Source organism: Elaeis guineensis, chromosome 12 (assembly GCF_000442705.2).
Source record: "Elaeis guineensis isolate ETL-2024a chromosome 12, EG11, whole genome shotgun sequence".
In the NCBI taxonomy this organism is placed as follows: Eukaryota; Viridiplantae; Streptophyta; class Magnoliopsida; order Arecales; family Arecaceae; genus Elaeis; species Elaeis guineensis.
Window position 1 is genome coordinate 22682188 of NC_026004.2, and position 60948 is coordinate 22743135.

The window sequence follows — 60948 nt, forward strand, 5'->3', positions numbered from 1 at the left end:
TGAGTCAACTCATGGGGTCGACTCAAAAATATAAACCTGATTTTCTTATAAAATATACTTCCAAAAATATTGAAATCACCTCCAATAGATTGCACATCTTTTATTCTTGCTCTTGAGGCTTTCGAATCAGGTCTTGATAAAATTATGTTTTTGCCCCTGAAATACAATAAATCTTTTTTCAAGCCAAAATTATTAGTAATCTCCTCAAATACTTTGTAATCATCAAAATCAATTCAAGGAGCAACAATTTTATCTAGGTATATTTTACTCCAAATAGCGAATCTGAATCCACTGTAGCCGATATACATAGTAAAGATCCGAATGGCTAGGGACCAAAGAAATGTGCAGTCAAACTACAGTAGCCTCACTACGAATAGCCGAGGCACTGCACTCCAAGTAGTTTCTCATGTTGGTCATACTTAGTACAAATTATTCTTTAACAACCATTTGTACTCTCACCTCAATCTCTCCACACTACAGACTCAAGACTCATCTGTTTGAAAGGGAGGTGATCCGTGCACTGATCTAATTAGATCGATCACTGTCCTCCATGATGATCTTTCGATCAGGAGCATTCAAAAATTAACCACTAATGATGTATGTCTCAAATTCTTAATACTTTAAAAATATACAAAACCATCTTTATTAATTTTTTGGATAAATCATAGACACATACAACATGATTGATAATAAAAATTATCCTCAAGTATAGAAATATGTCCTAAAAAAATGGTATGCGTCAGTCAAGATTGACTTCTAGGATATAAATCCAATAATTAGAGCCTTCAATGCCGGAGGAGCATTAAGTCTAGAGATCAAGCCATAATTTGAAAGTTATGGATTTTTGGATCAGATTGATTATAAATTTCTTTTTATCTCTAAATTTTTAGTACATATTCATGTATTTAAAAATTAAATTTTATACATAAAAATTATTAAAAATTATTTAAAAATTAAAAATTTTGAAAATATATATTTATACATGAAAATTAATTCAAAATTATAAATCAAGCATGGTGTTATATTAGCATGATTATAAAATTTGAAATGAAATAATTTCTTTATTTTAATGTTATATGATCTTTAGAAACAAGATGATATAATGTTTATTTTTGCATGAATTTTGCATAAAAAATGTCCTTTTGCTTTTGGAAATGAGATGCAAAAAATTTGATTTGATACTATTTTAAAAATAAATATGATTATTTAGTTATGATGAAATTATGTGAAAAATTTAATTTTTAGTTAGACTATGATCTAGGTCTAGCCAACTAAATTGATCATTGACCATACGTTGAAAACTAATTCTACTAGACCTAGCCAGTCGGGACTAATCGCTGGCAGAGTTAGTCCTTCTGGGCTTGACCAGTTGGGGCTGATCGCTAGCACATATTGATGCATCACGTATTTATTTTTAAGACTAATCTTTTTACCCCACTATGGGACTAATATGGCCATGTGAATCAGAGCTGATTCTCTTCTGAGCCTATCTAATGGGACTGATCACTAAAACATATTGATGGATCGTGTGTTTTATATTTAGAGGTTAGTTGCTTCTGGGCCTTGTCAACGGATTAATCGTGGCCATAGTCATCAAAGACTGAGAAAGAATTTTGAGTTTTATTATTATGCATAGCATGTTTTAAAAATTAAAATTATGTTGGTTTATATATCTATTATTATTAATTGCTATGTTTGAAAAAGAATTCAATCATACTTGATCTCTCAAAGATATTAGTAACTTGCTGAGCCTGTAAAGTCTATTCCATCTTTTTTTTTCAAATATAGAAGAATATATAGAGGCTAGAATGGAGCTGTGAGGAGCATAGAATTTTAAAGGACATTTACTCAGTTTGTTTTTGAATAAAAAAATGATTTTGATTTTGTTCTACCAAAAAAATAATTTTGATTTATGTTATTTAATATTATGAGTTATTAGTGAACTTTTTTATTTGAATCAATAAAATTAGAAGTTTATTTTTACTACAACTGTCTGAATATGGTTTATTATGAAATTTTAAAAATGAAGATAGACCTTGCATACCCAAGAGGTTAAACTTCTAGGGGCGTGCAGCCATCTATCACGATCAGCTCAGACTTGGGACTGAGGCGTGACAGGATGTGTGGGTATATGTGTGTTACAACTCTAGTTTAACAACTAGATGTGTTATGACCTGGCTCAATTGAGCCCTAAACCCAGCCCACAAAAGCCCATAAAAAAATTTTGAGGAAGACTCCCGTAGGGAGTCTTCTTCCTCCCGACCGGCTCCTAAATCGAGTCGGAAAGCTCACCGGGGAGGAGTCAAACTCCTCCCCTCCGACTCTATTTAAGGAGGAGACCCCTTCCCCCTTCCCCCTTCCTCCACCTGAGAATCTCGAGGCAAAATGATGGAGATCGCCGAAAAATTCTTGCGGAAGCCTGTCACCGTGCTCGCCTTGATTTCATCGGAGACATCACTGAAGCTTGAGATAAGCCTCGATTTCTCTCCCTCTCTTCTCCCCTTTCTTTCTCATGCCTGTGTGCACGATCACCGACGATCGGAGTCATCAGATTTTGTTGCAGAAAAAATCTCTATTTTTTTTTCTTCCAGTTTTTTGGTGCTGGTGGTCACCGCCGACCACTGGATTTACTTCTTCCGAAATACCCCATCGTCACCCTTCTGCCGTTGGCCACTGTCATGTTGATCGCACCACTGATCGGCCGACCAAAGGAGGGGACCACACGGTCCCCTGTTTCGCCCCAAGGAGGCCACGAGAAGAAGGAAAGAAAAGAAAAAGAAAAAGAAAAGAAAAAGAAAAAAAAAGAAAAGAAAAAGAAAAAGAAAAGAAAAAAAATAATAAAAACAATAAATAGACTCTCTCTTCCTCTTTTCTTCTCTCTCTAATCTCTCTTTAGAATTCTCTCTCTATTTTCTTTCTCTAAAATTCTCTCTCTAGGTTATTTCTCTCTCCTAAGATTTTTAGAATTTTGAGAAGAATGATGATGAATTGAAATTGATCCTAATAATAAATTTTGATCTATGATCATCAGACAGTATACTAGCATCCACCTTGATCAGACCTAAATTTTTAAGATTCTATTTTTTATGATTTTATTGAATTATCTATATGATAATTTTAGCATGATTTGATCTGATTTGTTGAATCATATCATCTGAAAAGTCCAAGATAAATTTTCTCTCTTTAAAATTTTCTCTCTCTAAAATTTTTTCTCTCTAAAATTATTTCTCTCTCTTCATTGATTTCTCTCTAAAAAGATTTATCAATAAAAAAAAAATTAATATTTTTGATCTAATGAAGAATCCAGATCCATGATTGTCGGACAATGTACTGGCACTCACCTTGATCAGACCTGATATTTCTCAATTTGATTATCCATGATCCTGATTTAACCATGACTTGGATTAGATCATTTTGATCACACCAATTGAGATGTTGGACTGTGGCACCTAATTAATTTAGATTGTATCTCATAAATTCTTTCTCCTCTGATTTTTTTATCCACTTGATTCATGAACCCAATGAAGGAACCTTGGTCTTATCACTTTGAAAATTTGATTTGATCTGATAGTCAAATTTTAGATCGTTTATGTCCTAATTAGATTTTGATTAGATAAAATTAGATGATCGGACCCAATCTAAACTATTAAAATATGGTATTCGTATTCTTTCTGATTATTGAATTTGATCTCGCATAGGTATCGTTGACACCTGATAATCAGATATTATGATATAATTTATGAACTAAAAAATTTTGGAAGAAAATATATAGAAATATGTGGATTTATTGGAATGCGTTCGAGATAAGTAATGCTTTATTTTTTTTAGATTTATCGATAAATTATAATATATTTTTCTGACATAATTTATGAAATGATGCATGAATTGGATGAATGATATTTTGTTATGAAAATATCTTATTTGAAATGTTATGATGAAGTATGATTGAACATATTGATTTTATGATATATTATATTGATTAATTTTAATACTACATGATTATATATTTTTTTATCAAAATTAGAATATGAAATATGATTTATGAAGAATTCTGATATAAGAACAATATGAATTGACAACCTGACTATGTAAAGGACCCCGCTAATGGAGGCATATACATTGGCAATTGATTTATCCTGAGAGTTTATGTCACCAGCGAGACCAGCGACATGTCGCCGGAGAGACCAGCAGTTCTGAAAGACTTTGCCGTCAGATGATTCGCAGCTCACCATAAGAAAATACGTGGTATTATGATCCTGTCACAGAAAAAATATGGTCATAGCTCATGGTTGATGAAAAGAACTTAAGAATGAAAGAAATTTAAATTTTTGAAAAAAAAATAAATTTAGCATGAACTATATTGCATAATCAAAATTGATCGATTTCAAATTGATGAACTCTATATACTTATTTTTTATAAATAATTATTTACTTAAATTCCTGATAAAATCTATTGAAAGTGATCATTGCTTACTAGGCTATCTAGCTCATTACTTTTTATTTTACTATTTTTACAGATATTGAGGAATTAAGATGATACAAGATATGAATAGAAGAGTAATGGGAAGCAGAATCTCTATACTTTTATTTTAGATTGAAAGTCTTATTGAATTTGATGTAAAGCTTATGGAACTTTGTTGACCTTATTGAGATATTAAAGTTAGAATTTGGATTGTTATATTTTTTATTTAAATTATTGACTAATTGTTCCGCTGTGAAGCATTGATATCGTGATAAGATGTCTTGCATACTTATGGGAAGAGTTTTCTATGAGTATGCAACGGTTGTCATGACCCTCGATTCATAATCTCAGATCGAGGGTGTGACAATTAGAGTGGTATCAGAGCATTAGTGGATGAAGTAAAATGTGTACGGAATGAGTGTCAGTGGATAGACACTAGGGACATTATGGTGTAGATCTTTGATAATTGTAATGGGAGAAATCTTTATAATTTTTTATTAAACATTAAGATTATGTATGAAAGGATCACAAGAGATTATGACATATAGAGTTTGAAATATGATGGATGATCTATGGATCATGATATGATTAGTTAGATTTTGATCGAAAGTAATTATAAAAGGATTGACATAAAATTTTATTGTGCATTAGTTATTAATTTGATCAATGATTATTCAAGTGAATCGTAAGTTCAAATTCGATGTGAGAATAATACTATGATATTACTTTTAGTTGAGAAGTTGACTATTATTGATAAAATAAAAATTTGATGATAAAATATTATTCTAGGATGGACTAAGAAAGTCTTTTATGATACTTGATTAGAATATTTATCGAAATTGAACTTGATGTGTGAATCATATATAAAGTGGCATATTCGGATGAATGCATATTTGGAGATATTACAAAAAAGCCTATTTCTTATTAATGAAATAGATTATGAGATTGTAGGATATTTATTATACTAGAATCTTTAATCATCATCTTTGGATCTAAATAAGAGATCTTATTTGTGTCTCTTGGAGACTATATGATGTGTATAAAATTTTAATTTAAAGATTTCATATCTAAGTTGATCAAGAGATTTTCTGATATTATTGTTGAGGTTGTTAATGAAAAACTGCTATCTTTAGATTAAGATAAAAGATCTGATTTATATTTATTTGAGATTATGGGACCCATGTGAATTTGTAATTTAAAATTTTGAATTTAAGAATTGATATAGAGTTCTTTTACTTTTGTTAACGAGGTCTCTGATTGAATCTATTAAGTAGAGAATTAATTTTTTGAGGCTTGTATGATTGTTATGAAAGGATACTTGATAGATATTAAGGATTTTGATGATAGAAACTTAAGAAAAGATAATGATTTGAAATTCGTATATATTCTGATTATGTCCTAACCTGATGAAGTATCGAAGGATTTTTTTTATTAATTTCACTTATAGGATTTTGATTGAATTAATACGAGAATTAAGATTTGATTCATATTGAATTATAGTAGACCTATATGATGGTTCTGAACGTGATATTGGACTCAAAGATTAATCAAGATTATTATATACCAGCAAAAATAGGATTGAGAATCAGAAGTTAATCTTTGGCTTTAATTGAAATTTAAAATTTTAGATCTTTTCATTGATAAGATAACAAAATAATTTGATCAAAATTTTTTGTAAACCTAAAAAATTTTGATTGTTAGAACAGAGTGCGTAGCGAAAGCATGGTGATCTGGATTATTTTGAGTAAGTCAGGAATGTTGATTCTTTGAGTTAAAAAATCATGATAGATGATATGATTTGATACAAAAAATTTATTGATATTAGACAGAATAATATTTTAAAATTTTAAATTATTTTAGATATCCTAATATGATTTTCAAAAGTAGTGTTTCCACCTACTATGCTATAAAAGTATTTAGCATCTTAATTCTAGGATGAGTGGACTCTTGATTTTTTATTTTAGATTTATAATATTTAGAGATAATTTTTTTATCTTAGAATTAAATAATTCTCTATTTATTAGAAAGAATTTAAGATTGTTTATCGAATAATGATTTTGATCTTAGATTTTTATACTCAAAAGTTTATCTATGGAGAATGTAGTAAAATTTATTTATGATCTTATGATAAATTGATTAAATTATAAGTAATTAAAGATTTTTGGTGAGAAATTTGATATCTTTATCTAAAATTAAGAGATTAATTTCGATGATCAGAAATAGTGGTATTGATTCTAATCAATATTAGTGATATTGATCTTTTCTTTATGAAATGATTTAATGATGAATTTGTATAAAAAAAATTAAAATATCAAAAGTTTGAGGATGAGATTAAAAAGATAAATTTTCAACCTTTGAAAGCATGAATAAGAGAAAATATTTTTAAATTTTGACTGATTTGGATATCATCATGTGATTCATAAAAGTATATTTTTTTATCTTATGATGGGTTGATTAATTAAGAGTGATTAGTATTTTAAAAAAAAATAAAATTCTTATTTAGAAATTAAGACATTAATTTTTTTTTATTTACAAGAGATAGATTTGATTTTGATCTAGTCATGAGGTATTGAACATTATTTTATAGAGAATGAGAGCATGATTTTGAAATCTTAAAACTCAAAAATCTTTGAGATGTTGATTTTGACAATAAGAAAATGAATGGTTCTGTTTCAGATCAATATTTGATGTATTGATCTTTTTCTTATAAAATGATTTAAGAATGAATTGGTATCAATAATTAGAATATTAAAATATTTAGAGGTGAGATTTTTACTATAAATCCCAAGTAAGAAATTATGAAGACTTAAGCAAGAAAAATTTCAAGGACAAAATTTTTTTTAGAGGAAAAGAATGTTATGACCTGGCCTAATTGAGCCCGAAATCCAGCATACAAAAACTCATAAAAAAAAATTTTGAGGAAGACTCCCGTAGGGAGTCTTCTTCCTCCCGACCGGCTCCTAAACAAAGTCGGAAAGCTCGTCGAGGAGTCAAACTCCTCTCCTCCGACTCTATTTAAGGGGGAGACCCCTTCTCCCTTCCTCCACCTGAGAATCCAGAGGCAAAATGGCGGAGATCGCCGGAAAATCCTTGCGGAAGCCTGTCACCGTGCTCACCTTGATTTCTCGTCGGTGATATCGTCGGAGCTCAAGGTAAGCCTCGATTTCTCTCCCTCTCTTCTCCCCTTTCCTTTTCGTGTCCGTGTGCACGATCACCGACGATCGGAGTCGTCAGATTTTGTTACGGAAGAAATTTTTATTTGTTTTGTTATTCTTCTCGATTTTTTGACGTCGATGGTGACCGTCGACCGTCGGATTCACTTCTTTCGAACCGTCCCATCGTCGTCCTTCCACCATCGGCCACTGTCGTGCCGGTCGCACCACTAATCGGCCGACCAAAGGAGGGGACCACACGGTCCCTATTTTGCCCCAAGGAGGCCACGAGAAGAAGAAGAAAAGAAAAGAAAAAGAAAAAGATAAAAAAGATAAAGATAAAAAAAAGAAGAAGAAAAATAGAAAAATAATAAATAGACTCTCTCTCCTCTCTCTCCCTCTTTTCTTCTCTCTCTAATCTCTCTCTAGATTATTTTTCTCTCCTAAGATTTCTAGAATTTTGAGAAGAATGATGATGAATTAAAATTGATCCTAATAATAAATTTTGATCTGTGATCATCGGACAGTATACTGGCACCCACCTTGATCAGACTTAATATTTTTAAGATTTTATTTTTTATAATTTTATTGAATTATCCACGTAATAATTTTAGCATGATTTGATCTGATCGATCAAATTTATTGAATCATTTATCTGAAGAGTCCAAGATGAATTTTCTCTCTCTAAAATTTTTTCTCTCTAAAATTTTTTCTCTCTAAAATTATTCCTTTCTCTTGATCGATGTTTCTCTCTAAAAAGATTTATCAATGAGAAATTTTTTTTAATATTTTTGATCTGATGAAGAATCTTGATCTATGATGTCGGACAATATACTGGCACTCATCTTGATCAGACCTGATATTTCTCAATTTGATTATTCATGATCCTAATTTAACAATGACTTGGATTAGATCATTTTGATCACATCAGTTGAGATGTTAGACTGTGGCACCTGATTAATTTGAATTATATCTCATGAATTCTCTCTCTTTTGATTTTCTCTCTCCACTTGATTCATGAACCCAATGAAGGAACCTCGATCTTATCACTTTGAAAATCCGATTTGATCTGATAGTCAAACTTTGGATCGTTTATATCCTAATTAGATTTTGATTAGATGAAATTAGATGATCGGATCCAATCTAAACCATTGAAATATGGTATTCGTATTCTTTCTGATTATTGAATTTGATCTCGTATAGGTATCATTGACACCTGATAATCGGATATTGTAATATGATTTATGAACTAAAGAATTTTGAAAGAAAATATATAGAAATATGTCGATTTATTAGAATATTTTCGAAATAAGTAATGTTTCATTTTTTTTAGATTTATCGATAAATTATAATATATTTTTCTGACATAATTTGTGAAACGATGCGTGAATTGGATGAATGATATTTTGTTATGAAAAAAACTTATTTGAAATGTTATGATGAAGCATGATTAAACATATTGATTTTATGATGCATTATATTGATTGATTTCAATATTATATGATTATATGTTTTCTTATCGAAATTAGAATATGAAATATGATTTATGAAGAATTCTGATATAAGAACAATATGAATTGATAACCTAACTATATAAAGGACCCCATCAATGGGGGCATATACGTTGGCAATTGATTTGTCCTGAGGGTTTATGTCATCAACAAGACCAGCGATATGTCGTCAGAGAGACCAGTGACAAACTACCAGAGAGACCAGCGGTTTCGAAGGACTTTGCTGTCAGATGATCGCAGCTCACCGCAAGAAGATACGCGGTATTATGATCTTGCCACAGGAAAAAATATGGTCATAGCTCATGGTTGTGAAAAGAACTTAAGAATAAAAGAAATTGAAATTTCGAAAGAAATTTAAATTTTAAAAAAAAAAATAAATTTGGCATGAACTATATTGCATAATCGAAAATGATTTCAAATTGATGAACTCTATATTCTTATTTTTTATAAATAATTATTTACTTAAATACCTGATGAAATCTATTGAAAGTAATCATTGCTTAATGGGTTGTCTAGCTCATTACCTCCTATTTTACTATTTTTACAAATGTTGAGGAATTAAGATGATACAAGATATGAATGAAAGAGTAATGAGAAGCAGAATCTTCATACTTTTATTTTAGGTTGAAAGTCTTATTGAATTTGATGTAAGGTCTATGGAACTTTGTTGATCTTATTGAAATATTAAAGTTAGAATTTGGATTGTTATATTTTTTATTTAAATTATTGACTAATTGTTCCGCTGTGAAGCATTGATATCGTGATAAGATGTTTTGCATGCTTATGGGAAGAATTTTCTATGAGTATGCGGCAGTTTTCATGACCCTCGATTCACAATCTCAGATCGGGAGCATGACAATATGCACCCACATTAGCATTATAAATGGCTGCAGCTTCGAGCCATTGTATGTTCTCTAGTCAAGTTAGATCTACTTTGGTACCTGAAACTTGCTATTACGCATTAGTGTGTACTGTTGCCATCATCAACATCTATACTTTGCTCCTTCCAAGATGAGGATACTATTTCTGCCGAGTCTAAAATCAATAAAGGGGCATCCAGATTCAAGATCCACATCATTGCTCACTATCCGTACCACTAAAATTATTTAGGAATAAAGAATCATGTATTTCCATAGTCTCTGATCTATACATCAAGTTGGTATATGGTTAAAATAATAACAGATCATATTTTACCCTGATCTAAGTATTAAAGTAATTCCCCATCTATACATCTATACATTCATACATACATTATACATATATATATATATATAAACATAGAAATCATGGTCAATAGCATGGATACTAAATTTAAATAGCTTTACTATGTTTTTTTAGTGCACCAGTATAATGGAATCATCCATTTTGATCTCTATATGATGCATAGGCTAAAGACCATCAAAATATATAATATTTTAGTTTTTTAGATATTTAAGTAATATAGGTCATGACCAATGATGTAGATCTTTGATCTAAATCTCCTATAATTGATTAATGCTCTCCCATCCAGAAGAGCAGAGTCCCCCTGGCATATTTTTAGCAATGCCAGGGCTAAAGTGAAATTATAGAGTACCTAGAGATGTTTTCCGAAGAACATTAAGACAGCTATCATGCTACTGGGCAATTATTGTAATTATTACGATTATTTCACGAAATGTACTTAACAAACACCATGAAGTTTGAGTATGTTACCTACTTTAAGCCCCTTTTTCCTTGAAATTGAAGTCTTTTCTTTTTCTAAAAACAAATACTAATTAATATTGTGCTGTCAAGGTAGAATATGTCCTCATGAAGATTTAAAAATATGTTAATTTATTTAACTATTCAACTATAAAAGGGCTATTTATAATGATTTCTTTTATATTATATTTATGATAATTTTTATTATCTATGGTAAGTAAAGATTCATACGGACCAAAACCGGTCAATAAAACATCATGAGATTATGAAGATGATGCCAGGGCTATAACACTCATAGATAGTGTTTGGATCTCCAAATTTTATTTCTAAAATACGAATACGAATTCTCAGAGAATAGCTATTCACTCTTGTTATTTCAAATTTCTGTTTGGTTGGAAATCTGCTATTCTAACTCTTATTCCAGTGCAATTAATGCGGTGCTATTCCATGTACCTAGATGGTGCTCATTAAAGACCTGGAATAAGCAATTCTATAGTCCACCATTGAATTGCTAAATCAGAGTTGCCTAAAATTAGGGAAGGTTGATCGAAATTGGTAAATCAGGATGGCCCACCATCATTTTTTCATCTATTTGGGGGAATAAGATAGAATAAGCTCTTATTTTATCCAGAATTTGGATATCTAAACACTACCATAAAGCGCTGATAACTTTTATAGTTCTTCTATAACAATGTATTGCTTCTTGCTAGATTTAGACATTACAAGATTTAGTTTGTATTTTGTTAAAGTCTAACATAAATATTGCTTATGACTCTTTACTTCAACGTATAGTTGATGAGTTTTTCCAACATTTTTTGTGAAAAACCAATATCAATTTATTTAAATTGATTTTGGATGTGGTTCCTTGTTTGTGGATAAATTATTTATTTGTTTATTTATACTTTGTCATAATTGGGCCTACTATACCATGATCATGGTAATTCTCTTTTATCATCCTTGATCCTGCAAGAAGATAATAAAGTTGGTATTCATATTGGTAGTGACACCTTAGAGCACAATTTCCATTTAAATTTATCAAAATTTCCAAGTTATCATGTCAGTCCTGAAAGGGGACTAATCCTGCAGAAAATTTGATAAATTTTGAATGTATTTCATTGTTAAAACTTTGATAGAATTTCACAAGAATCGCATTGCAATTGTAGTAGTAGTATCATCCAAAGGTGGATTAATACGAAGTGTAATTGAGCAAACAGGGTGAATAGCCTATACATCATAAGAGTTTCTATTCCTGAAGAAAAGAATACTCTTGAAATTGTGGTGCATATAATCAGCTAGCTCTGAGAAAAGCATTTTGCATGTCTTATTTTATTTTTAATGATTCCAGCTAAAGAGACCATATAAAGTTTGTGGACACAAAGATATTTTGGGAACACAGCTGTATAATAGAATGATTAAAACATAAAGTTTCTCATCATTTTGAATATATAGGGATGATTCTTGCCGGAGAAGATGAAGTTGTATCATCTTCATTGGACGACATGATCTTGTATAAAGATTTTACATATGTAATAAAGAGACTTGATCAAAATAAATATAATTTGACTATCGTAAAGAATTGATTTCATATTTATTTCCATATAAAGGTTTTCGTTATGGCTATAAGGCACTTAAAAAGGTTAGTGATACTAACACAATGAACAAAGAAGCAAATCAACTTCAAAGATCCAGCATTAATGGTGTTGATTGGATCAAGGAAGAATCAACTTGGATATTTAGCATTTTGATTGAGTCGAGTTTTCTAAAATTATTTTCAGAAGAGCGGCCACTTGACAATGAATTTATTTTAAAATTCTATAAGAAAATTATTTTTAACAATTTAAAAAATATTTTTTTTCAATAAGCTGTTGCAAGATCCCGTTAAAGAATATTAGGGCCGGGCTTGGGCATAAAAAATATCAAATTTTAAATAAGTTTTGCCTGAAGCATGAACTAAAAGTACACATAGTTTAGACCCAAAATCTGACCCATGATCGTCTAAATTGCCTAGCATGCAACTATAAACACAGTTGGAGTCCTATGATGGTTGGGACTCAATAAGATAGTCTATATAAATGAATTGGGTTCCGGTCCCCTCTTTTCACAGGTATGGTTGGGGAGAAGAAAAGAGCCTAGTCTTCTTCGTTGAAGGATTCGATATTAACAAATATACTTTAAGCTTTTGTTTTATCATCCTATACGTTATCTTGATATGATTCCAACTAACATGAGATGCATGCTTCTATATGCAACATTTTTTTTTTTATAAGTGAAAACTTTGATGTCTTCTGTTTTGGGAAAGATTGAAGTACGATCTATTAAAAAATTAAAGCATGATCTATTGTTTTGTTTTCATTTTAAGCTTAATTTATGTGAAGCCGTTTTCCCTTTTTTTAAAAAATAAAAAGAAAAAAAAGGTTGAATGTGAGCTACTTTATGAATGGCGGTGGCTCGATGTCTACCAACCCTACATGGCAGTAGGAAATATATATAGCAAGCAGGCGAACGAGGGATATAATTATTACCATGGTTTCTATATAGCAACAGCCGAACGAGGAATATAATTATTACCACGGTTGCTATGTAGCACCAGCCGAATGAGGAATATAATTATTACAACTGGGATAAAAGAAGGGAGCAGGGAAAAGAGCAGGTGGGACATTTTGGTAATGATAACGGGGGAAGGGGATCAGCTACCCAAGGAAATGATTAAGCTAATCCATAGTGATTGGGATAAGATGTGTCCGGAATATCAGAGAAGGGAAGCAATGATTCAGTCTTCCTGTGCATGAAAGGTAGGTGCTAACTGATACAGTTGGGTGCTTTGATAGGAAAAAGAATCAAAATTTTATATGCCAACATTGACTAAAAATTCTATGAAAAGAACATTGATTTAGCTAAACCATGTGGTCATAATATGTGATGTGACATCCAAGTGATTGATTCATGTACAATTTTTTAGGAAAGATTCAATAGATAATGCTAGTTAAAGCGATCACTAATTAAAGGTTTTCAAGTAATAGAATAAGATTTATGGTAGGATATATGACTAGGAATTATTCTAATTATTATCACATGAGATTTGGTATATATATTTTGTTCATAAGACATGTGAGAAGGTATGACAGGAGATCAGATAATCCACTAACTTGGGTCATAGCATATAACTGAATAATATCTCAAGTATATTTAACCTATTCGCTTTGTTGACTGAGGAACGCTGGACCACAGATCCTAAATCACTACCCTCTCAACTTTATCCTCCCAACTTGCTCACCAAAGAGAGCTAGCAAAAATGTATCTGCTGAAAAGATATTCGACCCACCCTATTCCATCAAGATGGTGGTGTTGGATCTAGGTATAATTCCTAAACCCTGAGCTACTTTAGACCAAAGATTGGGATACGTCATCGCTATTGCACTCCTAGCTCAAACCCTATGATGAAACATCCTTGCATCCTTCGATCCATTTTTCGTGCATCATAAGCAATATTATGAATACGTGTTTGCATGGTTGAGCTTTAAGTGCTAGAAAGAAAGACTCCTTGCCCACCTTTAGCACAAAGGCCTGACTGCAAATAATTCTTCTTCATCTCTCAATCCATTTGTCTGTAAATCCTAAGTAGTCTTGAGGAGCATATGTAACACTCATCATCATTTGTCTCAAATCAAGGTATTATATAACTGAGCATTGATGACTGATAAAAGCCTCCTCATTTACAACTTCAAAGGTGCTAAACATAAAAAAACACAGAAAATCTTGGAGGAGTTGGTACAATTAATTCAAGCCCATGAAGGTTCTAAATAAAGGAGGATTCCCATTGCTTGGGCTAAATCTTAGTGGGTTAGCTTTGTTGCATTATGAAAACTCATTGTAGATCATTCAAATCAAAGGAAATCATATTCTGTGCAAGGATATCTACAGGCTGTAAGTAGCAATTAATAATTGGTTTCCATTAACATATGCTCCTGGGAATTATTCTCGATAACAAAGGCTACAGAGAATCTCTTAAGGACAATTCCGTCATGATTGTAAATAATGTGTCAATATATGATTGGAGGTTCAAGTGTTGCAACAGGATAAGATAGAGTTTGAATCCTCAGGAACCTTAATTCCAAAAAAAAAAAAAAATCATCTAATTAGGATATGATGCAAAACAAGATTTCCGTAATACTAACGTCATTAAATGACATACTCTCTCTAGAATATTTATATTTACCTATTGTCATGATGGAAATAATAAGTGTCATTGTCTGATCAAACCTTTGAATAAAATTGTGGGGTTATAATGGCTTTTATTGATCATTGTAAGCAAAAATGCTGGACAACGATAGAAGACAAAATATAAATTAATTCCTAGTGCGATAACCCAAATCTGGGCTTGGTCCATTGATTGGCCGAAAGCCCTGATTCAAGCCCAAAATCGTAAAATAAAAAAATATACGATGAAGAAAACTGCCATCCTCTTAATTCACCAGGAGAGGTTGGTGGCAAGAGGGATTAGAAGAGCTAGGCTTTGGCTCTATGTAAGCCATCATAGTCTCTTTTCAACCTCCATCAATAATGCTTCATTGTAGATTAGGTACTCATCGACAACCGAACGTCTTCTACTGTGCCGGTTGAGCAACCTCAAAATCTCATCAGATAAAAGTAAAGATCTTGTAACCTTCTAATTGATATTGATATCTGTTGGTGCTAAAAATCGTCCGACATCGGGACACTGGAGCTGATGGGAATGTGGGCCTCCTGGGCACACGACCTGCAAAAAAATTCCTAACTACAAGTGGCTTCAGCGAGGATCTTTCGACGCTCAACTCAAAATCTTATTTAACGGAAAGAAGAGCGTGAGAGGTAGAGTGATTGCGTACCTCTTGGAGGTCCTCTTTTAATTTTCTTTATAGTAGAGAGTTGGAGCTTTAGTTGGCAAATTGGTTGGTATGATCCCACACGATCAGGATGTGATTCGTTGGATGCGAGATTGTCACTCGATATTTTCGATATGTCGCGATTGTGGTTGTCATATCGATCTAGCGACAGCTATTGTCTGACCGTATTGTGTTTTGAATGATATTGTCAATTTGAGCACTGCAGAGGTGAAGAATAGTCGGCGACCACTATGGGCCAGTTGCCTTGAGCCATCATTGAGGTATGCTTCGTAATGCACGGTCTTGGATCGTCGAAGAGGACAACGGCTGATCTCAAATCGGTGGAAAAAATAATGGCCGACCGTGAGTCGCCGATAACCTCAGTTGGTAAGCTTATCGGATGCAGTCATTTTGGACTCTGGGTCTTTTCACTAATTCAGCCAGTTCGAAATTTCTCCCAACAATGTCCATCTTTTCAAGCACCAAGATCATGGATTCTAGTCGACAAATCACTAGATTAAGTTGAGAAAATGGGGATAATCTGTTCCTTATTTTTCATCCTTTTTGTTTTATTTTGTAGCATCGATTGCCACCAACGATGCTAGCTAAGGGACTTCTTTGTTGTGCCATCATAGCCCCAACCACTGTAGGTTATACCCATTGTCAGTGGGAGACCCTCTATTTTGAGAAAGAAGGGGAAGTCTCCCATTTCGCCGAGAAAACACAAAGAAAAAGAGAAGGAAAGAATGAAAAACAAAAGAAGAAAAGAAAAGAAAAAAAAATGAGAGAGAGAGATTCTCCTCTTCCCTTTCTCTTCCCTACTTTCTCTCATTATTTTCTCTTTTCACTTTCTCTTTCTATTTTCTCTTTCTATATATAGTTTCTATCTTTATTTAAGTTTTCTATACTTTCTTTTAATGACCTTGACTTAATCCCAATAAAAAAGAATCTTAATCCAGGATTGCAAGACAGCATGCCGATCCTATCAAGATGTCGGATTTTTATTAATCATGAATCTGTCAAATTAAATATTATCATATTTGATTATTCATTAATTTTATTAAATCACGTATATACTAATTCAATCATAATTTACTGGAATTATCTTGATCGAACTGATCAAGATGTCGAGCACTATCGATTGGCCAGCTCTATGAGGATTATTAGGACTTAATATTTTTACTCTAAAAACAATCATCTTAAAAATTTGATCAAAATATAATTTTTAAATATTAAGCTCTGAGAAGGATTTTTGAAATTAATTAAATCTAATAGCTAGTTTCATTTACAAAATAAGTAATGTTTCATTTTTTCAACATTTGTCAATAAATTATAAGATATTTTATACATTAAATCATTTATGATTTATGAATTTAATGCATAATATTTTTATTATTAAATATATAATTTTTTAAAATATTAAATGATTTATGATTGAACATATTGAATTTGATATGAACTGTTCTTGATTGATTTCGATGTTGCATGATTTTTATGAGTTATTTAATTTTAAAGTATGGATATATCTATGAAAAAATATTTTAATTTAAGAAAGATTTTAACTCATGGCCTAAATATGTATTAAATCTTATTAATAAAGATTAAATGCTAGTACTTTGATACCTTACTAATGGGATGGTAAACACTAATGCTTCAATATTCTACCAATAAGATGATAAATGCCGATATTTGCATATCCTATCAGTAGGGGTTATATACTGATAATTTGATATCCTACTAGTGGAACAATTAAATACTGATAATTTAATATCCTATCAATAAAAATTATGTGTTGGTACTTTGATACATTGCCATTGTTATATAGTGGCATTTTCATTGAGTTCATGATTGTCGAAATAAATGTGATATTTTGAAAGAATTTGATTTATAAATAAAATTTAAATTTTAAAAAAAATTGGATCCGTTTACTTATTTTTGGATTGTACTCCATATTCTGAATGACTTTTAAATTAATATATTTTATATATTTATTTTCAATATATTATTATTGTTAGATTTATTTAACTAAAATATTTATTATTTATTGGACTGTCTAATTTATTATTTTATATTTTATTATTTTTAAGATTCAGAAAATTAGCTTGACTTAAAAATTTATCGTAGAAGAATGATTAAAAATAAAATTTGATTTATTTATTTTAGATTAAAAATTTTAATAAAATTTTTTGAATATTAATAAATTTTATGAAACTTTAAAATTTAGATTTTAATTATTTCATCATGGATCAATTTATTGATTTCTGTTTCTGTGGTTTGCTTTGTGATATCACCAAGGGATGTCTTATATGGCAAAAGTTCTCTATGAGGGATTACCACGGTCCTTGCCTCGCAATCTCGATTAAAGGTTTGGCACCTAATTTTCGTCCAAATATAAAGATAGAAGGTATAGCAAAAATTTCAAATATTTTCTAAGCCCCATGTTCCGTAGAATTAACTATCCTGGACTTGTGTATATTTCATTAAAACAAATCTTAACCACCAATGATAAATTGACGACAGAAGACGAATATGCCGTATCATGAACCAGCAGTACGGTTGAAAGGCTACAAATATGGCAGAAGGCATATGAAGTTATTTGATATGCGACAGAAGTAGTAAATTACAAGAGTATTGGCATAAAAAATAAAAAATAATAAAATATTTATATAAAATATAAATCATATAAGATCGTAATTTCTGAGATATATATACAAGAATTTAAAATAAAGAAAAATACTCCAAGATACTTATAAATTGTAAATAAAAATTAATTTAACTCATAACCACAAGTCCACGGTCCAACGCATAACAAAATTGTAAATTGTGCTAATCTCCTCTTGCCACCTGGCAACATGAATATTTTAATAACAGCTGCATGGTATAATGGTATTATAAATAATATTACAAAGAATCAATTTAAAGAATTTCACTTCATAATTTAAAAAGCCTGTAAGTGTTTATAATTATTAATAAAATCAATCAACTCAAAGGATTACTCTAGCCACCTTTGAGAATGGAAACAAACTGGGATATTTAAAGGGAACGAGGGACGCTGTAACCACTCCCAACTCCCACCTCCACCGTCCACTTGGGTCATGAGTGCTGTCGTATGAGATCCCAACTGCTCCCGTGTCTGACGCTGCCACGTGGAAAGCTCCCGGCCTCCCCTCCTCTTTTTCTCGTCCATCAGCCATCACACCACGTGGGACCCACTAGACTTCACGTCGGACCCACAAGCAACGACGGTCCAGATCGTTCAATGTATCCGGTCTGCACGTAAGACAAATCACCCATCACGAACCTACTCCCCCAACCCTAGATCACTCCCACCCAACAAAAATCCAACGGCCTAACTCTCGTCCGTACGGAGTGGGTCCCACCATCGGAATAATGGGTGGATACGTATCGCTTTCCAGTGGATACATGGCATATTTGGCAGGGGCCTCGTGACGGCATCAAAAGCATACTGGATTCGTCAGAATTATTCGCGTATTATATTATATATTTGGGTGTTATTATTGAACTGCTTATTTAGTTAACGCGTTAATTTTATGGTGCATCCATCGCAACAACTAACCACCCTGTCTCGGTGGGACCACCACTAACTCCGTACGGTCTGACCAGTGGTCCTATTCTCGAGTTTAGCGTATCGTGTGCCGGTGGGGACCACCGACCAGAGATACTTTCCGTACGCACAGAATCTTTGCCAAGATGCCTTTTTTTTCTTTTTTTTGGTGTTTTTTTTTTTTTTTTTTTTCCTCTGAGCTTTTGAAGGATGGCTCCTGGACTGGACGCTGCGTGAGCTGACTCTCTGACTTAGCTCCCATTTTTATCTGAGAGTTACAGTGGGGAGAGAGATGCTTCCACTGGCTGATGGTTTTAAGTTGGGAAGGCTTGAGAACAAGGCTTCTTGGCAGCTAGTTTGATGGCAAAATCTCTTGATCATGATAGTAGAGATATGGATCCCACTCTTGTCCTTGTTTTTTCCCCACGAATAAAATGGTTTAGGAATAATGGATAAAGCCAATCCTATTGCCTAAGCCAAAATTGTCTATCAGATTTGTCTAATTCAAAATGTTGTTTCACTACTTTGAATTATGCAGATCATTTGTTTGAAATCATTGCTTTTTGTGAAAGTATCCAAAGTGGTGGAGCAGGAGTTTAAGTTGTGATGGAGAAAGATGTTGGAAATTCAAATCAAGTAATAAAGGGAGGGGGAATCTTTTTTGAGTAGGCCGTTATTCAAACTTTAAAGTCCTCTTTTCACCAATAAAAGGAACAGTTTAAAAGGTTCTCCCGCCCCTAGTAGATTTATTATTGGTTGATGCATTGAATTGTTTCTCTTCCCATATAACTTGATTATCTATTTCACAAAAAGTTAGCAACCTCTTGTTTAAATGCAGGAAAATGAACATTTTGAAATTGGATAAAACTTATACAAGCAGTGAGAATTATCAAGCTAAACACCCTATCATAACGTCCATTAATCGGAGATGACTGACCAAAATAGTTTTCCCATTTGGATTCAAGTGGCACATCTCTCTATATCGTATGTATTCAGCCATTCACATATTTCTATGGTTTTGACTGAATTAAAGGTTTGGAAGATCTCATTTGCCTTCAAGGGGGTAGGTTTAATTTGGATAAAATGGAAGATTAGTTGTAGAAAACTTTTACAGTGTAGGCATGTTGAGAGTTCTCGCTAGATGGGACTTTGAACACTACTCTTGGTAGTCATTAGTCAAAATTTTTTGACTCGCAGCTGTTATTCAGCCAACTCAGTAGGTGATTGATATCATGATGAATTGACATGAGAATGTCTCTTGACAAAAAGGCAAAAAGTCAAAAAACTTTGGGAGAAACCAAGAAAGTCAAGATCTTGGCCAATATTTGATTTCTAAAATGCTGAAATTAACATTTGGCAGTATATATAGTAAAAAGCTAGATTAACTATCATCTAAAAATTTCATGTAAAATTATAAAATAATGATTAAAAATAATGAAAAATATAATCTATTAATCCTAGTACCTGATAGTCTAAAGATTTGTAAGACTAAATAGAAACAATCAAAAATCTACCCAGTCATCATGTTCCAACCCAATATCTCAGAATATATGAATCTATATCAGCCTGAGATAGGAGCTGAGGTAATTGCGGCCGGATTGCCTAATAATAGTACAGGCCAATTTATAAGCTGGAATGGAAAACCTTCAATTCAGTTTGACTGGAGATATTTAAACCTTCAATTCAGTTTGACTGGAGATGGCCGATTTTAAGCGGATAAGATAGCAACTCGATCGATCTGAGGTACAACTTGTATTCCCTGTCAAATTATATCATGTAACCTTGCTGTAGAAAATTCTTACCACATGGGTTGTTAACAGTGGGCCTGGAAGAAAAAAGAAAAAAGAAAGAAAAGAAAACCGATACTCGTATGTTCGCTAACCTAGTTTTAAATGTCATAGCAGGGATTAATCTACCAATATTCCTTATTATTCGGTAGGGAAGATCTCTCTCTCTCTCTCTCTCTCTCTCTCTCTCTCTCTGAAGACAATGAAATGAGTAGTTTATAAGTAGTGAATTCATAGATGAGTGTGTTCCAGGCATCCAGTAGACAGGTGTTTTAGCATTAGGAAAGCAAGAGATACTTGTAATTTATAGTTACGTACTGTAGTAGTATTCTACGTGACATAATTTGCGGCAACTTATGCACCATGTTGGGGTATTAACTATTTTCTAGCATGCACCTAGCCTGTCAAAATGGTATCTTGCTATCAAATATCCTAGGGGAAAAACAAATTACTTTACAGCTAACCAATATGTATATCAGTCATTATAAGTTTGAATATTGGAATCTCACAAGAGAATAGAGGTAAATGGATACAAGGACCCCTAGCTATATGCCTATGGTCCATCCCAAACAACTCCCTTAACCACCCTATACTCTGATATTTCATACGGGATGCTTTCTGTACCCGAGAGACTTCAACTAACATGCAGTAGATGCAGCATAACTACTCTACCACCCAACATTGGTGTCCGGAGGTAGTGGAACTGTCAACCCGAGAAGGGAGAACTTTGACCGGATACCATCATCTACCACCTCATCAATAACCAAAGAGCATCCCTACGAGACTGCATGACCCACCTTCCCACAGAAAACAATGACATGATGGATGCCGGAGGGGTCCCCTTTTAGACCCTATCTATCATCTTCACATCTACCTCCCCACTTTGAAAAGTTCTCACTCCATGAATAAAATGCTGATGAATGCTTACCATAGTGAAACTGCGTGAATAAATGCACAGATTTTGCTCAAACTTATGAGCACGCAACGTATATCATGATTGTAGTTTAATTTTGATTCCTGCAAGCATGAATCTCATTATATCAAAAATTCCTCTTTGGAATGAAGCCATCTCCAGCATCGTCAGCAGCATCGCCGCAAGGTCCCACAGGTCCGGAAGCAATGATGGCAAGTATGCTGAGTGATGTCGGAGCACCATTTCAAAGCCTCACGAACGGTAAGTTAGAGGAGACCAATCCAAACCTCAGCTCTGGGGCACAGGCTTTACTAAAGTTTAGAAGACAAGCCAACCACAAATAGTGGGGGGCCGCCCATAACGGACCCTGAGCTTTTCTTCAGACTGCTGCAGCGCACCGACCTCGACGTCCTCTGCTGCTTTCTTTGGTGGGCTTTCGGTCATCCCCAAGAGCGCAGCAAAGGAGAAGGTGGTAGCCAAGCTGACCTGTTGAACAAAGATTTCTATGATCAAATGGCTTTTTCTTCTTGTTGTTCTCTGTGGTTGACCCATGAGGCTACCCACCTGGTTTGCCATTTACCCTACCAGTAAACAGACTGAAATGGCCCATCCGATAGATCACCAAGAGAAATAATACCAACATCTCATGCTCCTTCAGCTTGGGAGCTTCACATCCACACCAAACCTTGAGTCATTTCTCCAACTTCCTTTTTCAAGTTGTCCACCTTCAAAACAGCTAACAGCACCATCTGCTTTGGAGGGCTTTCAGAGCCCCTGCACCAATTCACCAATGCAATTTAGTCAACTTTGCAACATTGTTATGAACACTTGGAATTGAATCATGCTTTAGACGATCAAAAATGCACAATTGCAGCAATAATTTATAGAGGTTTATATGACATGATAACACTCCCAAGAAACTCGATGGGTCAGCTGTGACTCAGAAAAATATGCTGCCGTTGATCGAGTCTGAAGTAAATTTGAAAAAGAGCTGTTGCATTCCGCCATTTACAGATCTTCAGATAAAGATGGACATGGGCAGCTGAACTGCTGGTAGTGGAGTACTGCTCAAATTTACTAGCAGCAGGGGCCCTTTTTTTAGCAAGAAATATTATAACATCTCAGTCAGTGAGTGCTCCAAATCCATGTTCAAATGCCCATCACCATTTATCAAGTCCGCTAGCTTCCTGTGTACTTGTTGAGCAAAGACTAAATTCAGACCACAGTTCACTCTCAGTGAATAGAATGACGGCCAATCTGGGGAGACAGAATTGGGTGATAAAAGCTTCCACCAATACTCATGTGCCTAATTTTCCTTCCAGCATGGAGAAGATCCATCATTCCATTTTATGGTGAAGTTTGATTACTTGGTTCTTGTCATGGACAAGGATGCCATGTGATTGACAGCAGTGATAATGCGATAAAGGGGAAAAGCGTTGGTCTAATCCCATAAAGGATGTCTATCAGAAGTTTAACAAAACTTCTTCTTTTTTTTTTTTTTTCTGGGGACCAGAATTTAACTTCTTTGAAATCAGTAAGTCAGGACATGAAGATGTGAAACATGCCAAGGAGGAAGTCCTAACATAAAATTTGATAAGACAAGTGCTACAGCTTACATGTGAAACTCTATATCAAGGTGCAGGCGAGGAGGCGAGTAACCAGTTTTTGTGAAGTGCTTTTTAACATAGATGACCTACACATTATCCCCATTGAAGCTTTCCTGAGAACAGCTGCTATATGGCTGAGATAGATTTGAAGCTTAGTCTTGACATATAGACCAATCTGAAAATATAGGTTGAACAATTAAAGGGGCTTCATGAATTCCAATTTACCTACCCGAATTCAAAGGAGATGCTGCTGCCTCCATGGAATCAGAACTAAATCTATGTGAAACTCCCATTATCACAATAGTTAGCCCATAATTCTATGATAACTTGAAGCACATAATTGTATCTTCTCTCTCTTGTAATCACAGTAGTTTGCTCCTGATGTTTTGCAATTTCATAAAGAAAATTAAAAATTATGATACCTGGAGTGCAATTCTTAAGACCATTTTTTTTTCTCTCACACAAACACTGAGTAGAGCCATTTTGCACAATGAATTAGAATATTGAACATTGTAAAGCCAATTAGGAATCAACATTCAGTATCAAATACAAACATTCAGGCATGTTGATCAAAACCGAAAAAGAAGACAGGATCAAAAAATTATCTTCTACATACAAACATTTTTACATGTTGCACTAAACAAAAGATATAGTGTAAGCATGGACTTGCAGTCAATTGTTCAACCAGCACTAGACAGTTTCGAAGCAGGGGAAGAAGAAAGAGTAGCAAAGAACAGAAAAAAAAAAAAAATAGTCTTGAGCTCATTTTTTGAACTTTATATAGATATTATTAGCAAAGAACCAAAATGTTACATAATTCTTCCTGTTTCTATTTCCTCAACAACTCTATCTTATGAACAAGAAGACTTTCCTTTTTTTCTGAAGCTCAATAAAATGTCATACCCCATAGGGAGGTTCAGCTTCTCCAACAAATACATTATAGGTTTCTCTGATGCCCCCACTTCCCACCCCACCAAAATCTCGAGCGAGTAAGTTAGAAGAATAACAAGGGCATAGAGAAGAATTCAAACAAAAAAATCCCAGCATTTCCTACAAATCCTATTCTACATAAGGTAAGAAAAGAATAAAATCCATAACAGAAATTTTACACTGATGGGACATCGACAAAGGCCTCATTGAGCACATCCTCCTCACCACCGGCAAGGAAATCTGCATCCTTCTCCTCCTCACTGGAGAAGTCCCTCCTCTCGAACTTCGAATGGGCTTGGACAAAAAGCATCTTTTGAGCCCGGTCCATGCCAGTACTCGATCGCCCATGTGTATACATCCTCTGGAGCAGTGCCAGGCTGCCCTTGAATCCACACGAGGTGGCATGCAGAAAGATAAGCCTCACAGCCACCTTCCCAAGGGACTTGAAGTCACTCAAGCAAGTCTCCCATACCAGTCTACTGCTCTGCGGGTTAGCTAGCCTCATCTTCCCCGTGGATGGATCGAGCTGCTTCTCCTGTACAGCCTGTGCATACAGAGGGTCCAATCCCTCTGACCTCCACTTCATCAGCTCCATAAGAGCAATGTGGGCTTCCTCTCGCAGCACCAGCCTTGTGATCAGCCTGTCCACATCCTTCTCCTGATCAGGCGTCAAGAACTTGAAAGGCGGGAGGTACTTCCCACTCGTGTCCTTCACCAAATATAGAGGATCCAATACGAATGCCGCCGCCCATGCCGGGTGGTAGTTCTTCTTGAACCTCCTCTCAATCACCTCCTCTACAGGCCCAACCTCTATACTGTATTTCGAGCACCACTCCTTCACCTTCGTTTTTAGCTCATCCCACAGCGGCAGGCATTGCCCAACCAATGGCCGCTCGGCCTCCATTTCCTGAGCCATATCCTTGACTAACTTAACAACCGAGCAAACAGCCTCCAACTCAGTCCAGAAGCTCGTATCCTGAATCATCTCTGCCAATTCCCGAGCAATTGGCACCTCAAGACACGACTTATATTCCTCGTCGAGGACCGCCAATTGGAGAGGATGAACGAAGCCCATTACATCCTCCAGCAATGCAAATATGGCGGCAAAGTTACGTACAGCATCGCCATTATGGGAAGTGCTTCTTATAAGGCGAGCTTGATCGAGCTCCTGAAGCTGGTGCTTGTGGAAGATGCTTCTGGACTGGGAGTGAGTGTTGAAGAAGTTAGCGAGCTTCGAGCAGTTGGCTGTGACGCGCTGGAAGAGGGGGAGCTCGCGGGCGAAGTCCTTGATGAGGCTGTGGAAGCCCTGGAACTGGCAGTAGAGGTTCACCATCCAATGGTGCTCGCTCTCGAGGCTTCGCAGAGCAGTGGACTTGAAGCGGTCGGCGACGATGCCGACGCAGCGATGCATGAGGCCGCCGGAGAGGCTGGCGACGGCGTCCCAGAGGACCTCCTCGGCATAGCCAGGGGGCGCCCCGCCGGTGACGAGCTCGGCGCGGTGGAAGACAGTGGTGCCATTGGGGAGGTTGACGGCGAGGCTGACGAGGGCGTGGTCGGAGGAGGTGGTGGGGCTCGACGGCGACTTCCAGCCGCCGGAGGAGATCTGGAAGAAGAGGGCGTCACGAAGGCGGGCGTCGGCTTCGGCGCGGGCGTCGCGGTGGCGGGCGTGGAGACGGGGGAGGGCAAGGCGGCGGGGGGAGAAGGTGGGGAGGCCGATTTGGTGGAGGAAAGATCGGAACTTTGGGTGGGCGAGGGCGGAGGGGGAGACGGTGGGGAGGGACTCGAGGAGCCAGTCGGCGAGGAGGGAGAGGGCGGCGTCGGCCTGGGGCTTGGGGAGGGGCGGCCCCGGGGAGGCCTTCGGGCTCTTGAGCCGCTTCACGCTGTCCTCCAGCATCGCCAGGGCACCCAGGTCCTCCCTCCCGCCGGAGAGGACGAGAGGGGCGGTCGGGGCCGGCAGCGCCGGCGGTGGCGGCGCCGCCGGGTCGGCGAGGGCGAGGGGAGAGACGTGGTAGGAGGACGAGGGGCCGGCGGCGCGCTTGCGAGGGGTGGGGGGAGGGTGGAGATGGGAGTGGGAACGGCGGCGGAGGCGGCGGCAGCGGAGGAGGAGGGAAGGGAGGAGAAGTTGGGGCAGGTGCCGCGCTTAAGGTGTTCGGAGGCGGTACGGGAGGGGTTCGAGGCGGAGAAAAGTGTGGCGCAGAGGGAGCAGCGGAGCTTGACGGCCTTGGGGACGCCGGGGGAGTCGGGGGAGTGGACGAGGATGGGCTCCAGGTGAGCCCAGTACCACGCCCCCTTCCCTTTCACCGCCTTGGCCCTCACCATCAACAACCCCTCGTACCGCTTCCTCGCGGCCCTTGCGGCCGCGTCCTCCTCCTCCGCCGCTGCCGGCGTCTCCACCTCCGCCGTCGGCACGTTGGCCGCGGCCATCTGAAACAAGACAAAAGCACAGAAAAAAGGTCGCCTTTTTCCCTCCGTCCTCTACAAAGCTAAAACTTAATTAGTATACTGGTAGGTAATATTCGTCGTCTTCTTCCACCGGAGGTGGCGGCGGCGGCGACGGCCGTGGCGAGCTGGCATTTAAGTGGAGCTCGCCGGCGGAGGTGGCCGGGATACCGGCGATGCTGCTGGGTTGCAGACAGGCTGACTCGCGGCTTTTGGGGTGATGGGTTTTGGGTTTTGGGGGAGGGAAAGTGGGGACTGAGGGAGGAGTAATTGGAGCCTTTTGGGGTGCTGGTGTTGCTGTGGCCAGTTAGAAGCCCTCAGAGGGATGGAGAAAAGGGCACCTAGGAAATCAAGGCCAAGGCCAAGGCCATGTGCCCAATCCTTGGTTTCTCTGGTCTTTGGGGTGTGGGTTGACTGCTCCTGGAAAGGGGTTGGCCTGATTTATACTCATGTTCTGGAGTAAAGATACACTCTATTTTCAGTGTAATTTTGTATGGATATGTATACCAGGAGGGAATCCAGCTACTTTTCTCCTCATCAATTTAGTGGGAGTAGTGGCAGTTGTAGAGTAGTGGTAGGTGAGAGACCACCCTAGAAAGGAAATTTCATGCCTCAATTTCCAATATGCATTACTGAGCTTTCCATATAATCAAGAACCTATATGCAAAATTTTATGATTAGGGGTGAACAGTTCATCATATATGCTTAGATTCTTTGTGCTATTTAAGTTCCATCATGAAAAGAGTGTATAGTAATACTTGTCACAGCGAGAATGGAGTGAGTAATAATGTTGAAGTAAAGATTGCTGAATTGGAAAAAGAAAGGGACAGGAGGTAACATGTCGAGGGGAAAAAAAAAGGTGTCGCAATAGGAACAAATCATTGACCACCAAAGACCATAAGAAACCAACCACTTGTGAACTACTGAGAAGTCCATTTGCAGTTGTTTTTCCTAATTTCTCTCCTACTTTCATAAAGAAAGGCTATTAGATGCAACTATCTCCAAATCTAAAATGAACTATGATTGATTTCAACTCCATCCCGTGAGTTCAACTCCAATTTTACATTATTTTCTGATTTATCCCTCTCAAATCATCGAAGCGTTAAGTTTGGACTCTTTCTAGGGTGCAAATTTAAATCATTTTTGTTACTGCTTTTCAAAAGCCAATATATTCTTGTCTTTTCTTTTTCCCTTCTTTCCTATCAATTTACCGTGGAATACACACATTACTCATGTAAGACATTAGTCTCAATAGAGAAAAATGATCCCAAGTACTTGTCATGCACATATCATAAGTTCATCAGACGGCTCATTGCTAACTTAGAAACTCTACCACTGTATTTGATGAGAAATTCATGAATTACACTAATCTCTTCTTAATAATGGTTTGTTTGAGGATAATGAGAATATATATACGAATTTCTTCATCTCATATCCCTTCACGTCTGGAGGAATTGAGTTGAATCCTTTTTTTCTCAAAAGGGCCATCCAAGAAGTACGGTACAAGCATAAAATGACCACTCATTGCATGGCCATGTCACCTTATGCTTTCAGGATTAATTATTGGACTGAATTTGGCTAGTTCTTCTGACTTTTTGGTAGCTAGTAGGTTGTTGAAATGTTCGACTCATGCAGGCTAAATCCCTAGATATTGTCATGATATTGCTAATTAGCTAGCAAACATTGCCCAAAATAGTGATTTTGCTAGAATTTGAGATATCTAGTCTGACTTATGGTTCACTTTTGGCTACCGACAATGGCAAGGCCATTTAATTATAACTCCTATAATTTTGCGGCCTCTAATAAACCTTTCTAATTACCTAATCAAAAGAAAATGAGAATTCCAACAAAAAATTAAGGACCAGGATTAGCTACTTTTTTTTTATTTAACAAAGTGCAAAGTGAGACTTGATTCCCTTTTAGTAATTGCCGATTGATGGATTTAGGATGTAGGATCAAAGGATTATATATCTATGAGACATCCATATCACACCAATTGTAGTGGGATGGAGTGCATGGAGACGTATCATGTCCTTGGGACGAGGGAATCATGTTACATTGCTATTCCTCATTGGAATGTGTACAACAACTGCTACAACGAACAACGAGTGCCTCAACCCAACGTGCCAGCCAAGTATTATATTCCCCCCCCTCCTCAGCAAATGGTTCAAAATATTAATAAACGTCACGTTACCTTTTTTAATCTTTTCACATCTTTCTTTACTCCATAATCCACTCAATCCTTTGCGTTCTCTCTCCTTGCAAGCACTGGGAGGCAAGTTTCTTTTGGGCATGAAGCCCGAGACCAGCGATCTGAAAGTGATTATGGGGTCACCATTAATGTTAGGTGTAGTGGTTCCAAGTGGGTCTGGGATTTAGCTTTATTTTGTGAACAATGGCCGTAAGTCCCAGGCAGGGAAAAGAGGAAAAAAGTGTCCGTAATCTTTTTGCTTTGACTAATTGTGATTGGTCACTGTTTCTGTCCTCAGCCACATTTATTATTCAATAACTTTTCCCCTCTAATCACCTGCGTTTTTGATTTATTGTCTTGTCTATTGTTCACTATGATTACGAGACAATTTCTTGCAGCCTTGCACATGATGGATACTAACCATTTTAATAAATATCCCACAACAAGGATGAGCCAATCCTTTGGAAAGATCTCTACCATCATTCATCAATGCTGGGCTGCCCTATAAGATGAGATTATTGATTTCATCCACACTGCAGTAGATCTAATGGTTTTTTTCTTAATTTTTTTCAGGACCGTATTTACCAGCTTTTTAATACTGGCATTTGTTGCAATAGTTTTTTACTGAAATCACAGTTGATCATTATGACAACTGTTGTATAATTATCATGAAAATTAACGTGATGGATGATAATGAAAATAATAACAATATCGTTATCCTAATGGATGTTTACTCGGTATTTTTTTTTTTTCCTAGATAGTTGAGTACAGACCTTTTTGGAGAGTTATTTTTTTTAAAAAATATTTCAGTATTATTTTATTAAAAGTTGCAAATATCAAATGATGGTTGGTATTCTTTTTATAATGAACAATTACAATACTAACAACCATGTAGAGTACCTGTCAATTAATTGGGGGAACCCAAATCGTTACATTGACTTATCTTGGACCATACTACCTACCAGATGGTGTGCAGCCTCTAGTTTGGGGTGTCTCAAGGGTCAGGAGTCAAGATGTTATAATGCCTAATACTACAAGCTGTCTTACTAACTGTTCCTTCCTCAATTAAAAATGGAAAAATGAAAGATCAGTAATTTATTAATAATAGAAAAAAAAAATCAGTAATTTAGTACGGAAGTTGTAAAGCAGTTGAAGATCCACTAATTTATACCTTTTCCTTTATAAATAAGGTTTAAATACTCGAAAATTTTAAAAGTAATTAAAGAAGAATGTAATGATACAAGAAGTATGTAATGGTACAAGAAGAAGGTGTCCTTTACAAAATAGAAATGCTCAAGTATTGGTTATCTACACATGAAAAATTTGCTAAGCTCATAAAATCAACTGATTCTATTTGGCAACGGCATCCATGAGTAATACCTGTCCTCTCTCTTACCATGTGCAAAAGAGCTGTATGGGTACACATAATAAAAGACCGAAGCATTGCTTGAAATCTAGCTGGATTTTTTTGTTGTTTGTAGCGGGGACAGTAGTAAAGAACTTTTGATCCATTAAATTTTTTACCTAACTCTAATGAGTCATCAATTAAAAGCAAAGTAAAAAGTAAATCCTACTAGAAATATAGAGCAAATGTAAATATAAAATATATTTTCTGTAGAAATTTATGTTACTATTTACTATGCTACAAGATATTTTTCACATGAGATTATTATTGTTTACTATTTGCAGACATGATATTACCATCTCAAGATGTGATAGAAGTCATGCTGCGTCATTTCAAGAATAGAAACCATGGTGGCCAAATTATATTGTGATAAGATATAAATATACGAGAAAATATATGAAAAAATAACACTTCGGATATCTTTATTAAATAAACACTGGTTGATCATTAAAAATAAAATTGTTATATGATAAGCGGATTTCAAAAACTAAAAGAAGATGTCACGAGAACATAAGCTGATTGTTATAATTTTTTAGGTATCATCTTGTTGAGATTCGTTGTCATAAGATATAAATATATGAGAAAATATATGAAAAAATAACATTTTGAATATATTTATTAAATAAACACTAGTTGATCATTAAAAATAAAATTGTTATATGATAAGCAGATTTCAAAAACTAAAAGAAGTTGCTGTGGAAACATAAGTTGATTGTTATAATTTTCTAGGTATCATCTTGTTAAGATTCCTTGTCAAGTCCCAATCAAATTAGAATTTTGTTTTAAGTTGGTCATTAGTTTTAATGACTTTAGGATTCTATTCATAATATTACTTTATTTGATTATTTTCTTCTAAATATTATTAAAGTTTGTATTGTTGTGAGTTTTTGGTTTTTGAGTTAAGATAGAAGTCAAAATCTCATCTATATTGTGCTATATTTAAAAAAATCTTCGGTGTCTCTTTTGCATGTGGAAGATGGTAGAAAAATTATATAGGAAGAAAGAGAGAAGAGAGATTATTTGTATATACAGAGATTCTTGCATGAGGTATCTTTTTGCAGTATTGATCTTTACTCTTTTTTAAATAAATTTATTTTTCTCTCTCAATTTTTTTTATAATTATTTTTTTATGATTCTCTGTAAATATTTTTTATTTGATATTTATTTTAAATCTTGAGCCAACACGATCAAATCTACTCTATATAATATACTACTTTATATGGTATCAAAACAAAAATTTTGATATTTGTAGTTTTATATGGTGTCAGAGCTAAAGTCTTAAGATTAAAAGTTTATGTATTTATAGCTTTACATATTATTAGAATCATAGGCTTGAAGAGTGGTCAAGCAGTTTATAGCTTTAATCAGATTTATTCTGAGCGTAGTTTTTTTAGAGCAGTAACTTGATTATTAATTGGAGATCCTCTTGTTGTTAGCTCGACATAATTGAAAGCTTTCAGTAATTCATTGTATAATGATACAAGTGTGTGGACTCTTATTTGGTAATTCAAGAGATGAACCATCATGGTTGATGTTATTACTTTCTCTATCAATGGGTTTAGTTATGAGATATTTGATTTTACCAATATCAATAAGACTACTTTTTCTATTGTCATTTCTCTTCATAAGTTGAACAACACTTATTATCCATGTTGAAAAGCTCTTGTTAGGTTTTATTTGAAAGGATGGGATTTATGAGATATTTTAAATTAGTCAAAGATGATACCAATAGATGAGATTGCAAGAAGAAAGTAGAATCTAAAATCTAAAAAATAATATTGATTCTTTAAAATTCAGTCGATAAAGAAAATTTTCTCTATATTCAAGATGTAAAGGAGCCAAAAAAAATATGGGATCGAGGATATCCACTCCAATTCTGGCAATGTGAGAAATCATAAATAAAAATTATCTAAAGTGTGGATTCTAATTTCAGGTTTCTCTAAAAATTTTGAAGAGGAATAAAATTAGTTTAAAGATGAACATCTAAAACAGGAAGAGTTTAATCAATTAGAGATTAGATCAATTTCTAAAGACTTAAAACATAGTAAGGATGATTAGCTTGAGGATCAATCAAGTTTAAAAAAAATTTGAAGTAAGAAAAACTTGATCAGATGGTTACCATATTAAGTTTAGAAAAGATCATGATTGAAGAATCTATTGATTCTAAAATTGCTTGGAAAGAGTCAAAAGATGTTATAATTGGTCCAACTATAGATATCTATATTGAGAAATCAAATCATGTGGAGTCTTATGCTCAAGCTATCCAAGATTTGGATATTGCATGTGAAGACTTAGTAAGCTATGAGAATGAAAAGCTGATCGATTTTGAAGTAGCTTCAGAAATCAAGCAACATGAAAATATGCTTTATGGAGATTATTCTTATTGTGCTATCACGATCAACAAGGTTTGTGGTACATCAACTAATTTTAAAGCTACTCCAAAGATCGAATAGTTGGGAGACTCTATGCATGAAAAGTTGATTCCATATTCAGAAGAAATAAATCATGTGCAGATACTTGAAGCTTCTCAAATGGAGGTATATGAGTATAAAAAATATTCTATTTTTGACTTTACTTGTATGCAGGTAATGACTGATGCTCATAATTATTGTAACTAATAATTTGATATTTGTTGGATAAGCTAGATAGTCGAAGGACTCTCGACATCATGACCATAGAATCAGTGCCGAAAAAAAATATCATAGGACATCATTAATTTTGACATATGTATCGAAAAGAATGAGCCAATGAAAAAACTATTATCGGGCCAATAAAGGAGTTACACTATTCGATTGTTGATTCGATAAATTATTACATGTTGCTATTACTGTAGCAATAATAGCAGTGGCTATGATGGTGCTTCATAACATTGATAATTTTAATATTGTTCGCATACACTTTACAATAAGGAATGTCAAGATTCATTGCCAAGTCCCAATTAAATTAGAATTCTATTTTTAAGTGATCATTAATTTTAATAATTTTATGATTCTATTCGTAGTATTACTTTATTTTTTAATTATTTCCTTCTAAGGGTTACTAGAGTTTATGTTCTTATAGGTTTTTTATTTTTAAGTTAAGATAAGAGTCAAACTCTCACCGACATAGTATTCTATTTAAGGGGATCTTTAGTGCCTCCTTTGTATGTGGAAAATAGTTGAAAATTTATGTGAAAAGAAAGAAAGAGAAGAGATTGTGCATGCAAAGACATTTTTATAATGTATCTTTTTGATGTTTCGATCTTTATTCTTTTCTCAATAATTTTTTTTTCAATTTTTTGTTTCATAATCTTTTTATAATTTTTTATAAATATTTTTTTGTTTGATATTTATTTTAAATTTTAGACCGGCATGGCCGAACTACTCCATATAACTTACCATTCTATGTATCTAACTAACATTTTTGAATTGGTTAGAATATAGATTCAAGTTTTTAGATAAAACATGTACATCTCGATAGTAGAATATGCTATAGCTAGGTGTATCACTAGTGAATTGGTGATACCTAAAAAATTATGACAATTAGCTTATGCTTCAAGAACATTAATTATTTTTAGAACAATGGTGACAATTATATATTCTATCTAGAATACTTTATGTAAAGGGGCTGTAGCCTTGGTTAATTAGAATAATCTTCTAGCAAGAGTAAATCAACTAATTGTTTTATTATATAAGAAAAAATATATAATACAATAGTAGCAGTAATAAATATTTTCAAGTGCAGTGCTTTCGGCTGTAAAGGAAGTCAAATCAAAAGGTCTACAGTATAAAAAATATGACAATAAAGATGCTTTTTGGATGAGTTGGTATGTTATATAAGAGTGGCATGGCTTAACAATATTGATTTACAGGGAATGTTCATGAGATTTCTATATATTTATTATTTAAAATTGTTCATTTATTTATGCATCTTCCAAAAGTCTATATCTATTTTATCGAGAAAAAGAAAAGCCTATATCTAGCTTAACCAAGATAAGACCCAAATAAGTTTTCAGGCTTGTCCTAGATCCATCAATTTAGTGGCTTTAGATCGTCCATTCTACTTTTAGGTATGTTCTAGGCTATGATCAAGCTAGCATCGGACCTTCAAACTAATTCCCAATGCATCAAGTTTGCTCATTTGAAATGCAACTAGAAGAACTGCAATTTGATGACCAAATCTTAATTTAGATCTATATTTAACTTGTAGGTCTTACTTTAGTGTTGGATTAGACACATCCGGTAGGAGTTGAATATGAAATTTTCCTTTTTACTTTTTATATACCTTCATTTTTTATTTATTTATTTTAATGGAAAGTTTCCCCATTAAATCCAATCCATATTATTTTATTAACTCGTTATCATTTTAACTAGTATATGAACCTTCATGATTATGATAATATATTTATTAACTATTTTGATTTCTATCATATCCCAATTTACAAATTAGCATTGACTTTTCCTGAAAAATATAATGCTGGGTTACTTATCAAAGTCTTTATTTGCTTTTCAAATTATATTTTTAATTACTAGAATAATAGTAATTTATTGTTATTATATTCTTTCACTTTTGTTTCAACATATTTTTATGTGACAATAGTTCAATCTTTATTTCTAGTTTTTATCTTATCAAAATTTTGCTTGTCATAGATTAATACTAATAGTCATTTTTATTTTCCTCAAATTGCAAGAATCTTTTACTAACTATGCATTATTTTAGTTGCTATTTTTATGCAAAAATATTTTTAAATTTATTCTCATAAATTTAATACATTTTTATGAATAGAATATATTTTGTCTCTAAGACTAAGATATAGACACATCGCTGAAAATATATAAATGAAACCCTAATCTCTTGCCAAATCTCTCAAGTGAGCTGTTTGTGAACAGCTGAATTATTCAGCTCAAAATTAAATAGTTAGGCTTTTTGCACAACCTTTTGAGTGACAAAATATAATGTGAAATGAATCAGGAATTTTTATAAAGCTAGAGATGAGCACAATTAGTCCAACATTTGCATCCGATTCTGCGCCCCGCACAAAGCTCATCCTGGTAGAAGTCCCATCGAGACAGCCAAGCCTTTGAACTGAATAAACTTGTAAAGTTATAATCCCTGCTCTTTTCATTTCTTTTCTCCTTGAGCATAAAAGGAAAACTAGCACACAGAGTGGGAGCCCTAAAACATTTTCGACCCTCAAATTTGCTTGTCTCCAGATCCCTAAAGCACTAGAATAAAGGCGCTCAAGTATGAAAAATGGTCCAAAATATGCGGTACTTTGTAGGTGAGATTTCATAATTTTTATGGAAGGTCATGTAAGGGCAGCAGATTTTCTTGGATAGAAAACAAACGCAAAACTGGAAGAGAGTATTGGGGAAAAACAAATCTTAAACCCAAAAAGGCTTCTACAGGATGCCATTCCAAACCCAAGTTATTTTGCATGCCTCACCGATATGGAACTAGATGGTTCTGCACCAGTGCAGATATCTGCGAAACAGCCAGCCTGATCAAAGGAGAACTAGTATACGGTGTGATCAAATTTAATTAGTTTCTGTAACCGATCTCTTCCATTTCCTTTTCAACCCAATATTCTAGTACTCATCAATTTAACAAAATGTAATATTTTAAGTTTCCAGTGCTAAATAGTCAACCGACCGGACACATTTGGTCAAAAATAGGCAATATATTGAACATATTTTACTTGTACATGTAAAAATATGTTAAGCATATGATTGATACCAACTCCCGCTATTAGCAATTTAGACAGACAATCATCAGGTATTAGTGAATCTCATTCTGTTTGATTTCAGGATTGTTTGGTTGGTTGTGTTTCAGGATGTTCTTCGGGCTGTATTTCCGGAGGTTCACATGGTCTCCACACCGTCCCTTGAGGCTCATCCATTAAAGCAATACCCTTTGCATAAAGCTCTTTCCTGATTACATCAGATATCTCAAACTGCTTGTTCTTCCTTGCTAAAGCCCTCTGTTCAATCTGCTGCATAACTTGCTCCTCTGACAGTCCAGCTCTCTTAAGCGCCTTCTCTTTCAGTTGCCTCAAAATCTGACAAATTGAGTAGAGGGGTAACATTATTTATATTAAAAAGAAAACACCCTGAAGACCGTGAAAAAGCTTTCTTAGATGAGAAAACAATTTCCAGTCTACAATCTTGGATTACCTCAGCAGACGAGGAAGAAGGCAGCAGACCAAGGATGCTAAGAACATCCTTAACTTCCTCCTCCAATGCACGCAGACCCTGAATTAACTGCTGTTGCCTCTTCCCCTACACAAAGTACCAAATCAAATTATATGTAAGAAAGGCTAGCTAAACCAAGCAAAGCTCCAACTGCAAGACTGCTCTTCAAAACTAAAGTCAGGTTTAGCCTAACTCTTTGGCCACAGCCATACTAATTTAGGTATAGCAATATAACTGTATAAATAGATAAAGAAAACTATACCTTGGACTTCTTCAAGTCCTTCACAGTACTGTTTATGGCCTTTAATGGATCCATCAAATCATCCAAAACAGCAGTTGTATGCAAATCATCTGACATTGAAGCCAAGAAGTCGGTGTGGAACTTGTTGATCAACTTTTGGGTTTCATCCAGGACTCGGCACTGAAAGTTTTCCCCACAAAATCGCAACAGAGCCATTGCACAGTCATGCAGAGTCTACATGTCATTATAAACAAATCACTCAAAGTTAGATATGCATTTGTGTGCATAAATCAAAGGTTCCTTGAGATCATATAATCTACCAGATACATGAGCACTGGTTTGGCTGAAAACAAAAAGGAAAATGGCAGTGTATGACCGCTGTTTGCCAGCAAATAGTTGAGTCACTTGAGTGTATACAACCATCAAATTGTTAAATGTATTACGTACCTGAAATATGTAAAAAACACGATCTGATGCAGTATCCAGTTGTCTGTCTGAATAATTTACATCAGCCCGATAATGTGTACGCATCAAAAAGAACCTCAAAGCCAATGGATGATATTTTGCAATAATCTGCAATGCAAAAATACGGTTACAAGATATTTTCCATATATGAAAGGCAAAAACCATGAAAACACTGTTGATAGAACATAAGGATGAAAAGAAGCCATGGCACATTTCCCACCCCTTACATCTTGAATTGTGAAAAAATTGTCATCTGACTTGGACATTTTCTGATTATCCTTGTTAACAAAGCCATTATGCATCCAGTAGTTCACATTGCTTTCTGAATTAGCGGCTCGGCTCTGTGCAAGTTCATTTTCATGATGAGGAAAGATCAAATCCTTCCCTCCACCATGAATATCAAATGCATGACTTAGATAATGAGAACTCATGGCACTGCATTCAATATGCCATCCTGGTCTTCCTGGGCCCCAAGGACTCTCCCAACTTGGCTCACCAGGCTTAGCAGACTGAAAAAAATAAAATAGAATAAAAGTAAATATAGACTGCTATCAAGCATATGCAAGAAGAGTGACTCAGATATTGCCCACCTTCCACAATGCAAAGTCTGCTGGATTCTGCTTTCTTAAATCAACAGAAACCCGGCCCCCTCCACCTGCACGGTTATCATCCAACTTCCGTCCAGATAAACGGCAATAATCAGGGAAACTATCAACGGAGAAGTAAACATCACCATCCAAAGTATAGGCATGACCATTATCGATTATCTGTCAGTACATATAAATCATTAGAAACAAAAGATAAATGCCTGAAAGAGTTGAATAAAGAAGAGGGAAAGATACACACACATAAGCAGGAAAACCATTTAAGCATCATCTATGTTTCAAATCATATATGTGTAAAATACAGACTTCTGCTCTACAGCAACAGTTCTGAGTATAAAAACAAGAGTGAGTAACAGTACGTATAACCAAGGAGAAGATTATGCAGATAAAAGAGGAACAGTGACTCTTTTACCTAGCCTGAAAAGGATAAAATCTATGAATCATCATGTATGATGAGTACAGAACTCATTAGCAAATATCTGAAATAAAAACTTCCTCACATGCATAACAATGATGTTCGTAAGAACTTCATGTCATCATTAGTTTAACACAGAATTGTAATGACAATAAGGAACAGGTCCTGGCCTAAGAAGAAGAAAACACTTAATGAGCTCTCTCTCAATAATAGCAAAAAAATATTAATTGAAAAAAGAAGGCTGACTGACCGCTATAAGCCTATAATAAACTTCCTAGACCTATCCATAGCACTTCCATCACCACTTACAATCATCTGTGAGCTGCTAGATTTGCAGAACTTACTTCCCAGGCAAAGCCAAGGAGAGCAAAAATCAAGAATCAACAAACTTGGTGGACTAGTCTAATGAATAATACATAATCACTGATGGACTGATTCCAGTTGTGACCCTGGAAACTAAAATGCCGTGTACCAAATTGTACTTTTATATAAAATAATATTTCTTGTTCAATGTTCCAGTGAAACTTCAAGTCATGCAGAGTCAATTCCAGATCGACATGCACATTGTTTATCCCAGAACTTTTCTCAAAATATATAGTTGTTGAACTTATCCCTGCCTCTGACAGAATATATCATAAGATACCACACTCCTCAAACCGAGGAAGCTGCATCTATGATCTAAGTTGAACATAGTTACTCAAGCTCCAGAAGGAAAGATGCAGCCTCACAGGTTAATCATGTGATGCTAACACAAGCTATGCCATCCACCCCATTTCCATGACAGTGTTAGCATATCCTCAATTTTATGTTCGTAAGCCAATTTTCCTCATGATGTGACATCTCAAGTATGCATCCAACATTTTCATTCTTTTGTGCAGTAAGCCCGCTAATGCAGTAAAACTTGATGGTTCTGACATCCTAAGAATGAGATTGGCTTCAATTGATGCACTCTTTTTTATTCTTAAGCCCACCTGATCTCCACAAACTTGATTATATGACAGGACCAAACAAAATTGAACTTGATGTCACTTTACACAATAAATTATTTAACAATAGTCAGTAAATTCTTCCGCTGATCATGTAATTGCTTTCTTACCAAAATCAAATTCCACCCATCAGCAAGCACCTTTAGTCCAGGATTGCTAGTTCATCTAGAACAATAAGTGCAAAACCATCTGAAGCAAGGACTGCAAACTAGTGCAGAATTTATTCTGGGATCACATGCCCCTCTCTCAATGCTATACATCAGCAACTTTTCGAAGCAAGAAAATCAAATCTCCAACTTTGATCATTCCCTCATTTGTTTGCCATGTATACAAGTGCTAACAATCCAACATGTTAATGCACAATGATTTATTGTATCTACATCACTTAAATGCTTTTCCACCCTTCAAACATCCCATCATAATTATTATCTTCTGAAATTCCGATGGCAAAATAGTAGAGATTATTAACAGTATCATTCTGCAGATTTGTTAAATATCAAAATTTAGTAGGGCAGCCTAAAAAAGGGACCTATTTCAAGGGAACAAAAACAGGAGAGCTCTGAAAGTTTTTCACTATCACTTTTCTTGTTCCTCTGGGTTTTTTCCTATGTTAAACAATCTTTAATTAAAATTCATGAACAAAAGATTGCCTGTTTTCAGAGACATGCTATAAAGAGTAGAAAATACCTTGGTTATCATGTCCTTGATCTGATCTATGTGATCAGAAACACGAGGCTCAATGTTTGGAGGCAGGCACTGAAGTTCAGCCATATCATTCAGGAATTCTTGGGAAAACCGGCTGCTCAAAGCTAATGGATCCTCCCCTGCTTCATTTGCTCTTTTGATAATCTGCAATATTGCCGACAAGTACCTTTGAGCTAGAAAACAAAAGTCCAATGAATTATCTGAGAATATTATAGACATTATAGACAACAAATTAAGGATGATATAACAAAAGGTAAAACACCAAGGATCACAGCAGAATGCTTCCTAGTAACAGAATCCCTCTCTTAACAGCAAATAACACACTGGTTTTTTTTTTTTTTTCCTCCAGTCAAAGTGAAAATTGACTATTATGGATATAATTACAATCACCAATAAAATATGGTCTATGGCTCCTAACTTATAAGCTTAAGATACATAAAAAATTTAATCACGAAAAAAATGATTAGTCTAGAAAATATTTTTCATTGGTTGTTTCATGTGTGCAGATAAAACTTAAAATGGAGATCTTTTAACAAGAAATCAACTATGAAAGTATTTATACACGGGAAAAAATCTGTGACACTAATTTTCTGGTTTGATCATCAGCTACAGCTCTGATTGTCTTAGTACATGTAATTCCATGTTATCATGCATAGCAATGTTTGTGATCCCATGGAGACTGCAAATTTCTGATGGTCTTCCATTGCTAGCGCATGTGATGAGTGATTGTCCACTCAAATTTACCATGCACAAGGATAAAGCATTTAAATACAATTACAGGGAATATTACTGCAACAACTGAACCAAATGAAACTTTGATACCCTCACAATAAAGTTTACCTTTTACCCTATATTCATTTCTCCTTCCTACTTGAAGTAAGGACCCAGCATTTAGAAGCTGTTTTTCCTACTTCATGCCTGATGACACTGTTATTTCTGGCAATTTAATGTTCAAACATATCATTGTAATTACTGAATGAAGCAAATCCAGCAAATGAGATAAAACCAACACCGTTAAGTCCTTAACTACAATTTGAACTCTTTAATGGACCGATTCATCTAACCTAGTGACAAATCATTCAATTCATAACCTCTGCAACAACTATGCTGATAATTCCATACTCATGCATACTGCGGTTACATCAAGTCCAGTCGATGGAGCCAAACATGAATTACTCATATATAAGGGGTGCAAATCCAATAATGATCTGATCATATTATCCTATGAATATTAAGATTCATGATAGTTTGCTTCTTGTTTTTAGACTTGATCGCCAGGGCAGTATACAGTATTACTGAGATATCTTTTTTACAATAGAACAACTCCACTCAAGTTTTTGTTTTCTTCCTCTTCTTGCTAGCCAATTAATGACTAACACACAGCATGGACAGCTTAATATGTCAAATGTCTTTGTTACAAGATATGTAGGATGAAATCAGTTTCCCCATAGTCAATCCCTCTTTCCAACACAGTATGGAGTCAATTAAAAACTAGAAACCACTGAGGTACATGAATGATGCAATCAAATTTTTGATGTTTCAAGTTACTAGAGTTTTATTGTACTTTTGAATTTTCCTTTAGTTGTCATTCTTTGTTTCAGCATGGGTATTAAACAGCAGCCAGGCTGTTTTGGTCGTACCTTTCAAGTTTCTTTTACTTGGTTAGGAGTCTTAAGAGAGTCTAATATGTCTAAGTTTAGTAGGTTGTTCAGGATAACTTTATTTCCTATTAAAAGACTCCTAATATAATTAGGAAAGAGGCCCGAGTGAGGATTTTATACATGACTACGTCTGCTGCTGGGAAAAAACAGAATATGTGGATTTTATTTTTGTGATTAAAGCTCGCCAAATGCATTCTTCCTTCTCCCCTATCTTCTTCTACCCTTCTTCCTACTTTGTTTTACTACCCATCACAAATCCTTCTTTTGTTATCTTATATTGTAATATCTATCTTGAAACAGAAGATATCTGACGGATAATCAGATCTGAAGCTATTTTCTACCAACAATCAAAAAACAGGCTTCAATTTGCCTACAGACTTCAGACCTATTTACTTTTCCATAGTCTTTTGTAACTTCTAATTCCAATTGGGGATCACGTCAATGAACTGTTCTTTTATATATATATATATATATATATATATATATATATATATATATATATATATATATATATATATATATATATATATATATATATATATATAATGTATGTATGTATGTATGTGGGCTTCATGCAAAAATACACGTTGTCCTTGCTCCATGCTAAAATAGAAGCATTTGTTTCTATTTCCTCAACAAGTAACAGAAATCAAAGAACCAAAATTAGTTGCAAAGCTCCTAGTTGTTCTCATGAATTCTAAATGTTGTTATAGTAAACAAGTAACAGTTAACAAGATACTTCTTGTGTTTTTATAATCTTTGGAATGCTAACTTAACGTTTTAGGATCTATATGGTAAATCAAGTGCCTTAAAACTTGCTATGGCCTGTTTCTAGCAACATTTAACCAGACAAAGTAGTAAAGGAGAATTGACCAATAACTCTGTTGACTTAACCAGCCATCTCCAACATGTCTTTTAAACAAATTCCTCTTTAAATCCTCTCATAGCTTGGGAAGGTACAACAATTTCCATTTTTAATCATTTGACTGACTGGTACCAGTCCATCCTAGGTGCTGTTTGGAATCCTGCAAATTAAATTGCAGTGTAGTTCAAATTCCAGTGCAACTGAGTTGCCTGTAATTGAGTTGCATTGTAGTTGAATTTATACTGTTTGGAAGGTTGAAACTGCAGATCCTGTAATTACTGTTTGTCTGTTTGAATAGCTGCAGGTGAAAGCTGTAAGTTGAAAGAAGCTGTTTGATTGGATGAAACAACAGGGCATACAGTCACCCCATAACTTGGGTGGTGAGCTTACCTCCAGTCCTAAATGATATACAATATTTTTATAAACATTCTTTCAACCAACTGTAGTTAACTGACTTATTTGTATAATTTTGTGCTATGATAATTTCATTTTTGACTAATATAGAATGTCTCATCTGTAATTTCAAGCAAACCAAGATATTTAAGGTACAAACCACATATTACCAGACCATCATTCAAAGTACCAAACCACCAAAACTATGCAGTATCAAGTATCAAAATGCTCTAGCATGAACTTAGTCATATGTTTAACCATAGTTACGTGATGCGGTATCGAGTAACTTACATCACCATGTAATAACTAAATCTAGTTAACATCAATGCCTAAACATTGATTATTTTCAATGGCTTACTCATTGCCACGAATGAGCTCTAACCATCCTTGATATGCTTGTTTATATAGGGAATTAGCATGCTCATAACAACACAATAAAAGCAATAGCTGTGAAAACTTACAACAACAAAATATAAGCCTAAATAACTACTATAAATATTCACATAATGTAAATTTCTTAAGTTCATGTCCACTGTCATATGCAATCACAAAACACCATAACCTAAATAGAAAAATGTCCATAGACACATCCAAGTACCAAGCTGAGCATTTAAAATACACCAACAGAAGTACAACAAAACATCATAAACGTCCATATGCTAATATAAAAACCAGAGACAATGACAAAAACCTCCATAAGAAGAACATGGATGATTGTTAAAAGTTCTCCATCCACTTTTTATGAAGCTCCAGTTCCATAAAACCCCTAGCCTAAGCATTATTCTCCGAAAGATAGTTTGGAAATTCATCACCCCAACTTCATGATCTCATCAAAGATTTGGTGGAGAAATGCAAGGGTCAAGAAGTCTATAAGGCATGTATAAGCCTATTTGTTTGTACCCTTTAAATTTCCCTCTCTTCCTAAGTACTTGACTAATGTGGCCAATTCTAATTAAATGGATGCTAGTCTTTTTTTCTGACCAGCAAACCCATGTTACTCCTCTCCTCTCTTTTATAAGATCAGGACTATGCTGGGAGCAAGATTTCTGAATCAGAAAACATAGCACTTTCTTCATCCAACCCCCCCCCCACACCCCGCAAACAAAAAAAAGAAAAAAAACTTTAATGTTTTAAATCTTAATTGATGAGGACATTAAACCCAGCACATGCATGTGCAACCCAGCAAGACTCAAGCATACCAAGTATTAGATATCCAGGGGAACTAGCTGTCCTCGTTAAAATCTCGACACGAATTAAGTAAACTAAATGTTTGATTGGTATCAGAAGTGGCAACCACTATCTAAGAATGACATAACAATGTGTAGCTCAAACTATTTAAGTCAGTGTGCATCTCTCAGTCCCTCTTAACCATTGACTGACCACAATGTGTCTTCTAGTTGAGAAAAGGACAAGTTGCATAAAACATAACCAACTTCTGATTCCCTTTCCCTCCGAAAACAACCAATGATAAATCAAGTAAGATCCAATAAATCATGTCACATAGGTAATTACCAAGTCAGTATTAAGTATTAGGGTAATTTCAGAACTGCCATATGGCTTGTAAAGTCTGCAAGAAAACATACAGCTACAATCAATAGAAAAACAATGACCAGAACAGCAAATCCTTGAAAAATCCAGAGTCTCATGGGTCCCTTCTCCTGAAATCTTCTTCAGTGATGATAGATTATATTCACATGAAAAATATGATCAACTAACTAGGCACACTCTGGTGTAATATTAGATACTACTCAGCATATGAAAGCCCCTTCCTCTTTCAATCCTTATTTTTAGAAAAGCTGATCATCATTGTTGACAACACATGATCATCATCAAGTCTACCAAAATGAACTGATTATGGGAATTCATAGTTCAAGTTAAAAATCCTAAAACTGATCTTCAGCAAATCATCCAAGTCAGGTCAACAGATCCAATATATGGGATGTAATATAAATAACAGTTCAAGCCAGGAATAGAGATGGCTTAGGGCTAGGATTTGTGATCTACCTGAGATGCAAGAAGTTAGATCTAAGGCCAGATGAGACGCCTGATATGTCAGAGATCCTACTGGAGGAAATTCTCCACTGCCAGATCGAGGTGAAGGTCCTCTCGAGCCAGTCCTAGACAAGGTCTTCTATCACTGTCGCCTCCCTCAGCAGGCCATGCCTCGGCTACAAGAGGATTGTTAACAGGAAGGTGTCACAGAAGGCCATTCGACTGGTGGCGATCCGGGCTTCAAATGCCAAACTTTGGCTTCGAGGGATGGTTGATGCTTTGAAGGAGAGGAAAGTTTTTAGGCGGCAGCGAGGATTTTTGTGTGTGTGTGTGTGTGTGTGTGTGTGTGTGTGTGTGTGTGTGAGAGAGAGAGAGAGAGAGAGAGGAGTTGGGGTTTGGAAGGTGGGAGAAGATAGGGAAGGAGGAGGTGATGGGTGTGCTTCAAAACCCCTCTCAAAATGGGAGGTTACACAATGCAATCAGGCTGTATGTCTATCGACACCACTCGCATGATTCAAGCAGCTGTAGGTCGACCTGCAGCCAAATTGGCTGCGGGTCAAGCTGCAGAAAATTGGGCCTCAGTTACAACCCAAGAATAGCTTGGGCAACAGCAAGTCATTGAACTACTAGATTGCAAACAGATGAGATGGGCCGTGATGCAACTTAACCTGCAATGAAACTTCTGCTGCAGGGCTCCAAATAGCCTGATAGTGAATTTGCGATGGTGGTGCTATCAACCGCACGGTCAATATGCTGAATTATCTTATTTCTTTGCTCTTTGGCAAGGGAAGGCTAAAGACTAGCATCTAGAAATAACTATAATCCTTTAGTTGATACCATATCACTTCTTCATTATCCTATGCATCACCAATGCATGCTTATGGCTTAGACATGAACTCATTTTCTATTACCCAGATTGCACTCAGTTACAATTGACCTATTCATTGAAGTTAAAGACTATGGATCAATGTATTCCTTGTGCATTGTAGTAGGTCAGAATTTTGTTCTAACACATTAAGTCGTCTCTCCCTTCCAACATAGCAACAGCATTTATCTATAAGCATGGTCCTTTGGTGAGTCAAGATTATCATGCATCTTCCACTGTGTCTCCCATCCATTTGAATCAATGAATGTCATTTAGATTCAGTTTGTTACCTTTGCTAATCAATGTACACCGCTCTTCAATAACATAGAATGTTTTGTGGAACTTTTTGTATAGGGCTGCAAATGATCCAAGTTGCTCAAGAGCAGCTTGAGACCGGCTTGCTAATAGCTCATTTGAGCTCAGCTCAGTTAGAACATGAGCTGAGCTCAAACAGTTTTAAGAGGTCGGTCAGAAACAAGCGGAGCCTAAAAACAGTGAGCTTGCAGAAACAAGCTAAAGCTCAGCTCAGAGCTTATGCAATCCAAGCTTGAACAGCCCATATGAAGCTAGGCTTGAGCTCAAGCAGAGTTCGAGCATCTATTTAAAGCACTGAGCCAAGCACAAGCAGCCCGGTAATTGGCCTGGCTTGGTTCGTTTACACCCTTATTTTGGACCAACAGAACACTATTACAGTAAATATATAAAAAAATGCATAAAGAATAATAAAACTATGGGTGGAGCCTGTGAACCTATAAGCAGGATGGAAACAGCATCATGTATATAAAAATATTTAGGAAAATCTAGGAATCTTGATAATAAAAGATGCAGAGAAGCAGATGTACAATCAACTTATTTGACCAGTGTGTGAATTTTTTCCATTTGCATCAAACCCTGAACATAACCTGTCAGTTACATGATGGGTCTGCACGTGCATCTGATTCAGCGTAATCAGTAAACATGTGTGTCTAATTTGGTGCACTTTTTTTTTTACTTGACGAATCTATAATTGTGCTTGATCTGGCCTATTGCAAATGGGCTGATAATTAAAAGCCAAATGTGAAAAGCAAGCAGAAGCTAATCATGTCCTGTTAGCTACCTAGCCCTGCCATTGCATTATGAGATCCAAGCCCATGTGCTCTCTGCTCCCCACCCCCTTGAAAAAAGAAAAGTTCAATTTAAATTTGTTATTCCAGAAGCTATTGAAAATTATTACAACAGCAATTTTGTTTCTTCCAGACCACAATGCTGCGGCCATTATTTTTCAACTCAAGCCCTAAACCAAGCAGCACTATGAACTAGAAGCTTGAAGAGATAGTATAAGAGACATATATAACATATAACACAATCACCTATACCTATGCACGCTTGGAAGTATATTAGTAAGTTCAGTAATGGAAATCCCTAATGTCCATCACAAGTCAATCACTAATTGACCTTTCTAAGACCATAAAGTATGGTACAGATTAAGAAACTCAGATAAATAGCATAGCTAAGGTGAATTTGATGGATGCAGTTCGATCATCCAACAGTTATGTAGTCCCATAGTTTCTCAACAGAATACCAAAAATTATACGCTGAAAATAATAATTATGTAAAGATTTCCTGACCTTGTCATCAATGTCAGTGAAGTTGCGCACATATTTAACTTCATATCCCAAATGCTTCAGATACCTGCTCCCAAGTGATTATCAAAACAACATTCACTAAACAATACATATATGAAAAAAATGCATACAAATATTCTCAATAGTAAAATAGCAAGTTGAGCATCTTAGAATAGTCATATGCATCAGAAAATATAATATCAATGAGCAGCACTTCCCAAAATTGAATAATGAGACACAATGGCCACCACTAGCAAGATACCAAATGACAGACGGCAAAGATGGACATGACTGAATGTACACATCTTCCTACAAGATGCATCAAATGCATCCAAAATAATGTTTTAACTTCAAATTATCAACATAGATTCAGATAGCACATTAAAATACAGAAAATCAAGATTACACAGTTAACAAAAACAAAGAAGTATTTATATGCTTAACAAGATTAGCAGCTCAGAACAATCCTACATTATTTTTATGCACAGAGGTCTGAAAGCAAAATAACAAGTTGGGCAGCTTAGATTAATTATATCTGCCAGAAAGCAGAACACTAACGAGTATCAATTCCCTGATCTAAATATCTGAGGTCTAATGGCCACCACTGACAAGAATATCACAGAATCATGGGCAAACTAGTATATGGCTGCAACTTGCTGAAAGTAGCATCACATGAAGTGAAAATAACTTCTCTTCAACTGACCAACATTTCAGAAAGTTTAAGAGAATAAAACTTAGATTATAATGGAATAGTCAAGTTTAGCAATGAGAACATAATATTAATTGATTTTGTAACTGCTGGACTGGATCAATATCCCTAACTGTATTACATGTATTTACAGTCATTTGGGCCTGTTTATATGCAGTACTCTATTCACCTCAATAAGGGCCATGTCTTTGGCCCACTCATGTGACTTAAATACAACAAGTGACCAGGCCACCATGGGAGGTATTTTGGTCTTCAAGCACCCTGTAACAGTTAGTTTTAAAAAAGAGGAATGAGGGGAACACAAAGCATGGTAACCAACTTCAGATATTGTGCTTCATTTTCATTCATTCTTCTTCTACTTTTTTATTTTCTTGTTCTCCTTATACTCCCTTGCCATGTCGCACTCAAAATCCTAGTGAGCTACTTTGGTTGCTGCCATATAGGGATTACATCTAAACTCTGCAAAAATTTAAGGATTTAGGGAGAATTCTTTTTGGAAGTTACACTTTAGTTCTTTTATCTCCATATGATTATGGTACCTAGAACATATGATATGAATCTATTTCTCTCCAGTATATTCTTGTTCCTTTTTCTGGCATAAAATCTTCCATAAGATTGATAAGAAGTTCTCAAATGCTTCCTTTAAGATGCACAAATTAACTTCAGCAGAAGCACATGTCAAGCATATATATGTTCCTGAGTGGCTTGTTTACGAACAGTTTGCATGAACCCCTCATTTGTAACCATGAAAGCATTCATGCCTAACTTCCCACCAGCATTATGTTCAACGCTCAAGATATATAATTTCAGCAAAAAGGTGTATCTGCCCATTTAAATATGTAGGCATGCATTATATAATTATTTAAATCAAATAATCCAGATCAAGTTTATAGAATATCTGCTAAGTAGTCCAAAAGAAGTATTCAAATTGTTCCACAAAATCTTCAAGTCTTCAAAGAATGATGTGGACAAAATGTATGGAACAAAGAAAGCATGAAGGTTGAGAAGTGAGGATGTATTGACGCTTGAATTACAAATTTTCTTTTTTTTTTTCTTGAGTTGATATTCAATTTACTCAAGCTTAAACAAGAGAGAAAATTTATTATTGAATACTATGTCAGCCATATTAACCTTCAAAACTGATCAAAATGAATTACTACTGCATTTTTGCTAGCAGGCATACTTTTACTATAAAAAGGAATATGAGCTCTGTTCTTCACACGTAGTGGTGAGATGCAATACAGAGGTTGTGGTAAGAATATAAGGATCACCAGCTGATGGATTCAACTAAATGGAAAAAGGAGTTGCATTAAAACAAAGCTAGAGCACAACAGAAAACTGGAATGAAGAGTGTTTCCATTATGGATTGCTCGATCACAGTACCAAAATGGATCAAGTTTGACACGGAAAGCAAGCATATCAAATGATGCACTTGTCAGTTTAGTTAATCAATAGGAGCTCTCAGCTGCTGGCACTCGGTTGATTCAAAAGGAAGGTATAGGAGGAAGACAGCAAGCACCAAAAAATTAAGATATTACCATATTTACAAAATATTGTAGTGCGTTAGTTAATAAAGATACTCACAGTTCTAATTTATCATCATTTACATGGGGGCCAAAATTGTTGAACTACTCAAAGATGAATTTTCCTTAACTACGTGGAGACCAAGTCTGTTACAAAGATCAATAATTTAAACACAATTTATATAATCCTCCCACATCTATGCCTCGCAAAGCACTAGCAACCTGTAATCAAATCTACCAGAATCGTTCATCCCATTGTCATCGACTCCTTATCCCCAACCATCAAAACCCTCTCTTCTAATTCCAGAAACTTAAAATTATCCACCATAACAATCAAACTCAAGAAATCGGAATCCAAATCCAATGCAATCAAAAGAAAGAGAACAAGATGGAGATAGACCTGTGGACGACGTCGAAGGCGACGTAGGCGCGGGCATGGCCAATATGGCTGAAATCGTAGGGGGTGACCCCGCAGACGTACATCGACACCTTCCCCTCCACCAGCGGCTTGAACACCTCCTTCTGCTTCGTCAACGAGTTGAAAATCACCAGCTCCGGCTTCCCCATCCCTCCCCCAAAACCCCAACCCTAACCCTAGACGAACAAAATAGAGATGACGGCGGATCGAGATAGGTGGGACGGGAAAAAGACGGAGAGCGCGAGGAGCTTTCCCTTGGCGCAGGGACGCCCTAAAAGTATCGGCTTAAAAAAACCGGCGTCCCCCAATTCCTTCATACGGGCTGTGGGCCATCGGTTTTCTTTTCTGCAAAGTCCCATGTGTACCCTATAATCCCCCAATCAGGTTCTAACTCAAGCTTTCTATTTGAACCATGAGGGGTTAAATTGATTTTTAGCACCGACTAAATCACCTGCCTGTGGGGTTGGTTATTGAAAAAAGCGGGTTTGTACGCGGCCCGGGGAGGTTATTTGGTAAACATAGCAGCATTCATGTCTTTTGTTACCGCGGGGCTTTTACGGCGATGGGGATTTTTTACGCTGGTATCCACTGCGGAGGCCCTCTTAGGTCCTCAGCGGAGCGGAAATTTTATTCTGCTAAAGAAAAACGTTGCTACACGTGATACTTCGCGAGTCGTTCAATGCACCATGCGGCGAGCGCGAATTTTTGAAGGAGGACGCGTGGAGCGTGTTTCCCGTCCAGTTGAAGAAGCCCATTGCATTGCAGCGGAAGTCCGTCAAAATCGATTTTGTAAGTCGTCTCAAGGCAAGGTTCCAAGTATCTAAATGGCACTCTTAACTCCCAGGCCAAGGTTGTCCCCTCTCTCAATATTCAGATATGCTAACAAAATCACTGCAGGAAGCTGTTGTAAATGGTGCTTTGAGGGCCTATGAATTGGGTAGAAATAGTCCCCATATACCACATTTTATATTTGTTGATGACCTCTGTTTAACTATGAAGGCTACAGTCCAGAATGCAGGGAATCTGAGGAGGATTTTGATGGATTATTAACAGCCGAGATAATTTCGGAATGTTAAAAAATCACACGCACTCTTAAGCCTCAAGATTGATCCCCAGTTGAATAAAATTAAGACTATTTTGCAGGTGGGGATGAAGGAGGGTGGTTTCAATTATGTTGGTAAACAACTTAAAGCTGATGAGTTTTCCTTCCTGATTAGTAGAATCAGTGGTAAACTTAATAGTTGGAAGAAGCGACACTTGCCACGGACAGGTAGGTTGGGTCTTCTTTTCTCTTCTCTATACTAACTATATGGCCTTTTTTTTGGCTATTGTTGACAAAATTTAAAGGATATTGAAATGTTTTTTTGGGCTTATGAATTGATAGAAAAGGTATGCATCTTGTATCTTGGTAGGATCTTTGCAATCCAAAATAGGATGGATTGGGGTTGTTTGATCTCAGAGGGAAAAGGAAGGCCTATCTTGTCTATACTACTGCAAATGTGATATTGAAATCTAATACTTTATGGGTCAGACTAGTTGTATCAAAATATGGATTTAAGGGGTCATGGGAAGCTTGTCATTGTCTAAGAAAATCTTCTCCTATTGATACCGTTAACGTTCTCCTTCGACTAACTCATGGAAACATCGTATCCCAAAATCAGAGGAAAACCATGCTGTTGATAGTCAGAATTCAAGTAGAGGCCCTAGAGAAAAAAACTTCGTGCATAATGGTTCAGCTAAACCCCAATCTCCTTTGGGTCAACTCACTATCCCAGCGTCAAACCCTAACTTCAGGTTCCCTTGGCTGAACAAAGCCAGCAGCAATCAACTCCACTTGAACACCTCTTGGTTATTGCCTTCTGGACTGAAGAGGTTGCTTTTAAATTCAAATGTTCACAGCCTTAAATCCTTGCCAGTTCATTTTTCAGAATGGATAGATAGACTGCTGTAGACTGACATTCCAAACTCCTCTAACATTGATTTAATGCTTAAGCCTGCTTCTACACTAACAACACTCCCTACATCTTGTCTTATCCCTGTTCAACAGGTCTTCAGCACCATCATCTCATCCATAAATATTTCAACCCAACTGTCTGCAAAAACTCAAGACCCAAACATGGTGATTGAAGGTAGCAAAGCAAATCCCATCAACCGGCATATTAGATCAAGAAGCCAAGCACCCCAGCATCAAAAAGAAGTGCAAGACTGCAAGCAAAGAAAGTGAAGATGCTTGGATTAGAAGAAGTGTTATTACGCCCAAAAGATATTTTTCTCACAACCAATGACATCAGAATTTTTGGCTCAAAATATGATTTTGTCTTTCCTACTATATGCAAAGAAGCCATCCATAAACTCAAGCAACTGGAACTTGCAAGCTGCAAGTTTGTTCCCAACAAAATTGCATGTCGATGTATTGGTTTTGCTTCAGCATTTTGGAAGGAAATGTTAACTCTATAGGTTTGACAATAAGCAGATCAGTCGCTTTCTTCCTTGTTTTGGAACTAAAACTTGTGAAGTTTCAGATTAGGTTCTTGTTTTGGGTTTTTGAGCTAGTGTACTTGATGGTTCTTACATCAACTAAATTTTCTCATCCTCTTCAAAGAAATGAAAGCTGTTATGTTTCACCGTGATTTCAATTTTGCTTGGCTTACCATTCACTATACAAATGTTGATAATCTGTTGGAATATGCGAGGCTTGGGAACTAAATAGAAATATAGAACTGTGAAGAATATAATTCAATCTTCAAAATGCAAGATCACGCATCTTCAAGAAACCAAAATTAGTAAAGTAAATTACAGACTCTGTTCTAGGATCTGCAGCAATCGTTTGAATGTCTGGAGTGCAGTCATTGCTTTAAAAACTTCAAGGAGGATACTAGCATATTGAAATCCCAGTGTCATAGGGGAGAAAACCAAATGGCTAGAAAAATTCTCCCCGAGCACATCACACTATCTTCTTGACTTTACCAAAACAAAATGGGTTCTAACTAATATCTATGGGCCTTCAAACAGTAACCTCAAGAGAAATTTTCTAAAAGAGCTCTATCAAATCAGAAACTGTTGGAATGGACTTTGGATAATAGTAGGAAATTTCAACATTATCAAGTACTCTTCGGATAGAAACAAAAGCAATAACCACTCACCTCTCTCAACTGATTTCAATATCTTTATAGACTCACAGAAGCTCTATGAAATCAATCTGAACAACCACTGCTTCACTTGGTCAGACCACCAAATTAACCCCACTCTCTCCAAACTTGCTTGATGTCTCATTGCACTAGATTGGCTCTCCCTTTTTTCCAAAGCTTTCCTTTCACCCTTGGCAAAAACTACCTTAGATCACACCCCCATCAAATTAGAGTTCTTGCAAATGTTGTGAGAGTCAAGGAGGATCTATTTTGAAGACTTCTAATTCACTCTACCTGGATTCAATGACTTGATTAAACTTTGGTGGAGCATAGCCCCTTTGGCACAAAATTCTACAGCAAATCTGGTATCTAAACTAAGAAGTCTCAGATCGAAAGTAAATAAGTGGAACCGATCAACAAATGGTAATATCATCAAGAAAAAAGAAAAAATCAAGAACCAAATTCTATGACTCGATGAACAGGAAGACATCAATACTCTCACAAACGTTGAAATTAATCAAAGAGAGTATCTAAAAATTAAATTGCAACAGATTCTCCTACAAGAAGAAATTATTTGGAGGCAAAGATCAAAAGCTAACTAGCTAAGGTATGGAGACAAAAACACCAAATTTTTTCGCATAGCAACAATGGCAAGGAAAAGAAAAAGTACAATTATGTGGATAGAGAACTAAGGAAAGATCATGGATTGTTAAGATCAGATTGAAACAACATTCACCAAATTTTATCAGGATTTACTAGGTACAAAAGATAGCTCAAGTGTTTAGTTGAACTAGGAAGCCCTATATCTTGACTCCCATAAAAATCTTGACGAACTTGAAGCTCTATTTTCAGAAGAAGAGATTAAAAATGTCCTCTTTAGCCTTGTAAAAGACAAATCCTCTGGGCCTAATGGCTTCTTTATATCTTTTTATCAACACTTTTGGCAAATCATCAAGTTTGATCTGATCAGGCTATTTTCAGACCCGCATGATCTGAAAAAATTGATCTTAGTAGACTAAATTACTCCTATATTGCATTAGTCCCAAAAAAATAGAAAGCAAGTAAGTGACTTCAAACCCATAATTTTATTACATGAAATACTAAAATTTTTTACAAAAACTCTAGCAATCAGACTCTCTAGATTTATGGACTAGCTTGTAGATGATTCACAATCAGCCTTCATTAGAGGAAGACAAATCACAGACTACAATCTAACAGCAATGGAGACCATTTTCTATTGTTACAAATCAAAGTAGAAGGGACTTATCTTCAAAATTGATTTTGAAAAGATATTTGACTAGTTCAATTGGTCCTTCCTCCTCACCATCTTAGAATCTAGAGGCTTTGGCCTAAATAGAGGATCTGGATTCAGAATATTTTAAATTCTAGCAAGATGAACCTCCTTATCAATGAAAATTCTTCAAATTGGATCCGAAACAGGAAGGGATTAAAATAAGATGACCCTATCTCCCTAATGCTTTTTGTGTTAGTTATAGATGCTCTTATCCGAGTGCTCAAAATGGCTACTTCAAACCTCCTAATCTTAGAAACTGGGCATCCAGATTTAATTAAAAAAATCTTGAGTATTCAATATGCAGATAACACTCTTTTAATAAGCAACGTAAGTAGACACCACGCCTCAATTCTAAAGTTCATTCTCTATGCATTTGAGCTGGCTTCGGGTCTAAATATCAACTATCAAAAAAGTAATTTTTTTATTTTTAAAATTTTAGAGAGTATAGCAAAATTCTGGCACAAATCATTGGTTGCACCCTATCAAAGTTGCCAATAACTTACCTAAAATTTTCGCTACACCACCGCAAACCCACAGCGAATGATTGGAGATTTTTAGAGGAAGAGATAGAGAGAAAGTTATCAAGCTAGAAAGATAAGGTCCTCTAACTCGGTGGCCATTTAACACTTGTAAACTCGGTGCTCAATTCGATACCCACCTATTGGATGTTCTTACTATTGATATCTCAATAAGTTTTGGACAGAATTGACAAGAGAGGTAGGAGTTTTTTATGGAAGGAGGATAAACAATGCAAAGAAATTCACTATTTAGTTAACTAGAAACAGGTTTGTAGACCACAAATAGTGGAACGATTAGGAGTTATTAATTTAAATCTCCTAAATAGATGCCTGCCTCTGAAACGCTGGTGGAGTTTCTATAAGGATCAAAATAGGGCATGGAGAATTCTAATAAAAAGATTGTACTATCTGAAGCGAAAATTTAGTACAGGGGCAAAATGATAATTTTAAAACTTTTTCAAAATTACTATTTTACAGCTGAATTATTAATTAATCTCATTAATTAATACTAATTAACCCTACACTAGGATCTAAATATGATACAACAGCATGCATTTAAATTTGAAATTCAAATTTGAATCAGTAAACCTTTTACAGTACTGTGTTCAGAACACATCACCTTTTGCGGGTAGTCGATCACCGTAATCTGATCACCGTCGGGGGGCTCTGATCGTCACATCGCAGCCAAACAAATGTCTGGCCTCTGCGGATCGTCCACACAAAGCTCCCGTCTGATCAGCTCCTCACGAATGCTAGTTCGTGATTTCACCCTTTTGATGGCAGATGTTGATCGAACTCCTTCGATCGATGTGTGCCGACTTCTCGGACGCTCCGGATCATTTGCACTGTTGCTTGAGAGGCTGATGGATCTCTCCCTAAAATTTGGTGGACTCACGACACTCGTGGCACACCGATCTCACTTCCCGAACCCTAGGTAGAAACCCTAGGGTACACACCAAAAATCCTGCGCCCAATTTTCTCTCTTTTCTTTCTTTTTCTCTCGGAAGGTTTTGGACCTTCACCTTGCGCAGAAGCCTTCCTCACGCCTCAAAGTTTCTCTCCTAAAATTTTTACGCACATCCCACCTTTCTCCTCTTTTTAAAACAATGTCGAACGTGTCTTATCCGCGTGAGAGGATAAAGACAAGAGGTTACACATTTGAATTCAAATCAAATTTGAATTCAAATGAAAACCAACTTATCCCTATCCTTTTGGGCGTGAGAAGAGAAGGGGCGTGGCTCTTTGTGCGTGAAAAATGTTTCACGAGAAACCTTTTCTCGTGTAAGTAATGTGGCACACAAAATGGATAAGGATGAAAGGGCAAGTGATAAGTTATCCATTCAAATTCAAACATGCTTTGAATTTGAATGGCTAACTAATTATTTTATCCATCCATATGGCGCACAAATGAGGGCGTGGGGAAGGGTTTTGCGTGAGAAAAATTTCACGAGAAGTTTTTTCTCGTGAATTCAAATGGGTGCAAGGAAGTTGGATGTCGCAGGGAATTTAAAATAAGGTGGTTTGATTCAAATTGAGCCAACCTAGTTTAAAATAGATTAAGCATAATTAGACCAGATTAAACCTAACATAATTAAGCTTAATTAGGCTCAATAAAATTCTAATCAAATCAAAAATTAACTAAACCTAACCCCTGATCAAATCAGGGACTAAACCACCTTAGCGATTAGGTCAACATTTAACCTAATCGGGTCAATCCAAACTGAATCCAATTCAATTTGGACTTGATCCAAAAATAATTACTCAATCAAATTGAGTTAATTAGTGATTAAATCACTAATTAAATCTCTCATAAATATTGAGTCCAAATCCGATGGGCAATCAGGCATCAGAGACCATCGATATGAAACCCTGATCAAAGAGTTCAAATTTCAAATTCAAAATTTGAAATTCAAAATTTTGACCCCGATATCCAAAATGTGTGGAACTCATGATTAGAGAATCCTAATTCTCAATCATAGTGGTTAATCTAGAAGGACAGAAATAGAAGACTATTCTAATTTGAAGCTCTCACTGTGATTATCTTATTTCAAGGAATCTATCAAATAATTCAACATAGGAAGTCAACCATGGAGGATAAATCAACAACTAGGATTGAAAAATTCATTAAACAACTAATGAAATATTTTTTTGAACTCTACTGTCATTCTTTGTAATAATTGCACAATTCTCCTTAAGAAAGCCTCCCTCGTCTTGTTGTTGGTTGACCTAGGCCAACCAAATCCATCATTAGCTTTTTATAAACTTTATCTCTGAATAAAATCTAGATGGTTTCACCTTCCATTTCCATCAAACAAAGCCTTATTTCAATGGTGATTAAAGATGGCATCATAATTGATATTCTAAATGATGCTTGGCTAGGGTCCATGCCTTGAATTCAATGGCCAATTCCTATAAATATTAATTTTCTTTGGAAGGTAAAATAGTCTGTTATCTCTTGTCACAAAGTAGCTTATCGAATTATGTTTTATTACGAGAGATTTTTCACAAGATGTGGTTGAGAGAATTCAATTAATTGCCCTTCCAAACATCATGAAGAAACATCAATTTTGAAGCTTAAGGTAGTCCCCTGGCTCCTAAGTTTCTATTTTTGGATGGAAGGTATCTTGGGGTAGGTTGTCTTATAAAGAAATTCTTATTTATAGATGCATGTTGGGTGTTTTAATTTGAGCTTTGATATTTGTGATTGGCTACTATGTGGTACTGTTGGGCTTACTAATATTTTGGACTAGCTCATATAGAGTGGCCCACATTATACTAATAAGTATTGAGCATAGGTCATATTAATAATAAATATGTTTTTAAGTAGTAGCCTAGACAAAAAGAAAAAATTAAGAAGAGGGTTTTTACTTTCTACATACATCAAAGGTTTTTTAGATAAGATTTCTTTTAAATTGAAGTTCAAGACATAAGGGCTAGGTTCTCTTCGCTCATCTCATCTACAAGAATATTTGGTACTTCCAGAAAGTTGAAAATTTTTCTCTTTGAGGGTATGTCTACAAATTTTATAAGTTAAAAACTTATTATACTTTTTTGTAGAGATTTTCTTGTTGCCCTTATATTATCTTGTTATTGTGTAGACCTCTTGTACCCTTCATATCATTAATTAGTGGATTTCCACGTGGTATCCCATGATTTTTTCTTTCTTAAAGGATTTTTCATATAAAAAGTTTGATATTTTCATTCTCTTGGTTGCTTGATTTTTCTACTTCTATTAGCTTGTTGTTTGCTATTATTGATTGTATTTATAAAATATTATCCATAGCTTACCTAAGATGAGAAGGAAGCACTTCTTCCTAACAAATATTACAAGCAATAAAATCTTTCAGTATTTGCTGAAACTCAACCAATGTTTACTGCTGAAGCTGCTATTTGTCTGGCCTTATTCAATGAAGCCATAAATTTTTCAAATCCTTGTCTAAGACATCGAAAAGTTTGCAAATATAGAAGTTTCACACCCTCAAAATTGACTCAAGAAGAAGTAAAATCTGAAAATTTTGTTTAGCAGACGTTGAAGATGACTATAAGTCCCACTACGTAAAGTATCTTTTTAAGGGTACTTTGGTCCAAAATTTTTTCAAGTCATGTTTTTGAAGATTATGACATTATCTATGATTTTTATCTTAATTTTTGAGACAAAAAATAATTAATTTTAATTTATTATTTTTGAAACATTGAAAATTAAATAAATTTATCAAATGATGTTAGAAAATTTTGAAAAATTACAGATAGGTCTAAAATAATTAGATCAAAGGGGTGAAGCACTGATTTGAGTTTTCAATGCAATTAAGATCTTATACTCTCTAAAGTACCATTATGCACTCATTCGAAAATAATTTTAAAATTATTTTTTTCAAAAATTCAAAATAAACTGTATGCTACTTAGAAATGATATAAAGATTATAATCTTACTTAGATCTTTACCATACGAGTGGTCTAAGATACTGTGAAGATTGTATGAGCCAAATAAGAGTTTGCAATATGATAAAATCATGACTATTTTTAAGATAAAATATGAGAAGAGTAGCTTTATTATTAGAGCAGCTAAACAAACTGTCATCTTATCATTATCCCATAATCTTCATAGTGAGAGATATATTATTTTTGAAAAATCAAATAGAGAGCTTTTGACTCACTGGATTCAAAATGTGTGAACCAGACTCTCCCTTGAGAAGATTTGATTGGATATTGACTTTATGCATTAATAAATATTTTGATTATTTATGTTATATATATTGCTATATTATTTCAAGTATGATATAACAAATGCTATATTTGTTTATGTGATATATATTGCTATGTTATTTCGAGCATAATGTAAATGAATGCTATGTGTATTTAGTCATTAATTCATTTTGTAATTACTTAATTGAGTAGAAATTTTTTTTGGATTTGCCCAAATGATGCTAATTTAATGATAATTTGATATTTATATATGAATGATGATAGGGAACATAGTGATCTTTCAATTCTATTACTTGTATTAGGTTATCATTAATTTAATATGTTTCTTATAACAAATTGATATATATGTGCTCGGTTTATTTAAAGTACTAATTTTTTTATTTGGAAGCAATATCTCTCTATAGTTATCACTAAACATGGTATCACCAAATATCATAATTGAGTGAAACAAAAGTAAAAAGTTTAATGATGAGACTTGCAATATCTGGCAATTGAAAATGCACTATATTCTTAGGAACAAAAGGTGCTTGAGGCTATTCACAATACTATGGATGATCTTAGTGAGGATACTAATGCTCAGAATAAAATAGATCAAGAAGCTTACTAAGTCTGCAAAGAGAGGACCAAAAGGCTCATGGTATTTTGGTAAGCTCTATGATTGATCTCATTTTTAATTATCAAACTCTTCCTACTGCATATGATATGTGGGCTTTTCTCAAAGAGAAATTTAATGATACCATAGTGACTAAACTGAGGCAATTGACTATTAAGTTTGATACATATAAGAAATGCCCAAACCATACTATCAAGGAGCATTTGAGAACTATATCAAACATGTTAAAAGATTTAAAAGCTACTAGTCATATCCTTACTAATGAATAGCAAGTTCAAGCTATTATAGGGTCTCTTCCTGATAACTAAAAATATTTGAAGATCAACTTGACTCATAATGATGGCATCAAGATCTTTGCAGATGTGGCATGCCACATTGAGTTAGAATATGAGCATCTCTAGGCTGCCAAATCGAGTGGACAAGCTTATATGGCTGAATCTAGTTCTTAATGAGCTTCATGCTCAAGATATAAAAAATTCAAAAAAAAAAATAAGAAACGAAAAGAGACGAGTCAAGGGTCCAGAAAGAATGAGTTTAAAAAGAACATGAAAAGCAAACGGTTCTGGAAGAAGGACCTGAGCAAGATTAAGTATTTCAAGTATAGCAAATTAGATCACATTGCTCGCAACTACACCAAGCAAGAGAAGATAGCACTATACTCAGTTTCTTTATATTCTATTTATGTTTTCAGTACTATTTTACTTGCTAATTCTTATCCTATATGGATTGTAAATTATATAATGCCGACTCTATTTGATCCCTCGATGTCCTCCATCCCACTTATCAGGAAAATGAATTGGATGGAGAAGCACGAAAGGAAGAGCGAGCGACAGCGAGGGTGGAAATTCCTCTCGATATTGATGGAGGTATTATTGAGATAGAAAGTCGAGATGTCATATTCTTAGAATATGAAATTTTTAATATGGGAGAAATTGACAAGGACTACTGTCTATATGAGATAGAAGACCTCAGCGATATGAGAACACAAGATATGAAAACTCTTAAGGACACTATAGTACCTTAATCTCTTGCACCGAGTGAGAGTGATGTAGATATTTCATGAGAATCATA

General features: G+C 35.3%; 2 protein-coding genes and 1 long non-coding RNA gene across 4 annotated transcripts; all 3 read right to left on the reverse strand.

Moving 5' to 3' along the window:
• Positions 1–22013: 22013 nt before the first annotated feature.
• On the reverse strand, positions 22014–22700 carry LOC140852956 (uncharacterized). Its single transcript, XR_012136016.1, has 2 exons — positions 22497–22700; positions 22014–22418 (listed from the first exon to the last, which is right to left on the reverse strand). It is a non-coding gene; the product is annotated as an uncharacterized lncRNA (long non-coding RNA).
• Positions 22701–24298: 1598 nt separating this feature from the next.
• Positions 24299–27330, reverse strand: LOC105054783 (uncharacterized). Its single transcript, XM_029267517.2, is given in 2 exon segments — positions 24299–26491; positions 26494–27330. Coding segments are annotated over 2 exon segments (2247 nt in total). The 5' UTR covers positions 26894–27330; the 3' UTR covers positions 24299–24644.
• An 8755-nt stretch (positions 27331–36085) lies between these two features.
• Positions 36086–50388, reverse strand: LOC105054784 (cysteine--tRNA ligase, chloroplastic/mitochondrial). Of its 2 annotated transcripts, none has more exons than XM_010936375.4 (9): positions 50104–50388; positions 47475–47538; positions 40074–40235; positions 37971–38147; positions 37608–37889; positions 37363–37488; positions 36937–37149; positions 36657–36761; positions 36086–36541 (listed from the first exon to the last, which is right to left on the reverse strand). In XM_010936375.4, exons 1-9 carry the CDS (start codon positions 50268–50270, stop codon positions 36287–36289), a joined length of 1551 nt encoding a protein of 516 aa, XP_010934677.1. In that variant the 5' UTR covers positions 50271–50388; the 3' UTR covers positions 36086–36286. The 2 variants fall into 2 exon arrangements, with proteins under 2 accessions (XP_010934677.1, XP_019709812.1); XM_019854253.3 differs by having other exon boundaries at positions 40074–40264; positions 50104–50217.
• Positions 50389–60948: the final 10560 nt, after the last annotated feature.

What these genes read in the sequence shown, in the direction of transcription:
- LOC105054784 (XM_010936375.4), bottom strand. Translation starts at nt 50,270, where the DNA reads ATGGGGAAGCCGGAGCTGGTGATTTTCAACTCGTTGACGAAGCAGAAG. An exon ending in TCAAGGACATGATAACCAAG is followed by an intron (nt 38,148 to 40,073) that starts GTATTTTCTACT and finishes ATGTACTGACAG; the next exon opens with ATAATCGATAATGGTCATGC. An exon ending in ATTTTTTCACAATTCAAGAT is followed by an intron (nt 37,489 to 37,607) that starts GTAAGGGGTGGG and finishes TTTGCATTGCAG; the next exon opens with ATTATTGCAAAATATCATCC.